Below are 72,089 nucleotides of genomic sequence, written 5' to 3'. Positions count from 1 at the left end.
CCATCCCAAAGCAAATTTATCTGTGTTAATACGATTTAATTTTAATATTCCTATAGCTCTTGATGGAGAAAGACCTTAAAGCCAAAGTAGCTAGTTTGTGTTCAGTGTTTGGCCTGCCCTCCATGGCCTCATGAAGCCTGAAACCCCAAATAGCCTTCAATTGTTGATGCTCATTTGCACATTTTATTCAGTTTTGGAACACAAATACACATATATTATAGAACATCCAGGTAGCAAAGAATTCTGGCCCATATTTGGCATAAATCTGGCACAGCAGGCATTTATCCGGCACTGGCATACAGCATGTGGGCCAAACATGGCCCTGGTTTGGCAGAAGTGGCACAGTCTTTAAGGTGGCACAGAATAGTTGGGCCAGATGTAAAATGTAGAATTTGGCCCACATGTTAATAATGTGGGCCATGTAAATTTGGCCTATCTTGACTTACATTTAAAATAAATGTTTATTATTTCCAAATAAAGAAAAACAATTCTACCAATCAGGTCGCTCCGAGAAAAGCACGCCTAAAGTGCAATGATTCATGGGTTTATCAATTTCACTGACATACCAACATATCTGGCCCAGTTTAGGCTCCGTTATTGGTTATTAACTTGGCTGAGATTTAGCCCAGATATGGTATATGTTTGGCCCTTGTTTGGAAGCCAGACGGGGCCCAGTCATGTACCGTAATTCACTGCAGCATATGGGCCAAGCAAAAACTAATTGTGTGGGTCAGAGCTGGGCCAGAGATATTTTGCTATGTGGGCACTAACAACTCGGTGTTAAATAAAAAGTGTTCAAACCCATTTTATTGTCATAAATCTCATTTTATAATGTCCAGGATTTTAAAGTAACAAATTAGAAATACTTAAACTACTGTAGAGCAACGCAGTGGCGCAGTAGTTTTAAAAATGTGTACTTTTACTTTCCCTTGAGTACATTTTTAGTGCAGTATCGGTACTTTTACTCCACTACTTTCCTTCAACCTGCAGTCATTACTTTATTATTTCCTGTCTATGGGGATTAGAAAAATCAGTCCGCTGATTTCTGTCCAATCAAATCGCACAGAAGTAAAGAGGTAAATTGCATCATAATGAACTACTTCAAGACATGGGAGATTTATAATTACAGCAAACTGTTGTTCAGCAAACTGAAGCATTAAAAGTGTCCAAGAAAATGTTCAAAATCTTTACACGCATTGACCCAGAGACTGTTTAGATGCATGTCACTGATGAAAAAACTATGGATGTTTATTGTATGATGACCAAAATGGCCTTAAACACCCAGCAGGCACAAGACGTCAACATGATGTCAGATTGAAGTTGTGTTTTGTTTGAAAATGAAAATAGGTTTGACGTCAGAACTCAACATCAGGCCGATGTCAATCTCCAATGTCCAACCTAAAATCAACCAAATATCAACATCTAATGATGTTACAGCTTGATGTTGTGTGGATGTTAACACTATGACGTATATCAGACGTTGGGTTTTTGGTTGCCATACCTGTAATATACCAAACCTAATAAATGTCAGTATTTGATGTCAATATGACGCTGGTTTAAGATGTTGACTTAACGTTGGATTTTGGTTACTTTCTAACAACCTAAAATTAACCTAATATGAACGTCATTTGACATTGTTTTTGGACATCAAAATAACGTTGTCCTTAGACGCTGGCTAGACATTGAATTTTGGTCACCTGACATTACAACCTAAATCGAACCTAATATTAACGTCTTATGACAATGTGTGCCTGCTGGGCAATAACTAAAAGCACTACAGAATGTTACGTTTCCACATATACACAAATTACATGTAAATGCATCAGCTTTTTACAGCGTAATACTACTCACTGCTCTTGAGTACTTTTGAAAGGTTTTTACTCGTACTTTGAGTAATATTTAAAACAGATACTCTACTTGCACTACATTTTTTGGGCAAGTAATGGTACTTTTACTTAAGTAGGACTTTTCAGTACTCTTTCCACCACTGATAATGCCATATCTCATCCTGGTGGAAGTCATAATATTACATCTCACCCCAGAGTGTTTTACGTTAACCCAAACTATGGAGTGAATTGTAACTTTTCGCATTTAGAAACTAAACTGTGTTTTCTGTTTGTGCTTCAAAGATAACATCTATACCATTTATTAGTGGATGTGTAACTAATTCGGATCAAAGTTTGAACACACTGGCTTAAAAGACCTAAAAGATATTGAGAAAAATACAAAAATGTCACAACTATCCCTGGTCCCCGCTACTGAATAATATAAATTACTGCACACTCTGGCTCTAGTGCACAGTGCAGGATGACAGTGGCCATTTTGACTTTTACAGTAGTGTTAAAAGACGAGGATTTGAGATTTTCACACCAGAATTGAGAATGGACTCAGTTCAGTCTGTGGGATTCAGAGCTCTTTCACATGCATTCAGCAAAGTCCTCCAAGCGTCAGGTCTCACAAGTGCACCAAAGTTTTCGTTCCTCTTTGTTTGATTACATAACAAATCCTTTCCACTGCTTGTCGGAGCTCGGGCTAATTTATCCAGTTTACGATATTGTGTAATCTTGGTTTTGTGACCACAGGCAGCAACATGGCTCTTGTCTTTATATCTCACTGCCAAAAATCTAATCAGTTTCTCCACAGAAGCAGAAATGAAGCTCTTTGTATTGTTTCCGAACAGCTTGTTCCTCAGCACCATTTAGTGCACTCTGCCAAATTATTACTTCGTTTACACACAAGCATGCAATGGCCTTTAAAAACAAGACAGATAACCCAACAGTGGATATTATTGCTGACATACACCCACCGGCCACTTTATTAGGTACACCTTACTTGTATTGGGTTGGACCCACTTTTGCATTTAGACCTGCCTTAATCCATCATGGCATAGATTCAGCAAGGTACTGGAATATTCCTCAGATATTTTGGTTCATGTTGAGATGATAGCATCACACAGTTGCTGCAGATTTGTTGGCTGCACATTCATGATGCGAATCTCCCATTTCACCACATCCCAAAGGTACTCTATTAGATTGAGACCTGGTGACTGTGGAGGCCATTTGAGTACAGTGAATGCCAAATTCTGACCCTAACATCCGAATGTTGCAGCAGAAATCGAGACTCATCAGACCAGGCAACGTTTTTCCAATCTTCTATTGTACAATTTTGGTGAGCCTGTGCCAATTGTAGCCTCGGTTTCCTGTTCTTAGCTGACAAGAGTGACACATCTTCTGCTGCTATAGCCCATCCACCTCAAGGTTCAGTGTGCTATGCTTTCAGAGATTGTCTTCTGCATACCTCGGATGTAACAAGTGGTTATTTGAGTAACTGCTGCCTTGCATTGAGTTGCTGCCTTGTGATTGGCTGATTAGAAATTTGCGTTACGAGCAGTTGGACAGGTGTACCTAATAAAGTGGCCGGTGAGTGTAGGTGCTATATGATGGTGTAGAGTTTCTCCATGTGCATGACTAGAAGCTGCAGTTGCTAAACGCTCAGGGGGAGGAGTTTGTAGATACATAACAACAGCGAGATGGAAACAGCCCAGTATACTGTAAAAAGTACTGGGTTACACACAATCAGTTTGTGTCGAGACAACATGAGGGAATTAAGTTAGCATTGCTTTTTACTTAAGTTTAAGTGGATTGAACATAAAACAATTAAGTTGTTGCAGAAAAACGCTCAAGAATTGTGTTGTTTCAGCTCATTTTAAATAAGTAGTTTGAACAAACAGTAAACGTCTTTTTGTTTTGAGTGTAGGAGTGTAGATTTGACACTAGAGAGCAGAAGGCATGCAGTTTCAGCATGCATGTGATCTGGTGTTTCTGGTTGTGTGAATATCCTCAGTCAAGGAATAACGAAAGATAAACAGCCAGATGAAATTCACTGCATACTTTCACTGTAGATAAAATGTGCACACTGCACACACACAAACAACATTGCAACTCATGGGCTGAAAAAAAGCTTTGGGAAAGGATCATTAAATTCTTATTTGAGCATTTAACAAGAACTTCTGATGCATCTCTTCAATCTAATTCTCTTCATTCATTTGTCATATTATTGTGTGAGCTTTTATTGTGTATACTGCACATTATTTGAAACTGATATTTTATGGAACATATAATTGTCTTAAAAGAGTAGCATAAATATTCTACACAACTATTTTATGGATTTGTCTTTTTAATAATTTGTTCAAATTTATTTTTTATTTGAAAAAAGAGCACAAAAATACAAAACCCTGCACAAAATCCTACGGAAGCCCATTCCATCCACTGAATAAAAAATTCACACTTTTTTCTTACAATTGCGATTTTAATTCCCAGAATTGTGAGTTTATATCTCTCAATTCTGACTTATTAACTCGAAATTTTTAGATAAAAGTCACAATAATATTTAAAAAAAAAAAGAAAATAATTCAGTGGCGGTATTGGGCTTCTATAAAAACATGTTGCACAGGTATATATTTAGCCTATGGGTCAAAATCTTTGTCAAAAATCATTAGAATACAAAATAATGATCATGTTTCATCAAGATATTTTGTAAACTTCAGAGTGTAAATATATATATATATTAAAAAAAACATGATTTTGATTAGTAATGTTCATTTTGATTTATTTACTATTTGCTTCCTCAGATTTCAGATTTGTAAATAGTTGTATTTTTGGTCAAATATTGTCCAATCCTGACAAACCATCGATGAAAAGCCTATATATTGGGTTTTCAGCTATAATGTATAAATTTCAGTAAAACAATATACATATATGACTAGTTTTGTGGCCCAGGGTCACATTTAGCTTTAGTTTGAGCAATTTTAGCATAAACATGCTGTTGGTCAGTTTCCTGCCAAAGCATTTACACATAAACTTTAAGTATTTATTTGATTTCAGCTTTATTTGAATAACTGAAAATGGTTTTCTCACAATTTTTTTCTCACAATTGTGACTTTCTTTTCAGAATTGCAACTTTATTTCTCAAAATTGTGACTTTATATCTCTCTATTCTGACTTAATAACTTGCAATTTTGATCTTACAACTCACCATTCTGGGATAAAAAGTCAGAATTGCCTGTTTGTATTGCATAAGTCTGAGACAAAAAATCACAATAATATATATAAAAAAAAGAAAATAATTCAGTAGCGGGAATGGGCTTCTATAAAAACACGTTGCACAGGTATATATATATATAGCCTATAGGTCAAAAGTTTTGTCAAAAATCATTAGAAAACAATATATATATATATATCTATATCTATCTATATATATATATATATGTATATATATATATATATATATATATATATATATATATATATATATATATATATATATATATATATATATATATATATATATATATAAACAATTTTTGATTAGTAATGTTCATTTTGATTTATTTATTTTTTGCTCCCTCAGATTTGTAAATAGTTGTATTTTGGGTCAAATATTGTCCAATCCTGACAAACCATCGATGAAAAGCTTATATATTGGGTTTTCAGCTATAATGTATAAATCTCAATAAAACAAATATACATTTATGACTAGTTTTGTGGCCCAGGGTCACATTTAGCTTTAGTTTGAGCAATTTTAGCATAAACATGCAGTTGGTCAGTTTCCTGCCAAAGCATTTACACATAAACTTTAAGTATTTATTTGATTCCAGCATTATTTGAATAACCGAAAATAATTTAAATAGATTTTAACACTAAAATCAGACTTTTTATCTCACAATTGTGACTTTTTTCTCAAAATTGCAACTTTATTTCTCAGAATTGTGAGTTTATATCTCTCTATTCTGACCTAATAACTTGCAATTTTGATCTTACAACTCACCATTCTGGGATAAAATGTCAGAATTGCCTGTTTGTATTGCACAATTCTGAGACAAAAAAAATCACAATAATATAAAAAAAAAGAAAATATTTCAGTAGCAGGAAGGGCTTCTATAAAAACACGTTGCACAGGTGTATATATAGCCTATGGGTCAAAAGTTTTGTTAAAAATCATTAGAATACAAAATAATGATCATGTTTCCTCAAGATATTTCCTAAACTTCAGAGTGTAAATATATATAGATATAAAAAACATGATTTTGATTAGTAATGTTCATTTTGATTTATTTATTTTTTGCTTCCTCAGATTTCAGATTTGTAAATAGTTGTATTTTGGGCCAAATATTGTCCAATCCTGACAAACCATTGATGAAAAGCTTATATATTGGGTTTTCAGCTATAATGTATAAATTTCAGTAAAACAATATACATATATGACTAGTTTTGTGGCCCAGGGTCACATTTAGCTTTAGTTTTAGCAATGTTTTAGCATAAACATGCTGTTGGTCAGTTTCCTGCCAAAGCATTTACACAAAAACTTTAAGTATTTATTTGATTTCAGCTTTATTTGAATAACTGAAAATGGTTTTCTCACAATTTTTTTCTCACAATTGTGACTTTTTTCTCAGAATTGCAACTTTATTTCTCAGAATTGTGAGTTTATATCTCTCAATTCTGACCTAATAACTTGCAATTTTGATCTTACAACTCACCATTCTGTGATAAAAAGTCAGAATTGCCTGTTTGTATTGCATAAGTCTGAGACAAAAAATCACAATAATATAAAAAAAAAAGAAAATAATTTAGTAGCGGGAACGGGCTTCTATAAAAACATGTTGCACAGGTATATATATATATATATATATATATATATATATATATATATATATATATATATATAGCCTATAGGTCAAAAGTTTTGTCAAAAATCATTAGAAAACAAAATAATGATCATGTTCCATGAAGATATTTCGTAAACTTCAGAGTGTAAATATAAAAAAACAATTTTGATTAGTAATGTTCATTTTGATTTATTTCTTTTTTGCTTCCTTAGATTCCAGATTTGTAAATAGTTGTATTTTGGGCCAAATATTGTCCAATCCTGACAAACCATCGATGAAAAGCTTATATATTGGGTTTTCAGCTATAATGTATAAATCTCAATAAAACAAATATACATTTATGACTAGTTTTGTGGCCCAGGATCACATTTAGATTTAGTTTGAGCAATTTTAGCATAAACATGCTGTTGGTCAGTTTCCTGCCAAAGCATTTACACATAAACTTTAAGTATTTATTTATTTTCAACTTTATTTGAATAACAGAAAATGATTTAAATAGATTTTAACACTAAAAATCGGATTTTTTTCTCACAACTGTGACTTTATTTCTCAGAATTGTGAGTTTATGTTTCTTGATTCTGACTTAATAACTTACAATTTCGAGCTTACATCTCACAATTCTGAGATAAAAAGTCAGAATTGCATGTTTTTATGGCGCAATTCTGAGATTAAAAAGTCACAATAATATTTAAAAAAGAAAGAAAATAATTCAGTGGCAGGAATGAGTTTCTATAAAAACATGTTGCACAGGTATATATTTAGCCTATGAGTCAAGATTTTTGTCAGAAATCATTAGACATTTAGCTTTAGTTTTAGCAATTTTTTAGCATAAACATGCTGTTGGTCAGTTTCTTGACAAAGCATTTACACATGAACTTTAGGTATTTATTTAATTTCAGCTTTATTTGAATAACTCTAAATTATTTAAATAGATTTTAACACTAACCTGCCACTTTACTGGCAGGTTAGTGTTTAAATACACAAATAATTAAACAGTTTATTCTCTTTATGATGGACATGCTGTTCTGTTCTGCCTGCAGTACTTCTTCCTAATTATAATAAGTCTGATTTCTGTCAACAAACCATTTCCTGAAGACATCCCCTAAGCATTATAAATGTTATGACTGAGTTGTTTGCGCTCTTAATTAGGAAAGAACAGTTTAGCGGATGAGCTTGTGCAGTGGGATATGCTGTTTCACTGCCAAGTGAAGCCGCACCCCTGCGGCAATGAATGAGTTGAACACAGTGAAGATCACAGGTCAGTGACCTGTAAACCTCACTATCACATACCAGACAGATTCTTCATCCAAATTTGGAGTGACAAACCCACAAAACACCCTGAACATGAGAAGACTAAGGTCACTCCCATAGAAATCTCCCAAAATATCTTGACACAGTGAGAGAGACTATATTGAGCCATGCAGTTCACGTTGAGTGGGATCTATGCTATTTATGACATGGATTACATTCGAGATCTTGTTTAATGAATCTGCATAATAAAATCTAATTTGAAGCCGTATTAAACAAATAGGTGAAAATATCATGAATCATGATCGTGCACTTGGAAGTCTCCGGAAGTACACTACTGTAGTTTACCATTCTATTTATTTACATAGGGATTTAAAGTCTGCATGAACTGGAAGCTGTGGCTGGTTATTTGTTTGTTTGTTTGTTTGTTTTTTTGTATTGTGACACAGTTCCTAGAGAAACGAAATATTAAATGAGAAAACAGTGGGCGTGGCTTGTCAACTACGAGTTGATTGGATGTAATAAAGTATACCTCATCACCATTTTTGTTTGTTGTCAAAACTGAAGGTTGGAGGGGCGTGTTTAAGTATGTTAGCCACGCCCAATACCCCAGACATACGTAATCTCAGACTTTAACCGAAAACAAACAGGAAGTGCATTTTCAGATTTTAATTTTTAAAGGGCAATTTTTTTTTCCTAATGACATGTACGGATAAATTATCCAACTCATGCAATTTGTGCGATTCACGCATCAAATGTGCAAAATTCTCAATTCGCACCACACCATTTACGTGAATCCGGTCATTCATGCCGCCTCATTCGTGTCTATACAGTTGAAGTCAGAATTATTAAACCCCCATTGAATTTTTTTTCTTTTTTAAATATTTCCCAAATGATGTTTAACTAAGCAAGGGAGTTTTCACAGTATGTCTGATAATATTTTTTTCTTCTGGAGAAAGTCTTATTTGTTTTATTTTGGCTAGAATAAAAGCAGTTTTTAATTTTTTATAGACTATTTTCAGGTCAAAATTATTAGCCCCTTTAAGCAGTTTTTTTTTTCGATAGTCTACAGAACAAACCATCGTTATACAATAACTTGCCTAATTACCTAACCTGCCTAGTTAACCTAATTAACCTAGTTAAGCCTTTAAATGTCACTTTAAGCTGTAGAAGGGTCTTGAAAAATATCTAGTCAAATATTATTTACTGTCATCATGACAAAGATAAAACAAATCAGTTATTAGAAATTAGTTATTAAAACTATTATGTTTAGAAATGTGTTGAAAAAATCTTCCCTTCGTTAAACAGAAATTGTGGGAAAAAATAAACAGGGGGACTAATAATTCAGGGGGGCTAATAATTCTGACTTCAAATGTATGTCTATTCATGTCTTTGCATTGACTTAACATGTAAATCACTTGCGCTTAATACTTCATCCGCATCTAGTGTGAACGCACTATAATGATTGTGTAGTGGATCCTAATTCAAATGTAATTACTACTCGACTAGTAGCCGATTTCGGACACAGCTTCTGTCTGAACTGTGTTTGTGAATGCACTAACCATGTAATTCTTGCTACACAAACAGGGTGCTCAGAGCTATCCAATACATATTTTGATAGGCAGATCCACTTGTTATCACATATTAAAGTGAATTTGATATAAAATCACAGTGTACACATCAGTCTCTGGACTTGCTGTATCACAAATAACAAAACTGTAACAATTTATAAAAAAATAAATCACTTTCTGGCCATCGGATATTAGGCATGGACATATATATTGCGATCGTGACTTTCGAAAGTATTACAGCGCTTTGTAAACATTTAATATTACAATTTGATGAGTCTCTCCATACAGTTTGATATAGCGCTTGGACCTGGAAGCTGCTTCGCGTGACGCCACACTTAACAAGCGGATAGGACAGCTTTTCATAATGTTCGAACCGAACAATTTGATTGAACAGACTATTCTTGGTCCTACACCTTCTACAGAATAATAAAATATATATACATATGTTTGGGATTAATTTAAGGATTGCTATCAGGATGAGTCTTCCAACCAGCATAACAAAAATAGTTTCTGAATACAATTATCTATTGCACCTTTACACGTTACAAGCAATAATCCAAACCAAATCAGCCACAAGGTCAGTCAAAACACTACAAGCTTTGATAGGTAGCTATAAAGTGTTAATTGTTAGACGAGAAATGGTGAGGACAAGTGAATTAAAAACAAAGGAACAACATTCAGTGTCACAGCAAAGAGCATATCACCAAGAGGAGACACTCTAGTGCGATTTGGGAAACAGCCACTAGATGGCGCAGCGGCCATTTTGGAATGAAAATTCCAATAGAACAACAGCATATTATAAGTCTGTAAGAAAACTATTAAAAGTGCTGATGATTGTGATAGTAAGTTTGTATTTTCGTCTTTCAGGTTGTATCTCAGCTTTAATGCGCTTTTTAAATAAATAAATAAAAAACAAAGCAGCTGCTTGCCATCGCAACAGCAATGAGATCCAATAGGCAGCCGATCGCTTTCACTCCAAAATGGCGGAATCCGGGGCTGCTGATGGGCGTCGCTGTTGCAATGGATTGTTCTATTGAGTGTCGCCTCTTGGTCATTCTAAGCTCTTTGGTCACAGTGAGCAAGATAGCCATCGCCAATAGCTTTTTAGCTATAAACACCCATAAACTCTCTCATTCACACACATTATGGCTATAGCGCATGTCTTTGGACTGTGACGGAAACCGGAAGACCCGGAGGAAACCCACGCCAACACGGAGAGAACATGCAAACTCCGTAAATCAAACCTGTAACCTTCTTGCTGTGAGGCGACAGTGCTACCCACTGAGCCATTGTGCCGACCGCTATATGCTCTGTAAACTTGTTAATATGTTGTTAATATATGTTTTAATGAGTGTAATGTTCTGTACAACATTAAGGGGTAATTTATACAATTATATTACAAACAGTAATAATTAAATAGTTGAAATAATGTGAACAGATGGGTTCAACAGATGCATATATCATGATATAAAAACCTAATAGCTCACAGTAAGTCTGTCTTTAAAAGTTTGTTATAGCCTTAAAAATAACTAAGGTCAGTTTTTATTTACAAATGTGACCTTTATCACTTAATAACACAGATTATTATAGCAATTATAGTAAATCTTAGATCATCAAACATCATGATGACTGTGAATGTTTGAGAAAGGAAGGTTCTGGAGACTCCCTTTGCCCCCCCTTTCATATGTGACTGCACTGTGTTCTGGAAAACAAGTGTTGCATCACATTGACTCACCGCTGTAATGGATTCCAAGATAACTAAATGAATCAGCAACATGAGTGAGAGTATTAAAGCTAACCTTTTTATTGTATAGATTAGAAGATACACAAGTTATCCAAGATCCCAAAAATTTAAAGCTCCTTTCTTTTAAAGATGTTAAAGTGCTCTTATGGTATTTAGTATTGAAAGTTTCATATAACAGGATTGAGGTCAACAATATTTAAATTTCTCATAATTGTATTTAAATGCTCCACTTCATGATCACTAGTTAATTATTATGTTAATTATCTGGGATAACACATCATGCAATGCAGTGTTAATTAAGAGGTAAATGATAGACAAACACTTCTTTTCCATACTTTTTAGCATTGCTTTTGCCCAGCAAATGATAGGAATTAAATATTACTATATTCTATGTTTACTTGACAGTAAAAAGACACATAAACCTAACACAATCTCACGACAATTCGGAAGTTTTTGATTTAGTGGCTAATTCCTGTGAATTCAATTTCATTCGTTCAATTTAGTATGATTTGCTCATCATCCAATGACGGTTGGGTTTAGGGGCGGGGTTTAGTACCACGCCTTCTTTTTAAAATTGTACATTTTCATACGATTGAACTTCAATATTTTGTACGAATTAGCCACTAAACTGACAAAATGTAAAATACTTACGTTACCTCGTGAGATAGTGAATGTTTAGTTTTTATATAAAATATAGTTTAGTTAAGTTATATAAATGTGAGCTGAGGTCAAAAATACTTCAATTCTAAAGTCAGAAATGGGTCATTCAAGGATCCGGTCTTTCTCCCTACTGAAAAAACCAGCCTAAACCAGCCTAAGCTGGTTGGCTGGTTTTAGCTGGTCAACCAGGGTTTTGGCCACTTCCAGGCTGGTTTCCAACCATTTCCTGTCTGGTCTTTAGCTGGTCAGGCTGGGAGAAGACCAGCTAAAACCAGCTTGACCAGCCTAGCCAGGCTGGGAGTCCAGCCAAAACCAGCTATGTCCAGCTTAAACCAGGCTGGTCAAGCTGGTTTTAGCTGGTCTTCTCCCAGCCTGACCAGCTAAAGACCAGACTGGAAATGGCTGGAAACCAGCCTGGAAGTGGCCAAAACCCCTTTAAAACCAGGCTGGTCAACCAGCTAAAACCAGCCAACCAGCTTAGGCTGGTTTAAGCAGTTTTTTTCAGTAGGGTAAACACCGCCTTTCTAAAGCCTACACTGCTTTGATTGGTCAGGTGCTGTTTAGCACATAACAGCACCTGAACTGCCAAAACTATATCTCAATTCAGGATTCAGAAGCATCTTCTGCACTTAAAATGTGATTTGTATTTTGACTAAACAGTGATATGAACAGTACTGATGCCGTCTTATTCAACACTTGAAAAGTTCAGAAAGTCGCAACTTCTGAAAGTCGCAATACCACTTCAGAAGCAGCGCCGACGGCCCTACAATTCAGTTCGGCAACGCTTGATGTCACCCATTCAGAGTGAATGGGAAGCGTTGACGCTGACGCCCAGTGTGAATGGGCCGTTACTGAATAAGACAGGGATTCAATAATTCAATTGGCAGTTATTGAAATTGGCATAGGTGACATGGTGGCTCAATGGTTAGCACCGTCGCCTTAAAGCAAGAAGCTTGCTGGTTTGAGTCCTGGCTGGGCCAGTTGGCATTTCTGTGTGGAGTTTGCATGTTCTCCCCATGTTGGCGTGGGTGTCCTCCGGGTGCTCCGGTTTCCTCCACAGTCCAAAGACATGTGCTACAGGGGAATTGGATTAACTAAATTCGCCGTAGTGTATGAGTGTGAATGAGTATGTATGTTTCCCAATAAAACATATGTGTAAAACATATGCTGGATAAGTTGGTGATTGGTGACCCCTGATGATTAAAGGGACTAAGCTGAAGGAAAATGAATGAATGAATGAAACTGGCATATTCAATATCAACAGCTCTTCTAGGCCATCACATACAGTGTTTGAAGTAGACATTGTTTTCAGGCAGCCAATGAAAACCACAGGCTGCCTTTATGCAAATTTGCCACAAACCAAGTAGGTTTTTACAGAAATACCAATGACTCATTTCAGCCTTTCGTTTTTATCTTTTGTGAGTCAATCACTTTTATTGATCGCTCTGATCTTTAAAACTTTAAAGAACTTTTATATTCTCTAACAGTTATATAACACACTACATTAAATGTAATCTGAAAAAAGCATAGTGGGACAGTTTAAAGCAGTGTTTCTCAACCACGTTCTCAGAGGACCACCAACACTGCATGTTTTGGATGTCTTCTTTGTCTGTCACACCCATTACAGGTCTTTCAGTCTCTGCTAATGATCTGTTTATCTGAATCAGGTGTGTTTGGGTAAGGAGACTTTGGCTGCGTCCGAAATTGCTTACTACTCAGTAGGTAATAGGCATGGGACGATAACCGTGTTAAAGGTATACCGCGGTTTTAAAACTGTCAAAATTTTCTGCTATACCGTTCATAAGATATGAGTAAGACTTTTTATTTACATTTTTTTTTTTTTAGGACAACAGTATCTCCAGCAGAACAGATATCCAAATATGCCGTTTTAAATTGTAAAAGAAATCTGTTCTTGAAACAAATGAAGACAGCAGAAGTCAATTCATTTTAATTATTTAGCCTGACATGTTTACTGTTCCAAAATATTTAAAATGTTTCCCAAATTAAAATATATTGTGTACAAAGGGGAAAAAAGGTTTTGTTTTTTACCCAGACATTTAAAAAGAATATATTTTAGAGCAGCAATCTCAATACCGTGATACTGTGAAACCGTGATATTTATATCCAAGGATATCATGTCAGAATCTTATACCGGCCCATGCCTAGTAGGTACTGCATTTGAATTTAAATGTACTACTCGACTGTACGGAAAGTACGTTCTATACATTATGAATGTGAGTAGCATGAATGGAACTCGGATGTACTACATCTGCCATATTATCATCATCACGTGACCTACCCGCGTCAGTTGGTCCCCTCCCATTCATGAATTCTCTTGTGGTGCATCATGAGACAGCGTAGCGGCCATTGGATGCGCACTTTAGAATCTCGCCGGAAGTACTTCCGAGTACTTCTCACATGATGTTTATGAACTCGGACATACTACTTGACTCACATACTGTTTTTAGTGTACTATTTAGGATGGAAGTATGCGATTTCGGACTCAGCCATGGAAAAAATTTAGTTTTTCTTTAGGTGGACAATAACTCTGTGGAAGTTAATCCTATGAAAAAACTGCCACAATATTCTTAACCATGCCCTCCTACCGTTTTTGTGCTACGAGGGAATAATGCACAAAAAAGAAAGCCCCCCACCCTACTCAATATACAGTTTCAGTTACATCAACATACTGAAATAAAGCCTCTGCAGACTTTTACTTCAGTATGATGAAGTACTTCCCACTGAAACAGAATATTGAGTAGGGGCGGAGTTTTTATTTTTGCACTCCTCCTCTCATCTTTCACTAGCAGCAAACCAACAGTTGGAGGGGCGTGGCTAAGTATATCACTTGATAAAAACAGATTGCAGAAACATTATGATTGACATTCTCCCTTTGTACATGTGATCAGAGGGGGAAAGCCCCGCCTATTAGTGACAATCTCTCCCTCATTAGCATAGGACGTTAGTCTTGTTTTTGAATCTGCCACTATGCTGACACACAAGCATTTGTACAAGGGTGTAGATTCGCCCTTGACCTTGTTGGGGACATACATCCCTAGAGCGCATGCATTAAACAGCACAAATTCTGTTCCGCGCTTTTAAAAACATGAAGTACTTAATAATATAAAATAAACACTTAATAATAAAAATAACAATCATGTGAGTTCACTGCAAAGGAGACATTTGAGGAGGTTTTTAATGTAGAGAAATGTATAGAGGTGTGTGACATAATTTAACTGTTTTATCCCGATTATTGTTTTTCATAATCATGGAGGCCAAAATCGAAACTGAATTTTGATTAAATGCTCAGCCTTGGTTAATAGTGAACTTGTAGCGAGCTTGACTTGTTGCACGTGTAGGTTAAGAGTTGAATCAGCATTATTTTGAAGTCGATTACATTATTGGTAGGGACATTTAAGTAAATTGGTGAGGAAACGTCCATCCCAATTCTACACCCTTGCATTTGTAGCTCCGCCCACTTTTGAAAAGAGCACAATCTCATTTGAATTTAAAGCGACAGTTACCAAAATGGTGCATTTAGGATCAAAGCCTAAATGGGGCAGTTCCAAATGGTTATTTTGAGCTGAAACCTCACATACACACTCTAGGGACATCAGAGACTTATTTTACATTTTGTAAAGAGAGGCATAACAGGCCCCCTTTAGGATAAATTATGAATTGACTTCTGCCACAAATCGAAGAAGATTCGCATCAAATATCGGTTATCAGTCAGCCGACTCTGGCGCCACTCCAGCGCAGCACAAAGACCCTGCAGAACCGGTTTGGTACTTTGCGTCCCCACTGGCGTCTGGATGACAATGGAGACTGCAGTATCTGGAGAGGACAAACTCTCCCTCAAATCTGCCTTTGTCTGCTTTTTACAGCTCAGAGGTCAGACAATGAAATCTGGCCAGCAGACATGCACTGACTCACCAGAATCTGCCAGAAGATTCTAAAGATCCTGTGCTTATGATCAAATTGGAGCTCATAAATTGTGCTATTTTTGGCCTTAATTGTTGCTTAGGTTTGCTCTTTGGGGTTTTAAGTGTGCTATAACTTTTTTCAAGTACTCAGACTTTCTAAAAGAGGGACCAAAGGCATACAAGAATTTTACAGATGATTTAATAAATGTTACAATTAATCCTAGTCATTTTCTGCTGTTTCGGATCACTGTATCTATATGTTTTTGTTTGTTTGATCTTTTATATTTGACATAGATATAGCATTTATTTGTAAATGTTCAGATTTCGTGCAGAACAGAAGAATCTGGAGACATAAAATAATACTTCGATCTATTTTATTTTTTATTTTTTTTAATTACATTATACACAGTTGAAGTCAGAATTATTAGCCCCCCTGTATTATTAGCCCCCCTGTTTATGGTTTCCCCAATTTCTGTTTAACGGAGAGAAGATATTTTTTAACACAGTTTTAACCTTAATAGTTTTAATAACTCATTTCTAATAACTGATTTATTTTATCTTTGCCATGATGACAGTAAATAATATTTGACTAGATATTTTTCAAGACACTTCTATACAGCCTAAAGTGACATTTAAAGGCTTAACTAGGTTAATTAGGTTAACTAGGCAGGTTAGGGTAATTAGGCAAGTTATTCTATAACAAAGGTTTGTTCTGTAGACTATCGAAAAAATATATAGCTTAAAGGAGATAATAATTTTGACCTTAAAAAATGTAAAACTGCTTTTATTCTAGCCAAAATAAAACAAATAAGATTTTCTCCAGAAGAAAAATTACTATCAGACACACTGTGAAAATGTCCTTGCTCTGTTTAACATAATTTGGGAAATATTAAAAAAAGAAAATAAAATTCAAAGGGGGGCTAATAATATAATGTGTATGTATATATAAACATTTGCGCAGATGTAATAAACATTAAACTTAATTTTTTTTAGACAATTGCCATACAACACATCATAAAAAATGATGTTATATAATTTATAGGTATAATTTATACTTCTAGGTATATATTTGGGGGCCTTAAGATTCCCTGGGGCCCTAAGCGACCACTTATCTTGCCTATTGTTTAAATCCACCCGTGGTAATAATATTACTTTTATAAGTAATGAGTAAAGTAACGCGTTACTTTTAAAAATCAAATAATTATTTGAGTTACTTTTTTGAAAATGTAACGCAAGTTACTCTCTTTGCACAAACTGTGTGACCGCAGCTTTAGTGTGTGCAAGAGTGTATGAGTGTTTCACAGTGTTGGGTTGCGGCTGGAAGGGCATCCACTGCATAAAACATGTGCAGGATAGGTTGGCGGTTCATTCCGCTGTGGTGACCCCTGATTAATAAAGGGACTAAGCCGAAAAGAAAATGAATGAATGAATGAATGAATGAATGAATGAATGAATGAATGAATGAAAGATGCTTTACAAGTTGTTATTATTTTTTTGCATTAAGACAAAATGTCGAAAAGGAGATTGAGTGACATAAGAAAAAAAAAACTGCAAAATAAATCAATTAAAATAATTTGAAGTACAAAAGGTGCATTTTAGAAGCACCCTCAGTGCTCACCTAATAAAACAACCACAATCCTGCATAACCGCCCCTAATTAAGCGCGTAGTGCATATGGCTGGAATTGCTTAGGGCCCCAAAATCACTAAATCCGCCCCTGATTATTACATAACTTGCGTTACTTGTAATGCATTACCCTATATATATATATATATATATATATATATATATATATATATATATATATATATATATATATATATATATATATACATATTGTATCTATACAAAAAACTATAAATATGGAGGTGCCTCTCACACAGAGATAATCATATTTTAGTTTAGATCTTAGAGACAGAAAAAGTCTTGCTATATATTGAAGGTAGCCTGAGAGCGCACTATCAAGTGCATTTTCAAACCGCTTTAGGCTCTTTGAAATCCATCACTCAGACATTTTCCACATACTTTTCTCTTCAGGGTGACACAGAGGATAGGCGTGGCAACCCCGCCCCCTTCAGCGCTCACCCAATAAAACAACCACAATCCTGCATAACCGCCCCTAATTAAGCGCGTTGTGCAGCACGCAAGGAAGCGTGTGGGCGTTGCCGGATCGCCCCTTTTTACTCTTCAGCCAATAAAGAGTTGGGTAAAATAGCCCACATTTACATACACTTCCCTAACTAAGCGTCTAGTGGAACATTTGCGCCGTTTCTGCGGTTTGGGCCTTCGTTGAACCTGCTGCACTGTCGTTCGCGTGTTTTTGAACTTTTCAAAATACCTGTTTCTGAAACATTTAACTCGGAAAGGAGCTCGGGCGCATCTTGAAGTTACTTTAAAATAACGTTTCTGTCGACACATTCGCAACAATGGATGATCAAATAAGCTCCACGACACCTTCATATGACGTTCATCACGATGATGAAGGAGAATTTCGAGCAGAAAAACAGGCGAACTCTCTGATGGACGAAGATTTCTCGAGTCGGGAGGCACAGGCTAATGTTCCCGAGGTGGAGGGTATTTTAGATCTGGCCGGGGGAGCGAAAGATGCGCTGGAGAGACACAGGTCCACAATGCCACGTAAAGAAGAGCCGCTGCTGGACTTTGGAGAACCAGAACCATCATCCACCATTAAACCAGAGCCAGAAGCTCCAAAACCAGCGCCGATCAGCTCGTTTGGAGACGCATCCCCAAAACAGGCAAAACCCGAAGCAAAAGAAGAGAAGCCAACAGTAGCACCATGTAAATTTAACTCTTCGTGTTCATGTAAGTAATTTAATGTTACTTTATGAATATAAATGTTATCATTTGGAGATGTAATTTATTTAACGTTAGCTAACTTGTCTGTATCTGTAATGTGTATATACATAACCAACTTTTAAGCCAAGTTTATCCACCCTCATGTTACACCATGATCAATTGACACTAACGTTACGTCAGATCCGTTTAAATAATTCACATTACCTACATTACTGAAGTCTAAGTGACTTTTTACCGTCTTTCTGTGTCGCATTAACCTTCTTGATGTTTTTAATTTTACACAAGTCTCATTTTATTGCTTTTAGATCTCAAAAACTGGTTTTAAATTGAAGTTTTTTGTCAAAATGTATTTAATTACTTTTGTTACTCATGTCTTTTATGGAAAGTACCACAGAATACAGACTTCTCAGATACGTTTATATATTTTTTAATCATCTTTTTTTAATCACGTGGATGAGCAGCGTTATGAAACTGATGATTAAGAAAATTAAAAAATTTCCATGTCATGGTGATGACGCCACTTTACTGACATCTTGTGGACAATGTGAAGCATTGCAAAATTAAAAACGACGACGACATAAAAGATTATATTGCTCAATATTGAGCATTTTGTTTAAATGTAAAGTTATTCAAATGAATAAACCTTCTTAATAGGTTTAATAATTCCGTTTTTTTTTTTAAAGTCGGAAACAAAATGGCGTTTAAATTGAGCTTCACACACTTGATATTCACCTCCCTATTGTACATAACAGACTGAATAAAGGTCAGTTTAGCTGGAGGCAGAGTTTACTCAGAAGTGTCACTGACATTGAGGGAGTTGCAATGACCCACAGTCAAAATGGGCTTCATAAATCATCCATTATACACTGAGGCCATAATCATTTTAGACTAAAGGGCATACTCAAAGTGACGTTCGCTTTTGTTCACACTACTTATTTAAAATGAGCTGAAACAACACAATTCTTAAGGTTTTTTGTGTCAACGTAATTGTTTTATGTTCAATCCACTTCAATTTGTAAACTATAATAAGTTAACTTAAAATTAGGCTTAGGTGACCTGACCTCCAATCTTTTACATCTACAAATGCTGTAAATTCGATTACTACAGACACCAGATTCATAATTTCGTTACCGCTATGTCAATTTGAAATAGTGGACCCCCCCCCCCCATTTTTATATGCCTTTTTCTTTTGATATTTTATCAAATAATTCATTAATTTCAAGTGTTATTTCATAGCATGTGCCATGTAGGATATTTAAATATGTGAATGGACCAGATATATCTTGACAGTATTTTCCGGTCATACATTTACATCTCTTTATTTTTTTCTAAAACAACTTACCACAGAGTTATGGGATCAGAAAAATCTATATCAAATATCAATAACACTTCTTTAGATTTAAATTGAGGGGAATAAACATGCTTTATGGATGTGACCAAAAAAGTATGCGAGATGCAACAAACTTTTTAGAAATTCTGTGAATTAAGCTGCACAACCCAAAAGAAACAAAACTAATCAAAATGATAAGAGTTGTCTCTCTAGAGTTCAAAAATGATTGATTTTATTTTATTTAAAGGGCACCAATGATGAAAATCAACTGTTTGGAAAGAACTGTGTAGTATAATGTATCTACTATCAATCATATTGGTGTGATATAAACCCAACAAGTCTCTTTTTTTTTTTTTTTTTTTTTTTTGAGACGTTAAAATAGGATCCAAATCACAATGATTCTGAGGCCCAACATGATGTAGGAGTCCAGTTTCCCCACCTGCTAAATTGATTGACAGGCATCATGCTTCTTTAATAACATGTATATAATTGTCCACAGAATATTTTTTTGAAGAAACGGATTAAAATATCTGTTTAACGCTCTGTGATTTTACAGTTTTAAGTATTATAAGTTTAAAATATGTTTTTAAAACAGAGCATGTTTGTAAAATACACAGTAAAATTGCTATGTAAAGGCGGCTTTATACTTCTGTGTCAAGCACACTCATATGATCCGGCGCAGCCTTCGCGCGGTCTCATTCCCCGTTCTGTGGCTGATGCCGATGCTCACGTGCACCTCTCAAAAAGATTTAACCACGTGCCACAACGACACGTATCGCAAGCTCTGTGATTTGATTGGCTTGGTAGCGGTGACGAGTGTGTGCAGTGCTGAGAGCCGCGAGCCCGATGGAGCGAGTGTTTACAAGTGTAGAGTCCTGTGAAGGAGTTCCAGATGAAGACTGTTGTTTCGTTTACCTTGTGATTTAAAGATGTTGCTCGTCTGCCAGTTCCCGCCTCTGAATGAGTTAAGGTGCGGTCACACTTGACTTTTCCTTCCATAGACTTCCATTCATACGCACGCGAATGCGTCAGACCGGAAACGCGGGGTCATGCGTCGAGTTTTGCAGGTTGCTGCGGTGCAAAGTTCAAACTTGGTGAACTCTAACCTGCGAAATCGGATCACTTGACTGCGTGAGATGAATTGAGCATCAAAACAGGACCTCTCTAGACAGAAATTAAAAACATGGAGCAATCGCTCGCTTTATTAATGTCTAATCATCTTGTTTAATCCCGCCCCTTTTCGCAGCGCCGCACGACAGAATTTCGCACACACAAAGCCCGGTGTGACCGTAGCTTGAGTTTGAGCTGCTTGTAGCATTTAGAAAACACCCATGAAACTCTACACAGAGGAACATAACATACTGCCAACTAGTGCTTCAGAAGTGTTATTGCAGAGCAACACAAACAGCATGTAGAAGTATAAATGCAGGACTACGTGCAAGGCAGAGGCCGTGAGTCATGCCGATCACTCAATGCAGTTCTATATCAGCCATGGCCGCATGGTGTCAGTAAACGCTCGTATGTGTGGGTATGTACTGCAAATGGGATTTGTGTGAGACTCCTCATATCAGAAAGGCTTGAATAATCTCCACCACTAATACATTAAATAAGCGTACTTGGTATTTTTGACTAATGAGCTGTATTTCAGCTTCATTCATATCTGTCTTGATCACTGACTGCTGTTTATCTGCTGTAACGCATAAGAAGCAGACATGCACGTGGGAATGGTGGGTGAGGAGAAGCAGCTCATTTGCATTTAAAGCCACAGGCTACAAAAAGACCTACACTGTATTCAGACACCAAAAACAGGCATAATCTGCAGCCTATAATGATGAGTAGGACCAGATGGAATCTGCGGAAATTTTTTGCTATTTCTGCGCAGAATTTTGGTAAAAATCTGCGAATTTATGCGGAATGATTTTGGCAGCATCATAACTAAAACCTTAATATTAGAAATAAACAGTAATACCTTTTTAACTTCTATTTAATGTTTACAATGCAAATCCATTTAGATCCACTTTATTTGATAAACAAAGTATTTCTCTCATATAATACATCTACAAAAAAAATGAAAATAGTACTTTACAAACTATATTGTAAATAAATCCTATTAATCAATAATATTAATAATATTTATTTAAAAACTGAATAAATATAAATTTACACACATTTACTCAAGTAAATAAACAGAATCAATGATGGGCTGAAAATCTGCGGAATTCTGCGCGCGCAGATTCCGTGTGGGCCTACTGATGAGTATTTTGAGCTGATACTTTACAGATACATTCTGGAGGCTTATTTTACATCTTGTAAAAAGGGTAAAATAGGTGCCCTTTAACATTTTTGCATTCTTGAAGAAAAAAGCTTCATTATGGAAGTGACGGATGGGAAACAGATGTGAAATTGCCACTTGTGTGGTAAATCAAATATCATCGTTTGACAAACCTACTCAGAAAACTTAGAAAGGGTTTTGCTATTTTGCTGAAAACTTAATTGTTTTTTTATGGCAAGGTTGACATTTGCATGAAATTACTCTTCAGCGGACACCCTATTGAGTATTACATCAGGAACCCAAATGATGGCTGTATTGTAGAGCGCCCCAGCTGATGCTAAAACCTCATGTTACCAGTACACTCCGTCCAGCACCTTTTGAATGTGGTCAGCTGACCTCAGCAGTGCTGGCCTTTGCAGAACGTGATCGAGGCAGCTCTGCTAGAAGACCCGGTACATCTCTCTGCCCCCTTCAGTCCTGTCCTGCTCCAGCCAGAGACTCGTACCTCCTTCCTCACCCCCCGAACACCTCTTCTGCAGACCCCTGACTGGATATATGACCGATGCACGCCAATTCAGATAACACCACATCTATGACAACCTCAGGGATGGAGATTAAACACTGGAAAGAACAGGGTATAAACTTTTTTTTTGCGCTAAATTGACTATAATATTAACTAATGTACTATTATTCTTTTCATTTGGGGTTTGTTTAAGTAAGCAAGTCAAACGGAGGATGTTTGCTCTGGTTTTAAGGTATTGCTTGTGAAGGTGCTTGTGGGAGAGAATGTTCTAGTCACGCTGAGTAAATGGTCTGGGGTGTCTTGATTACAAAGCATATTGCAACGGCAAGCATTTATCCCTCAGCCAGAGAATGCTGTTTGGCAAACATCCCGCTTGCTGCCCGAATGCTGGACTCACTGCGCATTCTGCATTTGAAAATTAGATAAAGGATATATGATGCACCAATTCAAAGTATTTTTTTTTCAAAAGATTTTTTTCTTCACAAAATTTGTGTAATTTTATGTGGAATGATTTTGAGAGCAGAGTAACTAAAGTTAAGACATTTATTTATTTATTATTTATTTATTTATTTATTTATTTATTTAGCTTAGTTAAGGTTTACAACACATCTAATACAGAAAGCTAGTCTCTCTAATATTTCTACTAAAAGACAAAAAATATTACTTTACAATAGGGCTGCAGCTACTGATTAGTTTGATAATCGATTAGTTGGATGATGGGTGATTTTTTCTTTTTCTTTTATTTATTTATTTTTATTTCGATTTCATCAGATTTAAAAAAAAATCTTTATATAGGTAATAATAATGTATAAAAATGTTCATTACAGAATTGAAAAGCCACATACCAAGTTTAATTTTGATATTTTTAAACCTTTTAAATGAATAAAACTTATCTAAATATTCAAAATAGAAATAAACAAAAAGCAAAACAAGTGTTGTACTCCTGTTATATTCGCTTTATGAAATTAGGACATAAACATGCTGACATTAAGGTAATAAGCAGCAGGGTTTGTTGAAGTATTTAAATTATAAATGGAAAAACAACCAACTTCTTTTTGAAACCGTAATAGAAATCAGAACAACAAGTGTGCTTTCACTGCTCCGTACACAAATGTAACGTCATTAGCATTCGCTAAAGACCACAACATTGGGTTGGACACCCTTTTGCCTTGAGAACTGCCTTTTATCCTTCGTGGCATAGATTCAACAAGGTACTGGAAATATTCCTCAGACATTTTGGTATATATTGATATGACAGTGTCACACAGTTGCTGCAGATTTGTTAGCTGCACATCCATGATTTCAATCTCCCGTTCCACTACATCCCAAAGGTGCTTTAATGGATTGAGTTCTGGTGACTGTGGAGGCCATTGGAGTACAGTGAATTCATTTTCATGTTCAAGAAACCAATCTGAGAGGATTCGTGCTTTGTGACATGGCGTGTTATTCTGCTGGAAGGATAAAGTGATGGACATGGTCCGCAACAATACTCTGGTTGGCTGTGGTGTTGACACGATGCTCAATTGGTACTAATGGGCCCAAAATGTGCCAAGAAAATATCCCCCACAACATTACACCACCAGCCAGAACCATTAATACAAGGCAGGATGGATCCAAGCGTTCATATTGTTGACGCCAAATTCTGATCCACCATCCTTGTGCTGCAGCAGAAATCAAGACTCATCAGACCAGGCCATGTTTTTCCAATCTTCTGTTGTCCAATTGCGAGCCTGTATGAATCGTAGCCTCCGTTTCCTGTTCTTGGCTGACAGGAGTGGCACCCGGTGTGGTCTTCTGCTGCTGTAGCTCATCTGCCTCAAGGTTCGATGTGTTGTGCGTTCAGAAATGCTCTTCTGCATACCTCGGTTGTAATGAGTGGTTATTTGAGTTACTGTTGCCTTTCTATCAGCTCGAACCAGTCTAGCCATTCTCCTCTGGCATCAAGGCATTTGCGCCCACAGAACTGCCACTCACTGGATATTTTCTCTTTTCCGACCATTCTCTGTAAACCCTAGAGATGGTTGTGCGGGAAAATGCCAGCAGATCAGCTGAAATTCTCAGACCAGCCCATCTGGCACTAACAATCATGCCATGTTCAAAGTCACTTAAATCACCTTTCTTCCCCATTCTGATGTTCAGTTTGAACTGCGGCTGATCGTCTTGATCATGCCTACATGCCTAAATGCATTGAGTTGCTGCCATGGGATTGGCTGATTAGAAATTTTCATTACCGAGCACTTGGACAGGTGTACCTAATAAAGTAGCCAGTGATTGTGTATATTTAATAGGCATTTTAACATTCCTTTAACATACTCGTACATTTTTAACATCGAATTATCTTTTAATAATGGGAAGTCTTTGTCCCTTGAAAGTGCTTGTGGCTATTTACAGTACTATGCTGTTGTATTAGAATTATACATGATCTCAATAATATATAAAAATAGAGTATAAAATGATCTTAATATTACTTATTGCAATAATTTTTGTGACCCTATTTCGCACAACAAAAATTCTTTATCATGACAGGTCTATTTGGTATTTCTGGAGGGTCTGTGGTGCCGTTTGAGTTGGCACTGATTGTGGCAATGAAATTTAAGCTGGGAGCATGTATTGGAGTGTGACGTCTGACATTAAACTTTTGTGAACCCTTGTGAATGTTGGCTTACCAGTGGGTTTCCTGGAGAGACACACCTAGGGTACATAGTGTCTGAATTTAAGGCTTGTGAAATATGTGCTGATAAGATCAGATCTGGCCATTTTGAATAGTTTCATTTCAGACTGTCATTTCATTTTTGGGGACTTATCGCAGTTTGAGTTGCACTAGTCGTATTTTGTGTTTGGAGATGTTTATTACCGATGGCTTTCAGTCTTTATGTCTGGATATTTCCCTTTTAAAAAGAAATTTGATCATTAGCCACTAGCATTTAACATGTGCTACTATTTATTCAAACATTTGTGGTTAGAATATTTAAATTCATCTCAAATTCAATTCACCTTTATTTGTATAGCGCTTTTACAATGTTGATTGTGTCAAATCAGCTTCACATAGAAAATCATAGTAAATTGAAACTGTGTCAGTTCAGTTTTCAGTGTTTAAGTTCAGTTTTGCTCGGTTCAGTGTGGTTTAATAATCACTACTGAGAGTCCAAATACTGAAGAGCAAATCCATCAATGCGCAGCTCTACAGGTCCCGAACCATGCAAGCCAGTGGCGACAGCGGCGAGGAAAAAACTTCACCAATTGATGAAAGTGAAGAATTAAAAAACCTTGAGAGAAACCAGACTCAGTTGGGCACGACCATTTCTCCACTGGCCAAACGTCTTGTGCAGAGCTGCAGTCTAGGTGCTGGAGAAGCTGGATGTCAGCGAGACTCGTCTGTCCCCAGAGCGTCTCATGCTCTCCACTCCTCCATGACCACCACAGTAGCTGCTCAGGATACAGCCTGGTCCAGGATTATGGAAACCTTGGGATCATCTCGTCGCTGGTCTTGGATCGAATCAGTGGCGCTGCATAGTCTGAGGACCTCGGGATAAGTATCCCCAGGTGGAAATGGAGAATAAAGGAATAATTGGCGTAGCTGCTGTTCAGTGTATATAAACTAGATGCAATAACCTGCGTGGGCCACGTTCATGTATCATACCGCTAAGTTATTCACTGAGTGTATGTTTTACTAAAAATATAGGTCTTTAATCCTAGTTTTGAACTGCGAGAGTGTGTCTGAGCCTCGGACATTATCAGGAAGTTTATTCCAGAGTTTAAGAGCCGTAAAGGAGAAGGCTAGACCTCCTTTACTCGACTTTTCTGTTCGAGGTACTACGAGGAGCCCTGAGTTTTGAGATCTTAAAGAGGGTTGAATTGTAGTGAGACAGAAGGTTGGTTTGATAAACAGGGTAGATTATTGGATTATTTAAATCTTTATAAGTAAGAAGCAATATTTTAAAATCAATACGAAACTTGACAGGCAGCCAGTGTAAAGAGGATAAAATTGGGGTGATGTGATCATATTTTCTAGACCTGGTAAGAACTCTGGCAGCTGAAGTTTGTTAGTAGAGGATGCTGGGCAGCCAGTGAGCGGAGCATTACAGTAATCCAACCTAGAAGTCATAAAAGCCTGAACAAGCTTGGCTGTATCGGAGATGGATGGCGTACTTCGTAACTTAGCAATATTTCTCAGATGAAAGAAGGCAGTTTTTGACATGGGATATATGAGTTTCAAAAGTTAAATTGCTGTCTAGTATGACACCCAGATCTTTTATAGTTGAGCTAACGCAAAAAGTGACAGGCAAAATGTTGAATTTTATTCTTTTGTTTATATTCCTGAAGAAAAACAAAACTCACTGTTTCTGCAAAAAATGTAAAATAAACTGAGCTAACTGTTGATAACATTGATAAGTAAACCTAGAAATGGATAATTTAGATTCATGGCAGTAAAATAGGCATATTAGATTAAGGTTGGTTTTTATATTTGCACATACGTTCAGCGACAGCTCCTTCTATTGTTTACCACAGTGCTTTGAATATTCTGACTGAAATTACCTGCAAGTATGAATTCAAAACCACATTAAACACTTGTTCACAGTCAATTAAATGCTACTTTAATAGTCATTGGCGCCTAATATAATTTTAGAGCTGGGCTATTTGACCTAAAATCAAAATCTCGATTAATTGAACGTTTTAATTTGATTACGATTAATGAACGACTATTTTGTTTATTTTATTTTTTTGACCTCATATTTCATTGACAGGTTTTGTACAGTAAATCACATATTACAAGTCAGATATTTTTGAATGAAGGGTGCATTACTTAATTAAAAAATAATTGAATAATTGAAACGCATTATCTACTATCTATTATTATTTGTTGAACATCAATGTTGAACAACTGAAATTAAAACGCACATCGTCTAAAACAACAGTCACTTTTTCTCATAAAAACTGAAAATAAATAACTCGCACTTTTGGAAACAAAATGTATTATTTTCAATGTTTTCTAAAGTAGAAAATAAGCAGTATCTCTTCTAAATAAAAATTTCCTGTAAACAATATTTTAAACGGTGCATTTCTTGCATCTTATGTAAACCAATATTGTCACGTAAATAATAATTTTATTGTAATAGAAAATATGCTGCCTCAAGGTATCTCTGGCGCAGCTTCCAATCATCATCATTGTAGTGCAAACGTGTGATGTCTAGTTAAATTTTTTTTGAGGTGCACTGGTATGCAATCCAACACAGAAGTATAAATCAGCCTTAACAGAGCGAGATCATGTGACTCTACACACGGTAGGAACAGTAATTTAAATAATTGACCTGGAAATATTTGATCGATTTATAGGTTCTGAATGTCGATTTCGATTAATCCCCCAGCCCTATATAATTTCACTGTTTAGAAAACGCAGTGAATACTTTTCTGAAATGTATATTATTAAGGAGAAAATCTGACTGTGTGAATATAAAACCAACTATACCTTAGTGCATATTAGAATGATTTCGGTAGTGCGTGAATTGAAGACTGGAATTGTGACAAAAGCTTTGGGTCACAGAAATAAATCTTTTTTTTTTTTCATAATGGAGCTGTTTTCACTGTTTTGATCCAATATCTTAAGCCTGAGTATATTACGTCTATTTTCAGAAACACCTTTATTAAAATGATTGAATAGTGTGCATTAGATGATTTTCTACAGTATAGCTGTATATAATGCTGAACATAAGTAAAAAGCTGTTATAATAATAATAATAATAATAATAATAATAATTTATTGTTGGTATTACGTAAGGTAACTTTTTTTTTTTATTGATTTAAAAATCAGTTGACAATAAAAGATTGCAGCAACTTTGAAACTTGGAACGTTAGAAAACAGAAATGGTGTTACATTATGCATATTACAGAAAAAATATATATGTAAATAAAATAAAAATAAAAAACAGATGGAAAATTTATATAAGGTTAAACATTGAAAGCCATTTAGTCTTTTTAAAAGATTTCTCTGTTTTTTATGCCTGTTAAAGATAAAATATATGATTTTTAGTCAACTAAAAATAGCCTACTTGAGGCAACTTACCTTATTTCTTTATTTTTTCATATAAAGAACAGCATATAACATTTTACAATTAAAAATACATGCCAGGTGGGTGGAACTTTACTTATTATGCTGGACTTGTGACTTTTATTATCTAAAACTTAAAACCGCACTGCATGGCGTCGGGACTTTTGTTTTGAAATTTGACCGGAACTACAATTTGTCACTGGAGTGGCGTGTTTCTCGTGTGTTCTTGGCCCTGGCTGTCTGATCGCAGATGAGCGAGATGGATTCCAAACAAGGTTAGTTAGTGACTGACACCGTTTAAACTGTATGTAATTGTGTCCCTCCTTCGTCAGTCAGAGGAGATTTATTTGCATTGGCAATGTATCGTGTGTTTAGAAGCCCTGTCGAAGATTTTGGATTAAATTCTGATGATAAAAGTGTATTTTGTATAGATGGGCTGCTGATAAGGCCGCTCCATTAGTGTTTAAAACGTGCATTATAACCGTATAAGTAAATATTTGTTACATTTATGAGCTGACATGTATGCATTATGCGTTTGTCTTCTAAATTGTGACTACTTTCTGAAGTGTTCGGTGTTGATAAGCTTATGCAACGGTCATTTGGCAGGAGTACAAGAGTAAGGGCAGCATGTTCAGCTCAGCAGACCCAACAGTTATTGATTAAATCACGTTAAACTAGTTTTTATATATATAAATGGATAATGTTTGTCTTTAGAAATGCAAAGAAAGATAATTTAACGCATGTATACTGAGTTATTGAGATAAAGTTGGTTTTATATTCGCACATTCGTTAATTTTAACAGTCCTTATATCGTTTACCACGCTAATTTTCAATATTGGGTCTAAAATCGCACTTAAGTATGACTTCAAAGCAACGTTAGCACTATTTAATTGACTGAACAAAGTTGTACTTTGATAGTCTTTGACCGCTTGTATGATTCCCATAATTAGAATTGGCAAATACTGTTCTGAAATTATATTATTAAGGAGAGTGTGTGAATATGAAACCAACTTTACCTCAATTACTGGGTTACCATGAACTCTGATCAGTTATATTGGCACACATTGTGGATTTGGTTTAATTATTGAAGGGTCCTTGACTGACTGACTGAAGTTTGTCCTATTTTTATCCTCCCTCTAGCACAGGCTGACTTGGTTTGCTGTAAAGGCAGAGTTCAACATTATTGCACTTTAAAATATGAAATTTGATTTGACCATTACTTTTTGCTTCTGTGTGAATGTGGTCACACATAATTTGAGTATTTAAATGATCTGTTCCATCTGCTCATCTGCAAACCCACCATTATTCATAGCAGAGCTCTCTGCGTCTTCAATCTTTCATGTTCTTCAGCTTAAATACTGTTCATTTTATAAATGTAAATGTTCAGATTTGGAGTTTTAATCTTTAAAAACAAGTTGTCATTTTTGTCACCAACTACATTGAAAACAAATGAGTATATATATTAAAGAAATGGCGACACACTATTTTACTAATGCACACTATTTTGTTTGTTTATATCTGAATGTGTTAATTATAGTTTCATAAATACTGTATGTTTTACGTGAATGATTCAGTGTAATGTACATTTTAAGTCGTCCTTAACAGATTAATGATAATGAATATAGGCTATTATATTTACAAATATCTCTAAACATTTCTCTTTTGAACTAAAATACTGTGGGCACTAAATGACATGAAGTATATGTAAAAAAAAAAAAAAAGTAAGTGTTGCAATGTTTTAGCATTTAAACTCATTAAATTAACATAATTTGAAAGATCTTTGTATAAAAAGTAACAAAATAAAGATGTATGTAATATCTGGAAAAGTTTTATTCATGCTTTAAATGTATGATTATTCCAAAAATAAATTTACACATGAAGTTACTCAAGTCACCATAAGCGGTTACAAACCTTTGAGGTTTTTTCCGTTTAACACAAAAGAAGATAATTTGAAGAATGTTGGAAGCCAGTAACTATTGACTGCCATTGTAGGTAAAATAAATAATATGGAAGTTAATGGTTGCTGATTTTCAATATCTTTCTAAATAACTAGCTACTATTGTGTTAAACAGAAGAAAGAAACTCACATTTTAGAACAATTGCATGGTTTCCGCCACATTCATTCTTCCATGGCGGGGCGCCACGCCAAGATTCATCCTGCCACAGCTACATTACAGCTTCTCATTCAAAACATTCTATTTTTTTAATAGCGGGTGATAATCACACCAAAACGTATTAAAAGGTAAGTGAATTATAACAGCGCAAACTTTTCTGTAACTGTAGTGGTGCTGTGCGTCATTTGTTTAACCCTTTAAGGTTACATGCTGAGTGACTGACTGACTGTGATGGTGTGTGAGGCCATCAAACATGATGTATAGTTTTACTTTATTTCACGACGCATTAATACCGGAGGCATTAATAAATATTCCAAATCTATTAAATGCAGGAGACATACTCGTTACATAAACGCACTAAATTGCACCTCAGCAACGTTTATTTGAGAGCGCACAAAAAGGTCTGCGCTCTCTTGTATTTGAGGGGGCTTGCAAGAAGTTTTGTGCACGAGCAGAAAAAAATCGGCAGACAAGCAAAGAGATCCGAATGCTCGTAGACTATTAAATAAATGCGATCTCGAAGTTGTCATTGAAATAACACCACAGGTGGTTGGTAGATCTGTGTAAAAAAAGGCATGCGGCCACAGCTGGAAAAAATCCTAGAGGAAACGCTGAATTGGATGAGTAAATAATGACAGCATTTTCAGTTTTGTGTGAATTGTCTAACACGAATGGCATATACTAAGAGAAGTAAAAAAAAAAAAAAATGTTGTGCACATAGAGTGGTTAAATTTAACCAAAAAATCTACAATGTTTAAATTCAGTCAATTAAAATGTATTTTTAGCGTTTAAATTATGCTCTGTGTTATGATAATTCATTTAGCTAATATAGACTTGCCACTAATGAATTCTCCATAACGTCCTTGTTGGCTTGATGCACTAATCTAAGATATGAAAGTGACGAGAGACGCTTTCACCTCTGAAATTTGGTAAAGCTATTTAGAGAGTGTTTAAAGAACTTCAGTAGATGTGTGTCATTTCCTCTCTGCTGAAAGTTTGATCATGTGTTGGTTTTAGTGCTGATGATAAGCCTGTCATCATTTTGGTGATGCAATGTATATCGCCCATATTTATTTTTTAATTTTTTTACTTTTATTATTTAAGATTTTTATTAAGTTTCCAGTTCCACATTCTAATTCCGATGCCTAATTATTAAACAGTTAAAATGACTATTTAAAATCTTAAGAATTAAATATCAAGTGTTCTTTGGAAGAGTGCACTTGCATCGTGGTGATATTATTTTGACATTTTATATAATGAGTGGTTTAAGATGGTCTTAAAAATGACAATAAAATCGTTTATCGCAAAATACTTGGGTGCAATATATCGTCCAACAGAAATATAGATATCGTAGGGCTGGGTGAATGACTAATCAATTTTAGGTTCTGAATGTTGATTTCAATTATTTCGATGTGATTTTTTTTTTTTTTTTTTTTTTTTTTTTTTTTTTTTTTAAATTTATGTCCAGGTCAATTTTTTTATTTTTTTATTTATTTATTTTTTTTTAATTTATTTATTTATTTATTTATTTTTTTTTCTCTCTGTTTCTTTCCCTACCCTGTGTGGAGTTACATGACCCCACTTTGTCAAGGCTAATTTATACTTATTATATTATAATTTATGCTTATTATATTATTCTGATACTATACTTCTGCCTAGCGTACGGTCTGCCACAGCCTTCGAATAACTGCACACCTCTCTAAAAAATGTAACTGTCACAACGACACGTTGCTTAAACTTAGTGATTTGTTGGTTTGGTAGTGGTGATGAGGGTGGGCGGTGCGGAGAGCCGCGTTTTAGGCAATGTGTGTTTTAATTTCAGTTGTTCAGCATTGATGTTTAATAAATAAAGTAGATAGTGTGTTTACTAAAGGTGTGAACCTACACTGGTCTCACGGTTCAGTTACAATTATCATGCTATCAATTAGGTTCAGTTCGATATCACGGTGCACTGACGATGCTTTCCATACACAGTTAGATTTTTTTCTTCACAACACTAAGAATTTTTTTATTAAACAATAAATATATTTATATATGATTTGTAATACAATTTTGTCATTTTAATACAAGCAATAAGATCTATGTACTGTACCTTTTTAAGTTTACCTGTTCAAAGAAAACACTTGTTGAACGTTTTAAACAAAACTCAAATACATGAAGACTACATGAATATTTATAGCAAATAAACTAATGTAAATATTATCCTGCTTGTTTTTTGAGCGCTGTCGAGAGAGTTCTACGACGGGTCATTGTCCTCACCCGCTCAACAGAAAAGGCTGCGATTGGCTTTAGAAATGAAAGCGATGTTCACGATGAGTGACTCGGGAAGAACAGCCGCGCTTGCAGTATATATGAGCATAATGTGCGGTCATCACAGGTAATCCGTAATAGACGTGGTGAAGAAGAAAACTCGCACCACAGGCACACTCGTGTCTGGTTCCACAAGTATCGCTTTAACAGCCGAAAGGAAAAGTTACCTTATAAACACGCCAGCGGGTCAAATGTCCAAAATGAGAAGCAGAGATGGAGTTTTACCAGCGTTCATTTTTCACTAGGAGTTAAATGGCAGCTCGTTTGCTGTACCTTCTTCAATGTCAGTAAAAGACTATCCAGCAAACTCACAAGCAGATAATTACGCACAAATCACTGCTTGTAAGTAGTTGTAGTGTTTTATTTTCTCGCCCTCGTCTCCTTCACCATAGTATTCTACTGCGCCATAACGTATAGGAAATAGACGTCAGTACGCAAGAACCAGTTATGATAATTACTGAACCGATATCAAATTGTCCACATCTGCATCGTGGTGCACCGAAGAAACAATTAATATTGACACCCCTAGTGTTTACTTCAATTATTTTAAAATCAAGTGATGCACCCTACATTAAAAATCTCTCACTTGTAATATGCGAGCACATTTACTGTACAAAACTCGTCAGTGAACTAGGAGGGCAAAAACATAAAATTATCATTCATTAATCATAATTGAGTTAAAATTAATTGAGAATTAGATTTTAGGGCAAATCGCCTCGCCCTAATATCATGACAGGCCTAGCTGATGTAATTTTTCTTCTCTCTCTCAGTGGTGGAGCTGCTGTATTGGCGAGATCTGCAGAGGACGGGGGTGGTGTTTGGAGCTGGTCTGTTCCTGCTGCTGTCCCTCAGCATGTGCAGCATCATCAGCGTCCTCTCCTACGTAGCCCTGGCCCTGCTGTCCGTCACCGTCTCCTTCAGGATATACAAAGGCATTTTACAAGCTGTTCAGAAGTCAGAGGACGGGCACCCTTTCAAGTGAGAGACTTCAAAACACATATTGAAACGCCTTCGGTCTCGCGTGTTTCCATGCCTTATTTTGTTCACTTTGTGTCACAGAGTGTAAAACGGTTAGGATAATCCTGCTTTGATCAGTTTGTGTTCCAGTTTCATGTAAGGAGGCAGATCTGCGGAGCTTAGCTTCTGGGCTTACACGAGGTGCTTATGTTTGAACTACACGCGGTTGGTTTTGACTCGCAGCCAAACTTTTTAAGCCTCAGATGTGAAGGGGAGCAGTGCTGCACAATATAATCGCAGAACTATTAAGATCATGATAGTGTTGGGCAAAAGTTAATCACGATTAATTGCATCCAAAATAAAAGTTGGTTTTGGCATAATTAGGGTTGTAACGATACTGGAATTCGGTAATAATTGATACTGAAATTGTAAAAACGTCCATTTCTCGCGAACATTTGAGCGATATTCTTAAACACTGCTGATTTGTCATTGTGTTCAACAGAAATGACTGTGATTGGCAGTGAAGGTCATCAGTTTACAGAACTCACCGCTGTTTGCTAAGAGTAAACACAGGTACAGGGACACTGGAGTGTTTTAAAGTCATGTCGATCGGCTGGTTTGTGTCTATAAGCTGATATATGAGCCATTCTCTGATAAATGGTGGCTTTAAAACGCTCCAGTGCGTAATTTATAATACATTACAAGCATATAAATGCAGCAGAGCAAAGATGAGTTAAATAAGCAGTGCTTTATGGTTTTATTAACATTATTCAGGCTCAGAAATTAAACAATCAAACACAAAATAACATGGGAATCATTGTATAAATATTTAATAAAATATTTATGTTTTAATATTTAATCTAATCCTGCGACGTGACTATTGCAGATACATACATTGTGATATCGATGCTCAAACGATATATTGTGCAGCCCTAATTTAAATCTTGTTTAAGAGCTATGACAAATGTACATTTTATCAATATTTCCAAAACCATTGTAATATTGCCAGTATTGAATTTGACAGATTTTCCTAAAGTTCTTTGAACATGTCTGTTTAAAACAGTTCAAGTTTTTGCAAATGACACATTCAAAACATAATTACTCTGACATTTAATCTAAAAATTAAGTGTAAGTGAATTAAGTTCAGTAAGGACTTGAATGGTGCTACTTCTACTGGGGGATTTAAAAAAGGTCCTTGATTTGTAATGCCTATGTATTTATCAATACAAGTAAAGATATGCAGTTCGCGCACTTAAATTGATGCAATTAATCTCGATTGACTGTTGCCCAGCACAGATGTGTGTTAAATTACTTTTATTTTAAGCATTTGTTGTTTATCTAAATTTGACCAATCAGATAGATGCAATCATAATCCCCGCCTCTGCCGTAGTTCTGTTCTGCTATTGGCTGAAGCGGCCCAAAGGCTAACCTATAGCTGAAAATACACATTAATGGTGGGAGTCGAGACGAGAGAGGAAAATGACAACAGCCAATCAGGGTTAGAATATCTGCAAGGGTTTTAACTTACTGTGTTTTAAAGGTTAAAGCTTGCACTCTGGCTTTTTTTTGTCCGCTTTAGAATTAATCTGATCTGAAAATACCTTATTTTAATATTATGTAAATGATAACAAAAAGTAGCTAATAAAAAAGCATTTTTCTACAATAATCTCATATCTTAAGTAATATCATTATCACAATACTCAACAATGTTGCACATATTTTTTTAGTATTGTGCAGCCCAAAATTGGAAGTTTTGAGACTAAGGTGATCTCTGCATCTCTCAGAAAACCGGTTTCAGCTGCTTTAGTTTGATTTAAACTGCTAGGCTCTGTTCCAAAACCAAGTAATTTGCTGTGCCGTCTACTGCATTGTCAGCTACTTCAAAAGCATCATCCTAATTGAAATAGAACTTTATTAATGGTCAATTGGAAATGCGTTGTTGACAGAAACTCCCTGGCTGCTCATTAAGTAACTATTGGTAAAGTGATATGGTCTTTAGAAAAACTAGAATTAGTGCATTTCTGATTGGAAATATTTGATATTGGGGGGAAAAAAGTAACATGGTGGTATTTGTTTTTTCTGCCGTTATTTTCTATATTGTGATATAATTTCACAAGATGACTTGAGTAACTGCATTTGGAAAGAAGTCCTGATTTTACATAGGTTGGGATGTTTTTTGTGGGGGAGTGCATCTGCGTAATAATATAAAATAAAGCACAGATGAAAAGAATAGAGCAAAGAAAAAAATGAAATAAACAGCACTAAGTGGTTTTCGGTGGAGTTTAACAGATATGAGGTAAAAAAGTGCAATAATCAAACGTATAATAACATCATATGGTGTTCATTGTCTAAATTTAACTTTTATATAGTAAATTTCAGATTTTTTTTTTTTTTTGTGCCCAGATGGTTTAAATTCACTTGAAAGCCTACAGTCACAGGCCTTAAAAACACATTAAAATGAAAATCTTTCACACTTTTAGAACTTCATTTGGTTAGGTTATATTAATCCCACCATGACATTGCAGATCCTGCGACGTGACTATTGCAGATTCACACTTTGCAATATCAATGCTGATCCTATATACTGTGCAGTCCGATTTCTGAGTCATAGTAATTTGTGACATTATAATAGCCAGTTGTCATCTACATTTTTGCACAGTTCGGAGAGTAAAATTAAAAAGGGCTTGATGGAAAGCAGAGATGGACAGTCTTCAAAATTTGCTTTACACTAAGATGGGTAAATAAAATGTGATTTGAACACTCTAATTACGTTGTTTTGATGCGTAACGCACATGACGACAACAAGACCTTCACACCACTATAAAGTAATTTAGGAACTCCATTATAGGAACTAGTGGACACTATAGGAACTGAGATGCTGTATACACTACTGCGTTTTTGTTTTAAAACGACATTTTAGAAAGCATACACTCCTCGTCCAGACTATCGTTTTTTTGTCAGTCCACATTATACAGCCTAAGAGTCATTCACGTATTGCGCCTAAAGGTGTGTGGAAAATGTGAGCAGGTTGCTTCATCATTCTCAACATGCTTTGTGCATGCCTTTGTCATCTGTCATTGCTAGGTGACCATCAACTTTTTTTTTTTTTCTCTTTTTTTTTTTTTTTTTTTTCCCTCAGGGGATGAGAACCTAACAAAACATTGCTGCAGCTTTGTGTATGGAACACTGCAGTGTTTTGTGTTCTGTGTTAGAAGTAAATAGTCTATTGAAATGTGTATATTCCGTGGTGCGTTTGGGGCATTCTGAAAAGTTGCAATGTTTTCAACTGGGTTCACCTGGAAAACATGTCGTGGCTTTCATGCGCATATTGGGAGTGATGTGCATGCAAGCCGCGGGTGCAAAAGACGCAACATGTGAAGCCCCTAAAACCTGAGATAAATGACCATTCACACCTGCACTAGGGATCTGCATATTTTGCCGGTGTCCGTACTTGGTCTACTGATTGTATAATGGTCATTATAAGAGGGGCTTCACGAAACAAGGAAGTATCAGGGAGTATTTTTGTATATTTTATGCAGATGCAGAAATTGGTCGAAGTTTGTATTTTAGTCGGTCTACACTTAAAGGCTGGTCTGGCGTCAGCCACGGCAAGGGCTATGTGTGACCGCGAGAAGCCTCTCTAAAAATTTAACTACACATTACGACGATGTGTAGCGCAAGCTATGTGATTTGGTCGGCTTGGTAGCAGTGATGAGTGTGGGTGGGGCTGAGAGCCGCTAGACTAATGGAGCGATTTGCTTACAAATGTTGAGTCCCATGAAGGAGCTCCTGATGGAAACCATTTTGTGTTTACCTTATGATAAAACTTGTTGCATATGCGCCAGTTCCCGCCTCTGAACGTGCAAATTGTTCATTTATTTTTTGCTACTTGTACATTTTAAGGTAGCATTCAGAAAAAAACAAAACGCCAGTGAAATAACTACAGAGGAACATAACCTACTGCCAGCTAGCGTTTCGAAAGTGTTATTGCAGAGCAACACAAACAGCACTCAAGTATACATGCATGGCTACGCGCAAAGTTAAGCCGATCCCTCGATGCAGAAGTATAAACCAGCCTTAAATGGAGCACCAGCATTTCCAAACTAAAACGGGGTGTTTAACGTTTTAAATGCTAATTTTCCACGGGTGGACACCAGGTGTGGTCACCAGGAGTAACTGCAGTAAAATGTATTAGTTTTAAAATTAGAATGCACTAGTGTATATGTCTGATGTATTTTTAGGTCAGTATATTCATGGATTAAGAAAGCAACCTCATGGAATAACGTCTCTCTTCTTGCAGGATGTACCTGGATAAGGATACCGCACTCCCGGCGGAGATGGTTCACAAGTACAGCGACTCTACTTTGGTGCACATCAACACTGTTATTAAAGAGCTGCGACGACTCTTCCTGGTGGAGGATCTAGTGGACTCGCTCAAGGTTTGTTTGTTTTCTAGAAGACCAGAGGAAATGAAAACCTGTTCGTGCTCTTTTCTGCTCATGCTTTTTATATTTGATTTGGGGCTCTATAACTGCTCTCAGGGCGAAGATTGGAAAATAAATGCTTGTGTTGATCTTTTTCATCAGGCGGGTGAACAATAATGCCTTTGTAAGTGGTACAGTTTATGCTGAATCTAATATAGTTTTTTTTTTTTCTCCCCTTGAAACATTTGGCTTGAAAGAGACCTTTATTAGCCAAAAACATACAGTATACAATATGAAAATATGGTATTCCTGTGAGATGTTGGGTTATCAAATGCACAGCGTTATGCATTTTATAATCTGGATAATATTTGGACATCTTTTTTTAAAAAGTCATACTTGCCTGGATGTTTTTTAATTTTATATTTATTTATTTTTGGTTAATGCGTTTGTTCAGCAAGTATTAAACCTTACATTTGGGGGGGGGGGGGGGGGGTGTAGAGTTTAATATATTTTTAATAGTTAACAATTTAAAATGATTAATAATAAAAATTATATTTAAAAAATATAATTATTACTAAAAAAATAATAGTTGAATGCTTTTAAAAAAAATATTATTATTATTATTATTATTATTATTATTATTATTATTATTCATCCTGAAAGTTTTTCTTTTTTTATTAATACTTTGAATTTCCATTCCAATTGTATTTGTTGGAAGGTTTTGGTGGTCCGGTTTGGGGTGTTTGGTCATGTGTTTCGGGGCAGGTCATGAACGGCTCCACAAAGCAGTCTTTGTTGATTAGGCTGAAGGGATTTGGTCTGAGCTCTGATGGGATAGAAATGGTGCCAATAGGCCCGACCTGTCTCTCGCTTTCTCTGTCTCTCTCTCTTTTAATTCAATTCAGTTCAAAAGAGCTTCATTGGCATGGCTTGTCAAGTAATGCAAAAGCATTGCATCTCTCCCAGACAGTAACTCTTTTTATAGGTGCTGGGGAGGTCAAAGCGTCAGCTGTGATATAGCATTGAGGAATTCCAGTCATGTGATGCTCTGTTTTAGATGTCTGTCACATGACCAGGCTTGCTGTAGGGTTGAATGAGCCTCAGTAAATAGCTGGAATACACTGCAGCTTCCAATGTGTAGTTGCTCCAGTGCCTGTGTGTCCATGCTGGGAGCATTCCAGCTCTGATGAGTTGGCCATTCAATCAAGAGTACCATTTAAATGCGTTGAGTTTCGCTGTTGGGGTGAATAAAATTTAGTGGTGTACTAAAATGTCTGTAACTTGGAATAGGTTAAACTAATGTTGCATTTTTAGTGCCCCATTAGGCTATTTACTTTTGAATGTTTCTTACTGTAGGTTTACCTATTGCAAAAATTCAAAAGCTTCTGCTGTTTCTCAGTGTTCGAAATGATTGGTTTAAATGTCTGGCTCTCTAAACTATGCTTTCTGAGAGCCTTCTGTTCTCTATTTGGTCAGATCACAGATCAGGTCTGTTGTGATTGGTCACCACTTAGTTTGTGTTGGAATCCAAACACCTAACTGTTAATGGATGCACCAAGTTTTTGTCAGTTGTAATTTATTGGCTGAAAATGAAACTCTGTTTTCGAACGAAAGAGACAAACACCTAATATTATGAGCCAAGAAAGATTATTCTGCGGCACACTGCGTTCAGTGCACTGGTTTTACTCTCTAGTCGTAATCACTGTGTGATGTGAATTGGCTTTCACACCGGACACAGGAAGAGCTGCGTTGTTAAACCCATTGATTTCATAGCAACAAACTGGCAATTGTATGATGCAATCAAAAAAAAAAAATAAATACACAACAACTGTGGAGTTGAAAATAGCTCAATATATCTCACTCTGTGGATATTCTGTTCATGACCATAAAAGCAAAGTCCGTTACAGGGTGATGGGGCCTTTAATTCCTGCTGCATGCTATATAGCTCAACTGTGCTGGTAATTCGATGTCAATAAAATGTCCTTATTTTATTGGCCTTTTAATCAGTATGATCCAAGTTAAGTTTTAAAACTCTTAAATTATGTTTTTTCAAATAATTATTACAAAGCATTTTTGGTTTCAGCTTTTGTCCAAGTGGATCTTATCTACATTGGTACCATTGGTAGGGAAATTTAAAGAATATGACTATATCCAGTAACTTTGGGTGTCTCTTATATTATGATACTAGCCAGTTGATTGAGCACACTTTCTTTCATCCCAATCAGAATTGCGCAAGTGAACTATGCGGAACATCCACAATAAAAAAACAAACAAACAGGAAAAGCGCGAACGAGTGGGATGATAGCGTCTACCGCTTCAGAAGCATTAATATCAAAGAAAAACATCATGTCGGTAATATGGGAATATCTTGGTTTCAAAGTCCAGCAAACCAGGTACTGCTCGCAAATGACTGTCTTTGCTCAGCATCTAGTGCACAGCAGCAAGATGTTTCGTAGCGAACTATAGGCATTTATTATTATTATTATTATTATTATTATTATTATTATTATTATTAATAATCATCATCATTATTATTATTATTATACAGGCCTTGCTCGGAAATAATGCAAACTAGGTTCTTCTCGGAAATGACTATCGTTGCTCAGCATCAGGTGCACAGCTGAAGGACGAACTATGACCTTATTTTAATGACAAATGTCTAATGATCCTGCAAATTTACATTTTTATTTAATTTATGCATATGCAATGAATCTAAGCCTGCTAACTGATCACATGACAATATGTAAACTTGGTATATATGTGTGTGTGTGTGTGTGTGTGTGTGTGTGTGTGTGTGTGTGTGTATATATATATATAATTAAAAGCCTGGGTGCTGATCTACAGAGGGCTCTTGATTTGAGGGCTATGGCACGAGCTCAGATTTGGTTGACTAATCAGAGGGAAATGGGCGTTTCAGTACTGCCTACATGTGTATAATGAATTTTGAAGTCATTCATTCATTTTCCTACCCAAAATAAAAAATAAAATAAAAAATCGAGCCAAAATCTTTTTTTTTTTTAAATTATTATTATTATTATTATTATTATTATTATTATTATTATTATTATTTATTTATTTGTTTTCTTTTTTCCTTTTTTTTTGTTGAAGACAGATATGGATTGGATGGAAGATACCCTGATTCTGAAACTTGACTACAAAATTTAATCGCAAAATGAAATCGCAATATCAAAAATCGCAATTAGCTATTTCCCCAAATCGAACAGCCCTACTCCGGAGTCTTTCTTAGGACTTGTAAACAGTGATGTAACAGTTTGAATAATCTTGATTACAATTATTACCAAAGTAATCGTGATTATGATTTTTCCCGTGATCGAGCAGCCCTAGTTGCAGTACAGAAAACAGAGCAATCTCAATGTGTCAGCAACATTAACACAGGTCTATAACTACAGTGCGGGGTCAGAATAGATATTGTTTATGGGCAGCCAATGAATGCCATGATTAAGGCTGTCAAAACAAACAGATTTGTTTTACATGTACAGTTGGTCTGTGCATGAACTGAGACTAGATTTACTGACAGATCACTCCAGGCAGTTCTGAATTGTTTCTTTCTTTTGGGAGACAATAAATCCATTCACCATGAACTTTGGACTTTGAAACTTTGCAGACCTTTCCGATTTACAAACAGATATTGCGAACTTTGTAAAAGGTGATATCTGAAATTAAAGTATAATAGGTGTACTTCTGATACATTTCTGTCAATGTAAAAATTGAATTCTAGACATAAAATATAAATTAAAACCATTTACAACATGAATAAAAACATAGTGGTGTAACTTCAGTCTGTGCCTGCAGGCATTAATATGTTGATAACTGCAGGACTAAAGGTCATAAGCACAACTTGTTTCACTAAATACGTGTTCAGATCCTGGAATAAGCGATTTTTTTAATCCCGCGTCAACATGTCCGACATGCGAGGAAGTCGCCGTGTTCTAAGCAAAGTTTGTGTCGTAATGGAAAAGCGCCACTACCGTTAATGTTAAATCAGCACCTGATGGCTTTTCTTGGCGCTGCATTCACCCACGTCTGAAAGGCAGTGAAGCCCATGCAGTGAGGCGTCCGTGTAAGGAGATTTACTGCCCTGTGAAGAGTGGTTGGTTATGGGCTGTGGATCGAGTTACAGCCAGACCCCACTGCCCTTTCAGAGCTCTGGAGGTTTTCCACAGCTGGACGGATTGATTCTCTCTGTGGTCAGACGGCTATATTGAGTGATGTGTCCAGTTACGGGCCACAGTTCATGTGCCGTCGGGTTTTGAACAGCCTTTGGCATTTGTTGGGTCAGCTTGGTCTGCATATTAAACCACAAGGCATTGTATAGTTTTTATTTTTTTATATACCACTTGTGATTTTTGATGTCTATCATACTATATGAAAGTTTGAATGTGAAATCTAAAATTGCTTCAAGTAACTTAATATTAGCAATAATTTTAAACAAGCTATGGCTATATCATGTACAATCAGAAACATGAGCATTTGTAGCAATCGTTAACTGACTAGCAAACTATAACATTTATTGTGACTAACTACTATAAAATTTATTATTATTATTATTATTACTACCACTACTTTGATGATGATGATGATGATGATGATGATAATAATAATAATAATAATAATAATAATAGTAATAATAATGGGCTAATATCTCCATATTAAACCACAACAGAACAACCAAAAATAATGGTTTTATCATGTACTATCAGAAACGTGAGCATTTGTAGCAATTGTTAACTGACTAGCAAACTATAACATTTATTGTGACTAACTACTATAAATTTATTATTATTATTATTATTATTATTATTATTATTATTATTATTATTATTACTACCACTACTTTGATGATGATGATGATGAAGATAATAATAATAATAATAATAATAATAATAATAATAATAATAATGGGCTAATATCTCCATATTAAACCACAACAGAACAACCAAAAATAATGGTTTTATCGTGTACAATCAGAAACGTGAGCATTTTTGACAATCCTTAACTGTGACTAAACAACATACTACTAATAAAATAGTAATATTTTCGTAGAAGTAATAATATTACACTATATGAAGATTTAAACATGTGATTTTCTTAAGAGTTTGTGACTGCCTTTAGAGTAGTTTTACAACAGAAACTATTTGTGTGTCATGTACAGTCAGAAACGTGAGCGTTTTCGACAACCCTTCAGAATAAAAGTTCTGTTTGGCTTCACTGACTAAAGAATGTTCTTCTATAAATTAGTAGCGTTTTAGATATTATTAAAAGTAGTCATTTGTTTTATATTATTAAAGTAGCAGTAGTAGCAGCAGCGGTGGTGATGGTAATATTATAACAATGACTTAGTTTGAATTAAATCTTTAATAATAACTTGGCTTAGTTTGAATTCAATCCATTACAAATTAAACTAAATAGTTCCATGTTTTAATATAAAGAGGAATCGGGTAACTTTTGAACTCATTTCCTTGTTCATTAAATTGAGTTGTTAAAAATAATGATAAATCAATAAAATAAATATTTGGCACCGAAACTGATGCTAAAATGCTAAACATTTTTTTTAATAGATAGATATTTTTTGGAGACCTTATGAATGGCAAGTTCAACATAACATGATTTGTTTTAAATATCTTTTATTAATATCCCTATGTAAATTTCATTTTGAAGTGTAAAAAGAATAATGATATTCATATATAATTTTTTCTTTTACATGCTTTACTCTTTTCTTACAGTTTGCTGTTTTAATGTGGATCCTGACATATGTTGGTGCCTTGTTCAATGGTCTCACTCTTATTATTTTGGGTATGTCCATTTTGTGATTATTATGATTTAATTCATTACATTTGATATTTTATTATTTATTATTCGATAAATATATTTGCTATAGTTTTTGTATCGCAATTTATCATTTAATTCATTTTATTTTTTGTTAATTTTTAAATTTAAAATATATTTTTTATATTATGTTTTCCATTTATTTTAATTTACAACTTTAATTTAAAATATATCTTCTAATTTAATATTTTAGTTTACATTGTCTATCTTTTTTTATTTTATTTTAATTTATAAATTAATTCTTCATATTTGATGTGTTTATTCTTATTGAATTTTAAGTATTATTTAACATTTAATATTTTCTTACTTTTTTTATTATTTAATTTAATATATATATTTTTTAATTTCATATTTTAATTTTAATTATCTTATTTTGCTTTTTATTTCTTTACATTACTATTCTGCATGTAACAACATGACTTCAATTTCAATTTTCCTTTAGGTTTCATTGGTGCTTTCAGTTGCCCGGTGATCTATGAAAAGCATCAGGTAGGTTTGCTCTGTCTCTTTTGCATGTGTACGCAGTGATAACTTCTGGCTCTAGCAGCTGTTGTGCTTAAGTATTTATAGGAATTTTCAGTGTCAATAAACGGCATAATAAATCCATAATAATGATGCAATTACTCTTCCTTATTCCAAATACAGGCACAAATTGACCATTATTACGGACTGGTGAACAAGCAATTCAAAGATGTTGTTGGAAAGTAAGTCTATTTGCTTGCTGAAATATGTGACTGGCGTTCTCATCTATAATGCAGTTAAAATATTAGTTAAATGACAAAAAACATTGCAGACCAGAAATATATAAATACACTCTGCACATCGTGGCCACATCAATACCTCCGATTTGCATTTTTATTCTTCTTTATTTATTTATAATTCAATGGCCCAATTATTCTATGCTCTGTTTTTTGATTCTGATTGGCTGGAAGGTGTACAATAAAATCACATAAGTCAGTTTTGATCAGTTCTAAATAAATCTGCCATCGTAACCAAAGTCATTTAACTCTTCGGCCATTTTTGAAACATCTATCGTATGGTAGCAGTATGTTTAAATGGGGAAACATCAAATTATCCACAATTGCTTGCTAAGCTTAAGATAAAATTTTCTATTAGGAATCACCAATAAAATGAAACAACAACTGACTCTTTCATTTCATTTCTAAACATCCTAATCACACAAAATCTGCAGAAACTCACGTCTGGTTCAAGCCCCTCCCCCAGAGAATTGTCAATGTATATCGATCACTGATTGGCTCTTGTACTAGAAGGTGGGGCTTCATCCACCATATTGACTGTTACACTTTACCCCATTCAAACAGTTGCCTTGAACCGGGCCGAAGCATGCTTGTCCCCCCTCCCGTCTACCCCGACGACCCGCACTCGCATTGCATTCGTGCCTGAGCATGATTACGTCATCGTTGACGCACTGTTCAGTAAGAAGCGCTCTCTCTCAGCACAGTGGACATTTCTTTATATCGTTTTAGTCGTTTGGGATGCAGTGACAGTCAAGTATTTTGCCAAACAGATCAGCCAATTTTTGACGCTCAAACATTTATTTGCGTCTTTAATAATCTACGACAGTTTGTTCATTGAACAGTAAGAATGATTAATAAACACATACGAAACGGAAATAGCATAGTGTAGGGAAATGCATAGTGTGAGTACGCCCTTAGGCTAGTCCTTCAGTTTTTAAACCGTTTTATATAAACAATGTATGCGTATGCAGTTTTTTGTTTTAAACAAGGTTTTATTCATTTAATGATGATCTTGAGGAAACTTTATTTGCCAAGAGGTAGCTAACATGTGTTACTATGAGCTATTAGATATACCGGTGTCATTTTAAATGGAAACAATCTCGCACACTCGCACATTTTTTTTGCCTCTGCGTCATGCATTTTACTTTTGCTTTTTAGTAAGACATTATTTTGTCTCATTTATTTTAGACTAGTCCTTATTCCCTTTAACTATTTTATATTAACAATGTATGCGTATGCAGTTTTTTGTTTTAAACAATGTTTCATTCATTTAATAATGATCTTGTGGAAACTTTATTTGCCAAGAGGTAGCTAACACGTGTTACTATTAGCTATTAGATATACCCATGTCATTTTAAAAGGACACAATCTTCCACACTCGCACATTGTTTTTTTTTGTGTGTGTGTGTGTCTGCGTGGTGTATTTTATTTGAGCTCTTTTAGTAAGACATTGTTTTATAAAAAAAAAATAAATAAAAATAGCAACGCACCTTAACATACCTCCTTTTTAGACTAGCAAACTCATAAGTCCACAAAGTGACACAAAATGTGAAAATTACAGTTGCGCTGGTCTAAAAATAGCAACAAATCACACCATACATGTTTTGCACCTTATTGCGCCTGGTGTATGATGGGGCCCAAAATGCGCATGCAGTATTTTGTTTTAAGCAAAGTGAAAGACTTGTTGCTAAACTCTTTAGTCATTTATTAATGAGCAGTATTTTAGACATGCTATATTTAGTTCAGTGTAAAATGGACCGTTACTTTAATATATTTATCATCAAACAGAATCCGTTTGCACTAAAATAATCATTGTTTACGTGTCATTAACAGGATCCAGGCCAAGATTCCCGGAGCGAAGCCAAAGACTGAATGAAGCAAGTTGGATTGTGTGTTATTTCTGTGCACGAGACGTGATGGTGGAACAAGAGAAGATGGACAGATTCGTGTTTGGTTTGGAAAAAAGGCCTTAGACGATGCAATGTAAACTTTACCCCCCACCCCTTCCCCCTCCCCCAACGTTAGCATAACTGAGTATGAAACTTTTTTTAAACCTCTATCAGTTTCTCACACAAAAGCAGACTCGTCTTTCACACTAGATCTAGACCTCCACGTTTAAAGCAGCTATTTAACACCATTACAGAATGTAGTCCGAGGAACTGAAGTCCACGAAAGCAGGAATGAATGAGGTTATTTGGTTTTTTGTTTGTTTACTATTGGGTCAGTGAAGCGTTGTCTTGTTTGAAGGCCATTTTGATTCATTTCAGTATGATTAAAGGGAGTGAATTGTTTTTGGTTGCGAAGTTCCTTCTCAACAAGTCTTTTTGTTTTTAGCTATTTTTCCCTTTTTCGTTTGTACTTGGAGTGATAGAACACAGCGGTGTTGTGGTGTAACTGTGTTAAAATTGATGCAATTAAATTGTGTTAGAGGTGAAGAGGCTTCTAGTCTTCTGTAGCAGAGTTTAAGAGCAGTTTTTATTTCACACTCGTCTTCAAAGGGATCTGTTATGGCGTATTGCACCCACTGTTTTTAGCCGTTAGTGAAAAACAACTAAAAATAAGTAATCTATAAAGTATGCTGTGTTGGCCTGTCACCTTCCTGTCGTGTCAAAACCGACAACATGTTTGCAGAAATGGCCGTCTCCATCGTGGATCGAATACCTGAAACGGCGCACGCTCTTAAATAAATAAAAAAAAAAAAAAGTCGCAAACTTCAAGCACTGTTTCTTCATGCAGGTCATTTGTAAATGATTATTCAGTTTTGATGAAAGTATGCTGAGGACTGTCTGTGAATGCATTGTGAAAAATAAGCCAATAAAGTACCAATAAAGCTTGTTAGACATACTATTAGATTTTGTGCTTGATTTGCTGGTTTGTGATGGTAATTTTTGGATTTTGGCGCCATCTGGCGGTCCTGCATGGAACTTCATCTGATTTGTTAACTTTAAATGTCAGATGTACAGTGCTCAGCATGAGTAAATCCCATTTTAAATAATAAACATTTTTATTCATTTCTCAGTGAATATAGGTCATATATTTTAGTGTGTTTGAACAAAATAGATTTATAAAAAGGTTATATATTTATTAAAATAATATTTTAGTCTCAGAACATCTTTAGAAATAGATAGGTAATACATTTAAATACATGGGAAATATTGGAAAATAAAATTACAAACTACAAAATGTCAACAATTTTCCCAGAGATGGGTTGCAGCTTGAAGGGCATCTGCTGCGTAAAACATGCAGGATAAGTTGGCGATTCATTCCGCTGTGGTGATCCCTGATTAATAAATGGACTAAGCTAAAAAGAAAATGAATGAAGGAAAATGTCAACAATTTTATAATTGATTTTTTTGTTTCTCTTGAATTTTTCTTTTTTTTTTTTTTTTTTTCTTCTTTTTTATAAATTTTTTAAAAGATATATTTTCCAATTTTGGACCGTTATCATAAGTTATTTTGTTAAATTAGCTCCAGATTTGGTTTCAGTAGTGACTAAACTAATATATATGCACAAATGTAATGTAAAGCTTCCTATTGAACATTAATTTAAATGAGACATTTGTGAGGGGTGTACTCCTGTATGTTGAGCACTGTATGCCTGACATTTATGAAATACTGAATGTGTTTTAAATCTTAAACATGCTGAAGAAAAGAACAGTATAAGGTATGAAATTTTCAGTTTAAACTGTTCATTCATTGGCACAAAAGCTTCTGTTATTGTGTTTTGGCTTGCATGAAGAGTAAATTGTTACTTGATCCTTATCCTTGAATTAAAATCCGGTGGTTTTGTATCCTTATAATTGAGTGGAACAGTCAGATAAATTTGGTGCTTTGTCAAAATCTTATTAATTAGCTTACTTTTCTCTCTACAACATGTTAATTGAGCTTTTACCTGGAGATAATGCTGGAGCTTCACAAGGTTGAACTACAATCATATTAAAAGTATTTCAAATTATTCATGCCAGTTTGCCTTTTATTTATTTATTTATTTATTTATATATATATATATATATATATATATATATATATATATATATATATATATTATTTTTGGTAATGTCTAAATGCATTAAACCCAGATAAATAAGTATTATATACTCACCGGCCACTTTATTAGGTACACCTTGCCTTCAGAACTGCCTTAATTCTTCATGGCATAGATTCAACAAGGTACTGGAAATGTTTCTCAGAGATTTTGGTCTGTATTGACATGACATCATCTCGCAGTTGCCGTAGATTTGTTGGCTGCACATCCATGATTCGATTCTCCCCTTCCACCACATCCCAAAGGTGCTCTACTGGATTGAGTTCTGGTGACTGTGGAGGCCATTTGAGTACAGTGAACTCATTGTCATGTTCAAGATACCAGTCTGAGATGATTTGCGCTTTGACATGGTGCAATCCTGATGTAAGATGGGTACACTGTGGTGATAAAGGGATGGACACGGTCAGCAACAAAACTCAGGTAGGCTGTGGTGTTGACATGATGCTCAATTGGTACTAATGGGCCCAAAGTGTGCCAAGAAAATATCCCCCCCACCATTACACCACCAGCCTGAACTGTTGATACAAGGCAGGATGGATCCATGCCTTCATGTTGTTGATGCCAAATTCTGACCCTATCATCCGAATGTCGCAGCAGAAATTGAGACTCATCAGACCAGGCAACGTTTTTCCAATCTTCTATTGTCCAATTTTGTTGACCCTGTGTGAATTGTAGCCTCAGTTTCCTGTCCTGCTGACAGGAGTGGCAACCGGTGTGGTCTTCTGCTGCTGTAGCCCATCCGCCTCAAGGTTTGACATGTGCATTCAGAGATGCTCTTCTGCATACCTGACATAGATGTAACTGTAACTGCCTACTTGTTCTGACTTGTACTTATTAGTTTGAAGGATAGTGGCAAATTAAAAAGATTAAATAATAGAAAAATATATGTCAGAATGATTCAAACTGACAGAATTTTGGGGCTGCACTCTGATAGTCTTCTATGCATGTTTAAAAGGATCACTTTTTCATTGATACTTATGCTGAGTACAATCACTTCATAATATGATTTACTGATTAAACATATGGATATTAAAGTGATTGTTCTGCCTATGAGGGAAGTATCAATATAAAACTTCCTTTTTACATTTGAAAGAAAAACAAGCCTTAAAATTGTAGATGTTTTATTACTATTTATGAAAGGTTTGCCACACGCAGACACACAGATTTAATGTTTACATTGTCTTCCATCTAACCCTGTATGTGAAAGGGACAGGACACCAATTTATGCCTGTTCAGGGAAACTGCTAGAAGCCCCCCACTGCCATCAATTTAAGCGTTCGTTTTCCACTCTTATTTCGTTTCTCTCATTCATTTTTTCAACTCCAAAAAAAACAACAACAGCTTTTAAGCAGATTTGCCAGGTCTGCTTATGCCTAGTTCACACTACAGGATTTTAAACATCGGCAGATCGCTGTGCTGTTCACACTACATGACTTGATTTTGTGTCTTTTAATCGCTGTGGTGTTCACACTACACGACACTACGTAAATGATCCACAAGAGGGGGGTGACACTACAAGATCTGACTACTACTAGTTCCCCAACACAATCTCACAGCAATTCGTAACTTTTTGATTTAGTGATTAATTCGTACGAATTCGTACGATCTAATTCATACAAATTAGTAGGATTTGCTCATCCGCCAATGACGGTTGGGTTTAGGGGTGGGGTTAGGTGCCACGCCTCCTTTTTAAAATCGTACGAATTCGTACGAATTAGCTGCTAAACTGACAAAACGTAAAATACTTACATTTTCTCGTGAGATCAGGCTGACTAGTTCCCCTACAGCTCAGTCCATCTACCAAAGCACAGCCAATGAAATGTTGAGGGAGGAGTCGTCAGAAAAAGCTGAACACTGCTTGTGTGCTGATTACATCACTGACAGCGTTTCAAGGAAGCATTTAAAAACATCGTCAATCAGCTGATGCATCAGCGGATCAATCGCTCATCTGCAAGGCTCGAGTGGATTGATACACAGAGAGTTTTTAATTTTTGTAATTGAATAACTCTGAAATAAAAACTAACATATCTATAACACCTTGACGTTTCCTAAATATCTGTGTATTTCTTTCTAACATTGTTATTTTTTAAATTACAAAACAGTAAAGAACTGAGCATTTCTACCTTTAATTACCATATTGGTCAGAATGACTGCATGCATGTCTGCTACTTTTTGCTGTGACTTTAAATATGTCTTTTTTTGCCTAGCAACTTCCTGCTAACATAAACATAACTTTCTGATAGCAAAAACATAAATTTACTTCAGATATATCTTTCAAAACAGCAGATCCTGTGCCAGGAAATAGCTCCTGTTTGAAAGTGAAAATGAAAGCGAGGCCCAGACCTTTGTGTTCTAGCATCTTAACTACATATTTATAGGCTGTATTACCAAAAAAGATAATATTTTTCAGGGTAATGGTGTCATCAAATATGATGACAGACATTCAGAGCTTAATTTTACTATATCAAAAGAAGCTTTGAATGTAAATATGACGTGAGAATGTCATATCGTCAAATATGACGTCAGAATGAGCAGTATGGTAATTCTAATAGTTACAGAATGATAGTTCCCCTTTTAATATAGCCTACTCTCGTGTCAGTGTTAACACAAAATGAAGCAAGTGCCTCGATGCCCATTCTGGCCAATCACAGACGTTTCTGATGATCTCCTGAGCACATGGCCATTCACCTCAAGCTGATATGCTCTCTCATTGGCTGCAGCTCGTCACTACATCTGACCGCACGTGGGGTCGAGTTGGGACTGCTCTGGATTATTCAGCATGCTAGATATTGGATTTCCGTCTACGAGGTGTCGTGAAGACTGGCGAGCGCCGTGCACCCGCAGATTTCTTCCCGATCACAGCCCGATCTGTCGGCGAGCTCGTTAACTTCCAAATCGGGCTCAAATCAGGCTTAAAATCCTGTTGTGTGAACTAGGCTTCAATTCATTCAACTTGGACTGCAGTTTTTTTTAAATATACAGTTGTTTGTCCAGAAAAGAAGTGAAGAAACTTAGTTTGATTTATCAATTTACTAGTAGCCAATCAGTGCAACTGTATAAGCAATGCAGTGTCAGAGATCCCGCCCCTTTTCTACTTTCATTTGGAGAAAAAAGTGGTCATGGTTGTCCATAGACACAGGTGTGGACTTAACCAAAAAGCGATGAATTAGGGTGCCCCGACCAATGCCAAGAAGCCAATAGCTTTTTTTAATATAAATGTTCTATCATATGTTGTCAATCTGTATAACCATTAAGATTTTTAACGATATTACTACTTTTCAGAACCGGGGCCCTCATGAATAGTGGAACGTTCCTTCAGTACTGAACATGTAAATCTGATCCCAAATATGGCTAATAAACTGTAAATTTAGTTTGTGAACTTTTTAAAAAATTTTTTATTTGTGAATTTATTGTATTTATTTTGACATTAAGAAGATAAAGGTTAAAATATATTTTTAGCATGCAGCTTATTTACAAAAAACAAAACAAAAAAAATTAATCTACAGAAAAAAATATCTATAGAGAAAGAGTGTTTTCTCCACCCCTGCAAATTGACCTGACAAAGATGACATTTAAGCTAATATTTTTAATTTCTAAAACTGTTTAGTGATCGTTTCAAATAATAATAAAGTAATAACTTTATAATAAGTAATGACATTAGTTTTGAATTGTTCTTGTACGCAGGGGCGTAGCGGACCATTTAAAAGTGTGTGTGTGTGGGGGGGGGGGGGGGGGGGGGCTATATGAGATCATACCTTCATATAATTATTTATCACCTGTTTCTATATGCTCTGTCTCTAAAAGTGAGAGAGAGAGAGAGAGAGAGGTAGTGATAAAGTATCGTCCGTGTTGTGCAGCGATTCATTTGAATGAAGATTAGGTCATCCTGTTGTGCGGGAAAGATCATTAGGGACAGGTGCGCGTGCAGCCAAACAGATTACCACACCGCCTTTCTGAAATGAACTTTCTATTGATTGCTGGGCTTTTTTAGGGGGCAGGAGAGCAGAGGAGAGGTAAGCCTTGTTTTTCCCTCGTCTCGACTGAGCACAGATGTTTCCGTGCTGGGAAGATAATTTGCTGCATGGAGGGCCGCTTTCCTCTCATCGGCACACGCCTCATGCCCGCTCTTCATTCCGTTCGCATTACGATTGTCATTTACTCAGGGATGAATTAGAAAGTTACATCAAATGAGAAATAACAGGAGGGCTAAAGAAGAACGCTCGTGTGGCACAAATAAAAATGGGACATAAGCTTGTATTCTGACTTTCCCAGTGTTTTTTTTGCAGATTTATTATTAAAGAAAAACTGAAATATCACATGGTCCTAAGTATTCAGACCCTTTGCTCAGTATTTAATAAATGTTTGTAATCAGTTTGTAATTAGTTAGTAATTAGTTTGATCTTATACAGACATATTACAGAGTCTTTTTGGGAAAGTTTTTCACACCTGGATTTGGGGATCCTCTGCCATTTCTGCTTGCAGATCCTCTCCAGTTCAGTCAGGTTGGATAGTAAACATTGGTGGAGAGCCATTTTTAGGTTTCTCTTAAGATGCTCAATTGGGTTTAAGTCAGGGCTCTGGCTGGGCCATTCAAGAACAGTCATATATTTGCAATATACAGTTGGTATGGAAAGTATTCAGGCCTCCTTCAATTTTTTACTCTACACACAGCACCCCGTATTGATGATGAGACCACGATAGAACTTTCTGGCCTTAATTCTAAGTGGTATGTTTGGAGAAAACCAGGCACTGCTCATCACCTGTCCAATAAAGTCCCAACCGTGAAGCATGGTGGTGGCATGCATCATGCTGTTGGGGTGTTTTTCAGCTGCAGAGACAGGACGAGGGAAAGTCGAATGCAGCCAAGTACAGGGTTATCAGATGAAAATGTTTTCCAGAGTGCTCAGGACCTCAAACAGGCCGAAGGTTTACCTTCCAACAAGACAATGACCCTAAGCACACAGCTGAAATAATGGAGCGATTTCACAAAAACTCTGATTGTTCTTGAATGGCCCAGCCAGAGCCCTGAACTAAACCCAATTGAGCATCTCTAGAGACCTAAAAATGGCTGTTTACCAATATTCACCATACAACCTGTCAGAACTGGAGAGGATCTGCAAGGAGGAATGGCAGAGGATCTCCAAATCCAGGTGTGAAAAACTTGTTGCATCTTTCTCAAAAAGACTCGTGGCTGTATGAAGTCAAAAGGGGGCTTCTACTAAATACTGAGCAAAGGCTCTGAATACTTACGAGCATGTGATATTTCAGTTTTTAAAAAAAAAATGTTTTAATAAATCCGCAAAAATGTCAACAATTCTGAGTTTTTCTGTCAATAAGGGGTGCTGTGTGAACATTAATGAGGAAAACAAATTAAATGAAAATGATTTCAGCAAATGGCTGCAATATAACAAAGAGTAAAACATATAAGGGTCTGAATACTTTCCGTACCCACCATATCTATGTATATATTAATCAACTGACTGCACTACTTCTTTACATTTAAAATAGTCACAAGACCGACCAAAGTGTTTTGTAACATAATAAAATAAATTAGGTAAGGCATTAAAAACAGGCTAAATAAAATTACTAATAGGCCAGTGTAAACAAGTTGGTTTTAAAAGTGACTTTAAAATAGCCTGGGGGCCATTCTGACCCCCACTGGTAGGTCATTCTAAATGCGTCTCCCAAAAACAACGAATGCATCATCGCCTCTACAAAGGAACATTGTTGGAGTAGTTTTTACAGTTATTCGTTAAGCAGTTCTGTGGGCGCACATGCCTTGTTGATGCCAGAGATCAGAAGAGAATGGCCAGACTGGTTTGAGCTGATAGAAAGGCAACAGTAACTCAAATAACCACTTGTTACAATCGAGGTATGCAGAAAAGCATCTCTGAACGCACAACACGTCAAACCTTGAGGCAGATGGGCTACAGCAGCGGGTGCCACTCCTGTCAGCTAAGAACAGGAAACTGAGGGTACAAAGGCTCACCAAAAAACGTTGTCTAATCTGATGAGTCTCGATTTCTGCTGCGACATTCCAATGGTAGGGTCAGAATTTGGCATCAACAACATGAAAGCATGGATCCATCCTGCCTTGTATCAACAGTTCAGGCTGGTGTGGATATTTTCTTGGCTTACTTTGGGCCCATTAGTACCAATTACCAATTGAGCATCATGTCAACACCCCAGCCTACCTGAGTATTGTTGCTGACCATGTCCACACCTTTATGACCACTGGGTACCCATCTTCTGATGGCTACTTCCAGCAGGATAACAGGCCATGTCATAAAGCGCGATTCATCTCAGACTGGTTTCTTGAACATGACAATGAGTTCACTGTACTCAAATGGCCTCCACAGTCACCATATCTCAATCCAATGGATCCCCTTTGGGATGTGGTGGAATGGGATATTTGCATCATGGATGTTCAGCTGACAAATCTGCAGCAACTGCATGATGCTATCATGTCAATATGGACCAAAATCTCTGAGGAATAGTTCCAGTACCTTGTTGAATCCATGTTGCGATGGATTAAGGCCGTTTTGATGACAAAAGGAGGTCCAACCTGAATCTGCTACTACAATCCGTGTAACTACATTGTAAAAGCGCTACACAAATAAAGATGAATTGAATTGAATTAATAAAGTGTCCGGTGAGTGTAGTAACTTGTTTCTGGGAACCTATTTTTTAAGTGTAAACCTCAAATTACAAACATATCAGGCAAATTTCACAATAAAACATGATGAATTAGCAAAAGGTACAAGTAAACACACTTTATGCCACTTCAGGGTGGCACTCAAATTTATAATCCATAGAAGAAGTAGTTGTTTTTGCTCAATGTAAAGTTTTTAAGAGCAAAATTACAGTGTAAATGTATGTAACTAAGACTTCTGAAATGGGACATGAGTGTATAAGAGAATAGAGACAATAAAAGCAATATAAATGACATCTCTTAAGATTATCGATATGCGCTTCAGTCTGGGGTGAAGGTTTTGGCCACAAGATTTTAGACTTCTCATGGGGGTGAGGTGATGCAGCAGTTCAGATTGACAGTGAAGAGATTTAAAAAAATAATAGTACTTTAAAATGTATTCTAAACTGAACAGGCAGCCAGTGGAATGACTTTAGGTGTGGAGTGATGTGGACTCTTTTTTTAAATCTAATTCTGTACTAATTGAAGATGAGCAATTCGAGTTTTGGAGATGCCATAGTACAAAGAGTTGCAGTAATTTTTTTATGACCTTGGGGGAAAAATAATGGAAATAAGCCAAAACAGAGACAAAAATAGGATGCGAGCGATGGGCTGTCAAATATGATTTTGACAGAGAATTGTCAGAATGATGGTGAATAATTTTTCCATAGTGCTTTTCCAAATACGGGACCTTACAGACCCCTCGTACGTGCCCCTGTCAGAGCCGGTTAGCGTCTCTCCAAATATGATAAGAACGAATACAGACAGCAGCCAAAGCAACCTCCCCAAACAACACGCAAACACACACTCAGAGCATACGACTGCAAAACTATGAAGCTTTCAGATCAGTCATGTCACTGACTCGCAATTCTTGTAATAACGGTGTCAAAAGCTAGTAAATTAAACCAATTTGTGTCACCGGCTTCAGTAACCACAATCTCCAGATTTAGCTACTTGTTTTGGTCTTGGCTCACACTTGCTTAAAAAAAAGGGTTTCTTCGTGTAATAAGTGTAAGAACAAGCCTGTACCATCACATTACTGCTCTCTGGATGTGTGGGCTTCAGACAGGCGCAAAGAAATGAGTAGATTAAAGCCTACATTTGGAGCGGAAATTGTCTCTCTCTAATTTCCCACTGACTGATAATTGAAAATGATGCTAGGGTGATCGACTCACACACATACACACACTTTGATCCAATCCAATTTCAATCCCTTACCCATACCTCTTGTTTCGCACATTACCTTGAAGGGGTAGGCGTGTCCCAATTCTCTTTTGCTTGGAGGTGTAGGGGTAAGGGGAAGCAATATATTGCCCTTCAAATTAACATTTTTCAGGACCACACTGCAAATGAAGGGGTACATCAGCCTGATCTCTTGAGGAAACGTAACTATTTTATGCTTTTGTCAGTTTAGTGGCTAATTATTAGGTATTCACACACACAACACGTCCAAACTTGAAGCGGATGGGCTACAGCAGCAGAAGACCACACCGGGTGCCACTCCTGTAAGCTAAGAACAGGAAACTGAAGCTACAATTCACACAGGCTCACCAAATTAGACAATAGAAGATTGGAACAATGTTGAATGGTCTGATGAGTCTAGATTGTTGTTGCAACATTTGAATAGTAGGGTCAGAATTTGGCTTCAACAACATGAAAGCATCCATCCATCCTGCCTTTTATCAATGGTTCAGGCTGATGGTGGTGGTGTAATGGTGTGGGGGATATTTTCTTAGCACACTTTGGGCCCATTAGTACCAACTGAGTTTTGTGTAAACGCCACAGCCAACATGAGTATTGTTGCTGACCATGTCCAACCCTTTATGACCACAGTGCACACATCTTCTGATGGCTACTTCCAGCAGGATAACACGCCATGTCATAAAGCGTGAATCCTCTAAGACTGGTTTCTTGAACATGACAATGAGTTCACTGTACTCAAATGGCCTCCACAGTCACTTCCACAGTGGAACGGGAGATTCTCATTGTGGATGTGCAGCAACTGCGTGATGCTATCATGTCAATATGGACTAGAATTTCAGAAGAATTTTCCAGTATTGTTGAATCTATGCCACAAAGGATTGAGGCAGTACTGAAGGCAATAATAAATAGCTCTTTTCAATGTTCTGATGAAGAAATCTGAGGGTGAGTAGATTTACAGCAAGTTATCATTTTTGGGTGAACTTTATGTTTAACACGTTCATAATATAATATAGGGTAATATAAATTATTAGCCCTCCTGTGTAGTTTTTGTGTGATGTTTAATTCAGCAAGACATTTTCACAGTATTTCCTATAATATTTTTTCTTCTGGAGAGTCTCATTTCATTCATTCATTCATTCATTATCTTTTCGGCTTAGTCCCTTTATTAATCAGGGGTCTCCACAGCGGAATGAACCACCAACTTATCCAGCATATGTTTTACGCAGCGGATGCCCTTTCAGCTGCAACCCATCACTGGGAAACACCCATACACTTCTGTTCACACACATACACTAAGGACAATTTAGCCTACCCAATTTACCTATAGCAAATGTCTTTGGACTGTAGGGGAAACCAGAGCATCTGAAGGAAACCCACACAGAAATGCCGACTGACCGACAACTTTCTTGCTGTGAGGCGGGAGAGCTACCCACTGCGCCACCGTGCTGTCAACGTCTAATTTGTTTCAGTCTATTTTTTACATTTAATTTTTTTTATTATGTAAAGCAAATTTTAAGACTTAGTTCTCCCCCAATTGTCTAAAGAACAAACCACCTTTATCTAATAGCATGCCTAATTAACTTATTGTGCCAAGTTAACATTATTAATGTAGTTGATTGCACTTTAAGCTAAAATATTTGCAAAAAAATGCAGTAAAATGTTGGCATAAATAAAAGAAATCAGTTATTAGAAATGACATATTACATATTAAAACTAGTATGTTGAAAAACAAATTCTGAATGTGAATTCTGAAAAAATATGAAAGGAATTCAGACATAACAGGAGGGCTTATAAATCTGACTTCAACTGTACATATCTAATTTTATCTTTACAATGATAGAATGCTTTCTACCACACTGCTTACAGTATTCAGTAAACAGCGAGTTTTCTGAGCACAGACTGTGTTTACATGTGTGCGCATGCAGCCCATGTCTGTGTTTACATCCAGAGCTGTAATCTCAGTCCTGCGAACCCTCCACAGATGCTGTTAGGATGTGTAGCAGAGGCTCATATCCAGCAGTGAATATTACCTCCTCCACCTCAGCCCTGGGGTGTTCACTACCCTGCAATCCAAACACCTGCCCTGACAGACAGCAAACCTTCTCTGGCCACCAATACACGAGGCAAGTAAGCAGAAGAAATATGAATAATACTGTAATGTTTATTGGCTGATTTTGGATCAATTTAAATTACTTGCTTAATTAATGTAACGTGGAAATTTTGATGTAACAAACCATTTATTAATCTATTGTATGCAGTTACTAAGAATAATGCAAGGTCTGTTGATAATATTCCTGTTATTTCTGAAGGTAAAATGATTTAATATGAGACAAAAGAATTGAATTGCATGAAATATGGTTTGTCAGAGAACAAAATAATTACAATGACATTATTAATATTGCAGAAAAAAGAAATCTTTAGGATAAACCTTTTGATTTTCAAGGGCATAATAATAATTTTAATTAATTACATACATTAATTAATTACATACATTAATTTTATTGTAGGTATGTATATATATATATGTATATATATATATATATATATATATATATATATATATATATATAGTTTTTTTTTGTTTTTGAGCAACTTTATAAAAATTTGTATGCAAGTATTTAGTATGTAAGTATGTTGTTTTGGCCTTTTTTTGGTCATCTCTGTTTTCAGTTTCATCCCTGTAACTATTTAAAAACACATATTAAATAGTTGAACATGGGTTAACCAAGGAATAATTAATCCTCATTCTATGAAGCATATCCTGTAGAGCACTCATTGAGAGCCTTTAATCAAAATTTGTCAAATTAATGTCAAATTAAACTAAAACTTTCAGCACTGTGACAATTAATGCTTCAAGACATCAATCATTTCAATGTTCTTTCTTTCTTTTTAAAATATCAGATGTTAATTGAAATTGACATTGGTCATGTCAATGTTATGGTTTGTGTTATGTTTAGGTGACCAAATATCAGTGTGTATTAAACATTTTATGTACAATTTTATGTAAAATCCTCATATCAATTGTGGTAAATTTACCATATTCTTCAATGCGGAAGTCTGCTTGTTTTTACGATTTAGAACTTCATTCAGTTGCCTTCAGGAGAAATGATTAAGAATAATAAATGGTAGAAAATGATCAATCTACTTGCTCTACAAATAAGTTTGTTTCTGACTATACATATAAAGTAAAAAAATCCAATATGTAACTATCAGTTTGCAACACCAAGCAGGATAACGAGCTGTTAACGTCTAAAAATCAGTGGAAGTGAATGAGACCGGAAGTCTTGAGCCAAAAAAATTCTAATGGCTGCGTCAACTCGTACGTGAAGAATAAGGTCAATATAGTATAGTATAGTATAGTATAGTATAGTATAGTATAGTATAGTATAGTATAGTATAGTATAGTATTATAAGCATAATGTAAGATGTAACAACAATAGGCTACTGGAAAAAAAAAGTTACCTTAATCATGTTATCAAAAGGCACCACCCTGCTGAAAATAACTGCTTAAACCAGCCTAAGCTGGTTTTAGCTGGTCGACAAGCCTGGTTTTAGAGGATTTTGGCCATTTCCAGCCTGGTTTCTGACCAGTTAAAACCAGCATTACTAGCCTGTTTAATGATGGACATAGCTGGTTTTGGTTGGGCTCCCAGCCTGGCCAGGCTGATCAAGCTGGTTTTAGCTGGTCATTTACCAGCCTGACCAAATAAAACCAGGCTGGAAATGGCCAAAACTCCTCTAAAACTAGGCTGGTTGACCAGCTAAAACCAGCTAAGATGTTTTTTTTTTCAGCAGAGCAGGTCCTTAAAATATACCTCCATCAAAATATTGTGGCTATAAGTATAATAAAAGATCATTAAAGAACAGTTAGTTGGAGAGATTTCAGGATTAAACCACATCTCTCCAGCAGGGGTCAGTGTAGGCTTTGTGAATGGCTGTTGGCAGGACTCCCTCAAGATTGAACCTCAGGTGAAAACACCTCAGTGGGCTTAAGAGAGCCTGTCTGCTTCATCGCTCTGGTCCACCCTGTCGTTTCAGATCTGTGCAGTGGTGAGAGGACAGACAAAAGAAAAGAAGGAATACAGTCTGGTACACTGACAGATGAGTGTATTATCTGTAGTGATTTTGCTCTTATTTTGAACCGAGAACAAAAATGGGGGGGGAAATAGGAAGGAGTTTGTGGAGTCACACACTGCTGTCACTTATAAAATGACCACTCATAAAAACAATATTGGATTGTTCATGATTAGTCTAGTCCATACAATCAGCAAACTAGACACATCTTCAGTAAACATTCTAAGGGGCATCCAGATGAATTAAGCTGCTGAATGAATTTAAAGTTGGTAATTATGATTACAGATATATACAGATTTGAGCAGGATCTAAACTCTTTTTAGCCGATACTATACTTTCAACCTCATCCATAGTTGAAGAAAACCTGGATGTATAAGGTTGCCTTATTTTAATAATGTGAGTTCTAGAATTTAAATAAATAAATAAATAAATAATCTTTTAACTTCAAGGCCATTTTTAAAATAATGTTTTTTACATTTTTTTTTCACATGAATAAAATACATTTTACCTAATAAAAGCAACATAAGCATTAGTGTTTAAAAACTGTTGTTGACAAAAGGTTGAGAATCACTGCCTTAATTGTATTTAGTATGTAAATTATACATACAGTGCATCCGTAAAGTATTCATAGCGCTTCACTTTTTCCACATTTTTTATGTTACAGCCTTGTTCCAACATGAATTAAATTCATTAATTTCCTCAAAATTCTACACATAATACCCCATAATGACAATGTGAAAAAAGATTTTTTGAAATTGTTGCAAATTTATTAAAAATAAAAAACCTGAAAAAAAAATCACATGTACATAAGCATTCACAGCCTTTGCTCAATACTTTGTTGTTTGGCAGCATTACAGCCTCAAGTCTTTCTGAATATGATGCCACAAGCTTGGCACACCTGTCTTTGGGAATTTTTGCCCATTCCTCTTTGCAGTACCTCTCAAGCTCAGTCAGGTTGAATGGGAAGTGACGTTGTACAGCCATTTTCAGATCTCTCCAGAGATGTTCAATAGGATTTAGGTCTGGGCTCTGGCTGGGTCACTCAAGGACATTCACTGAGTTGTTGTGAAGCCACTCCATTGATATTTTGGTGGTGTGCTTTGGGTCATTGTCCTGCTGGAAGATGAACCGTCGCCCCAGACTGAGGTCAAGAGCACTCTGAAGCAGGTTTTCATTCAGAATGTCTCTGTACATTGCTGCATTCATCTTTCCCTCTATCCTGACTAGTCTTCCAGTTCCTGCTGCTGAAAAACATCCCCACAGCATGATATCTTCCGCCTGGCTACTCTACCATACAGGCCTGATTGGTGGATTGCTGCACAAATAGTTGTCCCTTATGTAAGGTTCTCCTCTCTCCACAGAAGAATGCTGGAGCTCAGACAGAGTGACCATCTGGTTATTGATCACCTCCCTGACCCTTCTCTCCCGATCACTCATCTTAGATGGCCGGCCAGCTCTAGGTAGAGTCCTGGTGGTTCCAAACATCTTCCACTTACACATGATGGAGGCCACTGTGCTCACTGGAACTTTCAGAGCAGCAGACAAATTTCTGTAACCTTCCCCAGCCTTGTGCAGACAATTCATTTGTCTTCATGTTTGGTTTGTGCTTTGACATGCACTCTCAACCCTGGGACCTTATAGAGACAGGTGTATACCTTTTCAAATCATGTCCAATCAACTGAAACTGCAATTAAGCTGTTAAAACATCTCTAGAATGATCAGTGGAAACAGAATGTACCTGAGCTCAATTCAGAGCTTCATGGCAAAGGCTGTGAATACTGATGTACATGTGATTTTTCAAGTTTTTTATTTTTAATAAATTTGCAACAATTTCAAAAAAATATTTTTCACATTGTCATTATGGGGTATTGTGTGTAGAATTTTGAGGAAATAAATGAATTTAATCCATTTTTGGACTAAGGCTGTAACATAAAAAAATGTGTAAAAAGTGAAGCGCTATAAATGCTTTCCGAATGCACTGTAATAACTGTGTAAACCATAATATATAGCTTACACTAGACAAATATTGTAGTAGTTCCTAGAACTAGATATGGAGGTACTGTTTTTGTGGTGTGTTCTTCCTACAGGATCAATTATAGGAACCCGTTTTGGTGGGGGAAAAAAATCCGGTTCCCATACAGCAAAAAACAAAACAAAACAACATAAAAACAGTGAGTTTAAATAAATACTACTGCAATAAGAACAAAATTTCTCTGGGAACTGCTTGGTGGCTAGTTCCTATAATTGACTTGCTATTACTACCTGGTGTGAAAGCCACTAATAATATTTTTGAAATGGTACCACTGTAGTGACAGTTATTTTACCCTATACAGTGTTTTATAACTGGTGGTAATCATTGTGAATGTGACGCAACAGTAATTACATGTTCGTTCTTTTAACTTTTACCACATTTTTCTGTGTCTGTCTGATGTTTGTTTGCACCTTACTAAATAGCCCTTCCCCACAGTGTCCCAGTCATTTTCTCATTTATTAAAAATAGACATGTTTTCCTCTCTTCCATTCTGCCTTTTTTGTGTTAGCTTCTCCTTTCTTGGGAAATTAAAATGTGGATCAAAGGTCGACTCCGTAATCCAGGGGAGACTTGTAGGAAGTGCCACTTGGCAGGAGTTAATTAGGAGACCATCTCTGGGGTACAGTTACTAATACCACCCAGCAATGTAATAACAGGCAGGAAATTCATTTGTACTCTCTTCCTGTCACAGTTTCCCAACAAGAGACAAAGAGCCATCTTTCGCTTTCTCACAAGGGTTCAATTTATTCTTAAATAGCATTTCAAAAGTTGTCTGTAAATATCCAGAAATTTCCTAGCGGACGCTTTGTTTGATTTTGCTAAAGAGGATATAGAGATGGCAGATGGTACACGAGTCTAGTTCTTCTTGGAATATTGACAAGAAGAGAGAGAGAGAAAGGAGAAAACAGGGGAAAAGCATGAATGGAGACTGACTTGAACAGTTTGCAGTTTAAACCCAATTATCATGTCAGAAGAAAACCAAAGAGATCACTCATTTGTTCAAAATTGGCACTGTTTACTTTCTTAATACGCTTTCTTTTATTGTAAATGATGAACCAGTGCACATAATATAAGATGCAAAATGTTTGCCTTCATAATACAGTATATGTAAGGTAATACTGGGATCCTGGTTCAGATGAAAAACAGGTTCAGCAATTTTTTAATGGATTTTCACAACTAATCTGGTTTACAAATAATGTTGTTTCACATTATAAACGACAAAAACCTTGTGTTATACACCTTATATGCCTATTTAGCAGTGTCAGATTGACCTGCTTCACCTTGACTCATGCATTTCTCTTACTATTTGACATTTTCACTTCAAATGCTGAAATGACTTGTGTTTTTTATTTCAGATTCTTCAAACCATGTGAATAAGAGGCACACTATTGGCTGTTGGTTGCTAAGCATCTAGCAGTAATATTCTAACAGGGTTGCAAAAGTGAGTAAAAATGTGAAACGTTGCTTTACTCTGTGTTAAAAGCAGGATTAAGAACAGCCAGTGGTTTTTAGTGCTAAATTGTTGGTATACATTAAAGACAGGGTATGAGATTTTGTTCAAAACATACATGTTGTTGTTATGCTGTTTGAAAATCTCTTCACATGCGAGGTCTGCATATGTGCATTTATCGGTTAATGTAATGTGTATTTTATATTTAACGCATTTATTGTGTATGGCCATACACCCAAAGCGCTTCACAATCATGAGGGGAGTCTCTCCACACAACCACCGGTGTGCAGCATCTATTTGGATGATGCGGCGGCAGCCACAGGACAACAGCGCCAATGCACTCACCACACACCAACTATAGGGGGAGGGGAGAGACAGTGATAGAGCAAATTCTGTGGATGGGGATGATTGGGAGGCCATGATTAGTAAGGGCCAATGGAGGGAATTTGACCAGGACACCCGGGTTACACCCCTACCCTATACAAGAAGTGCCATGGGATTTTTAATGACAACAGAGAATCAGGTTCTTGGTTTAACGTCGCATCTGAAAGACGGCACTCACTGATTTTATAGTGTCCCCTTCACTTTACTGGGGCATTAGGACACAGACAGCAGGTTGAGTGCTTACCACACACCAGCTATAGGGAGAGTGGAGAGACATTGATAGAGCCATTTCTGTGGATGGGGACGATTGGGAGGCCATGATCGGTAAAGGCCGATGGAGAGAATTTGGCCAGGGCACTGGGGTTACACCCCTACTCTTTACAGGAAGTGCCATGGGATTTTTAATGACCACAGGGAGTCAGGTCTCATCTGAAAGTTGGCACTCACTGACAGTATAGTGTCCCCTTTAATTTACTGGTGCCGTAGGACTCACACAGCCCCCTACTAGCCTCACTAACACCACTTCCAACAGCAACCTAGTTTTCCCATGTGGTCTCAGCCCTGCTTAGCTTCAGTCAATAACCGGTCTTGGGCTGCAGGGTGATAAGGCTGCGGCTTGGGTTTCCAGGTTTCCTCAACATAACTAGCCCAATAGCCTAAGAATAGCCTAATGCCAATCAAAACTGTTTACAGTATGCATTATGGTTTCTTCTTTGAAAATAGAACTGAAATTGACAGCACAGCTGGCGCTGTGTTTCCTTTATGCCCATCATGTGCCATCCAGTTAAAAACTTAATGGAAGAACTGTGTTGGAAGTGAACCCTAAACCTGTGAAATCAATTTTAAATGAAAGAGATTTTAAAAATCTAAAATAAAAGTGAAATATATTCATTCAATTTTCAATCGACAGACTTTATTTTGGCAGATTACATATAGTTTTGCGTTTATTATTTAGCAACAAACCTTGAGAGACTTGCCAATATGTTACCACTGAAATGAAAACAGCCGCACACACGGTCTCTCCTCTAGTGCTCCTGTGCCTCACAAAAGTGTACTTACTCTGTTTCATCATCCTAGCGCCTTTCCTAGTTTAAAATCATTGGTGGAATATAAATCTGGTAGAGTAAAATATTTCATCATGTCAAACCTTTAACCTGTGGAATAAAAACAACAACAAAAAAAATCCCACGGCAAGTGTTAAAAGTAGTCTAAATCCATGGGAAAACCACAAACTTGCCAACACTGCGCTCATGTGTTTTGGACGAGGTATGGATTATTCAGAGAGGACAGGATCTTTAGCCTTAGCAACTTTAACCTCTGAAATCAGCTCGACATTTCAAAGGTAGAGTTTACCCAAAGTTGACAATTTTCTTTCCCTCAAGTGGTTCCATACCTTTAAGTTTGCTTCTGTTGAACATTCTGTTAAAGATATTTAGAAGAAATGTTAGAAACCTGCAACCACTGACATCTAGTAGGGAAAACAAATACTCTGGACATCAGTGGTTTTAGGTTTCCAACATTTTTCTAAATAACTAGGCAGCAGACTGAGGCACGCCCAGTATTTTACTTTAAAACATTTTCATGAACTTGCAGTAGTGCACAAACTCTCGCAAGGTCAAGATACTAGTAAAATAATACATTGAGGTTTAAAAAAGTTACTTATAGAACACTTGCCATCATGCAGACAAATTGGGCCCTCTAATAGTAACTTCTGGGACCCCTAAATTGTGTGGGCCCTTAGAATCGTCGTAACACAGCAAATTAAACTGCCAACTTATCCAGCATATGGATGCCCTTCCAGCTGCAACCCAGTACTTTGGACTGTGGAGGAAACCGGAGCACTTAGAGGAAACCCACACTAACATGGGAGAACATGCAAACTCTACAAAGAAACATTAACTTCCCCAATCAGGGCTCGAACCAGCAACAGTGACAGTTTACCATATTTACACTATGGGTTCTAACGTCAATAATCTATTGTAAACTATTGACCCTATTTGATTCATAGTAAGTGCCTCCATGATCTTCGCAAAGTAGCTGTGATTTACCTTTACTTGTTGAACCTGAGCTATTCCTTTAGCAAACATCCTCTCTTTTCTTTTAGACAGAAACTGCTCTCCATCTTTAACCTTATGTGTAAGGTAGTTTATAGGTCACAGATGCAGTTAAGTCCTGTCCGAGCTGTCCATTAACATTACAACTGTCTGCCTGTGTGCATGAATGTGCGTGTATAAGTTTTTGTTGATCCCATATATGTGGTCTGAACGCATTCCCATCACAGCATCGGAGTGTGTCCCATGTAAGACACATTTCTCATCTGCTCTGGCGTGTCTGTTCGCCTCTATTGCAGTCAAGGGAGTGACCGGTTCTCTGGTAAATAAGCAACTCTCGTCTGCGTGACCTTTCCGAGTCCGTCCAGTGTGGAGCAAGGAGAACTGAGCGGATAAATGGAGAGAGACAGAGTCAAGCCAGCACTACACTGACACCGCTAAGAGGACAGGACAGAGAGGACATTGGAACAACAATGGAGAAAAGAGAGAGAGAGACTCTGAGTGCACTCTGAACAAGAAAGCAGCAAAGGGAGGGTCTCTCTCATAATGTCTCCCTCCCTCGCTGTGTCTAGTCCATCTGAAATACGATACTAATTACATTTATTGCCTCCACAAACTCCATCTGAAATTACAGAGCATGGAAAGGGGAGGGGGGTTGACAGAGGAAGATCACGGAAGAAGAGAGAGAAGGAGGAAGAAAGGTCAACAGGACTGGGTCTAAAATAGACGACGAGGCTTCCATTAAAAAGGCATAAAACAAAATCCATACTTCTAAAACCCCACAATTAAAACACCACGACTCCTGTCAAAACAAGGTCAGCACGTGTCTTTTGAGGAATAGACTAACGCATTCAAGGTCGTGCCTTTCTTTCTTGTCTCTTCCAAATGCCTGTGAACATTTGTTCTTGACTTCTGCTTTAGTTCAGAGATGATTCATCTGCTTTCCCACAAGGAGGAGAATGCCTGACAAGAAGACAAAATCCCAAAGTTGAAGCTTTTATTTGGTCAAGCTTTTTTAAGCTGATAAAAGCTGAAATAAAACTCCACTTGTCTCCTTTGTCCTTTATCCTTGACTCTTCTATACTTGTTCAGTTGCTTTTTTTCTCCATTCCTCTACTTTCTTTCAATTTGTTCTCTTCATTGCGTCTTACTTTACATCTCTTCTGATCTTTGCTCCTTCTCATCCCTTCTCATATTAACTCTTTCATGTTCTTGTCTTCACCCTTTCTATCTCTTCTTGTGTCCCTTTTCTTTTTCTCCTCCTTTTATCATCTCTTTTCTCTTCCAGTGTTTGCTTGTTTTGTCCTGTCCACTTTTCAAGCTCATCCTTCTCACAACCTTGCTTCGTCTTCGCTCTTTTTTTTTCATCAAGTCTCTTCCAATCTTTACATTTCTTCTTAATTGTCTCATCTTAACATAAACTACATGTAAAACCCCCCCAACAACTTATGGCTGGGGTTTCGGCTGCACTGTGAGCTATAGGGGGCAGCTGTGACCTAATGGTTAGAAAGTTGGACTTGTAATTAAAAAAGTTGCAGGTTTGAGTCTGGCAGGTCTGTTGCTCTGGCAGGGATGGTTGGTGGTGGGAGTGAATCACCAGATCTCTCAATACCACAGCTGAGGTGATTCCCTTGAACAAGGCAACGATCCCCCAACTGCTCCCTGGGTGCCGCAGCAATGGCACTGGGTGTGTGTTCATGGCTGTGTGTGTGCACTTGGATGGGTTAAATGCAGAGTACAAATTCTGAGTATGGGTCACCATGCTTGATCATGTCATGACTTTCACTATTGATTTCGACATCACTGCTTGAGCTCAAGGCCTACTGACCCTGGCCGGCCTAAAGAAAGCCTTGGCTAGCACTGGCCCAAGAGTGCAACTCTCTTCCACATCTCATATCTTCTCTATTCATCTCTGTCATATTCTGTTCTTTCACAAAATTCTATCCATTCCTCATCTTGCCTCAGCCTTTCATTTAAATGTTTCTGCTCTTCATGTCTTGTCAACTTCTCTCTTCAACATTCCCTCTTTCCTTCACCATTTTGTCTCATCTTCTCTCTTTGGTTGCCTTCATTTCTCCCTCTTGTTTTATTTTATTTTAGATCCTTCAGCTCATGCCATCTCTTCATTTTCTAATCTCCCCTTCATTCCTTCCATCACAGCTCATTCTTTCATCTCCTTACGTCTATTCCTTTACCTTCTCCTTTTTTAAGGACCATTCTCTTCAACTTTGTGTCTTCTCTTTCTTTATCTTGTCCTTTGTGTCTTCTTGGCTTGTCCTGTTCCTTCACTGCTCATTTTGTTTCATCTCTTATTTTTTCCCCTATCCTCATCTCACCTTTATCTTCAGATTACCATCTTCTTATCGTGTCTCATCTTTTTATATTGTTTAGTCTCACTTTTTTCCCTCTCTCTTGTTTTTTTGTCTTCCTCATCTGTGAGTTCCTGAGTACTTTGTTCCTGTCTTCTCTATGTTTACTTTTTAGTGTCCTATCCATTCCCTCTTCCTCTGGATCTTCGTCTTTTTTCATCTTCTTCTTGTCTATTTCATCTTCTCATCTTGTCTAATCCTTTCATCTAATATTGTCCGTCTTTAGTCCTTTTTATCTTCTCTTCTTTTTGCCTCTCCCTTCTTTTGTTTAATGTTTGCCTTGCACTGTCCCTGGTTTCATTTAGTTTTTTTTTGTTCTCTTTCTATTTTGCTTTGTCTACAATCTTCTCCTCTTAGACTCAGTTTTTTCTCATCTTGTCTCTTAAGATTATCTTTCGTATTAATAGCCACTGTTCCATTGTTTCGTCTAAAGCGAGTGAGCCAGTGCATGCCTGGGTGAGTTGTGTAGACACAGTAACTTCCGAGGCCTCATCTCTTCGTTGTCTTTCTAAAACTCTCAGCTCCCTTTTAAATACATAACTCACCAGAAAATTATACCTTCATTTTATGGTCTTTGAAATATGGCTTCACAGAAGATTAACCGACCTTGATTTACACAGATACAGCAAGTGTGATTATTCATATGACTTTATTTGGTGTGAGGCCTAACCTTTTGGGATCGCCTGTTGAAGGTCGCCTTTGATCAAATTACCATGGACCCTCACTGAGAGAGAGAGAGAGAGAGAGAGTGTGTGTGAGTGTGTGTGTGTATGTGCTTGCGTTAAATAAAAAAACACTGTCCCTCATGTGGCCGGCATACCAAATAGTGAAAGTGTCACGTTAAGATGCATCCTGCATCTCTCCCACCTCCCCTAATGACCCAGCTTCTCTCTCCTTCTCTCCTGTTACACCAGAAGGATGATTAACTGAGTGTGTGTGTGCGCGCACACCCTCCTAGAGCAAACCAGCAAAGTCATGAGAAGCCCAGTTTTGATTGAAGGGTTTTTGGATAAAATGTGCAAGATGAGGCCTTGAGCTTTGCTGGCTTGCCCTAAATGTCCCATATGAGCAGAAAAAATCCTTTTCAGAACTTCAAAACCGAGCGATCTTCTTACTTGGGTTCGGGTGCTTCAGTAAAGGATGCCTGAGGCCTTTCGTGTTGGGTTAGTGTTTGCTTTTATGTGAAGTGATACATTTATTTAGCCTTGTGGCATTTAGTGCTACCTATTCTGTCAAGAGAGAAAGGACCCATTAACATAACATCTGTCTCCGAGGTTTTAAGAGGCTCTTCTTATCTGAAATTCATACGGGCTGTGTTTGAAATGGAGTAGGAGTGTACTGCTGTAAGCAGAGTGCTGTACTGTATGTGCTGTTGCTTGTACTATTGTTGATGAACAGAGTGTGTCACTGAATTTAGATAGCATGATCTGTTTACAGTTTGAATAGGTCATTTAAACATTAAATTTTTGGTCTGCATTTATAAATACTTGAGACATGGTCTGCATGAGAAATTAAGTTAGACAAAGAGACAAAGTTACCATTAGCTCTACTGTAAAAGATCTGGGTGTTGTATTAAACAGCAGCTTAGCTTTTGAAAATCATATCTCCCATGTGACAAAAGCCGCCTTCTTTCATCTGAGAAATATCGGTAAGTTATAAAGTATGCTATCCATCTCAGATGCAGAAAAGCTAGTTCATGCTTTTATGACTTCTAGGATAGATTACCAAAATACTTTGTTCGCTGGTTGCCCAGCATCCTCTATTAATAAACTTCAGTTTATTATTTAAATTCAGTAAAAAATGCAGCTTCCAGAGTTACCAGGTCTAGAAAATATGACCATATCACCTCAATTTTATCCTCCTTTAGCGTTCCTGCTAAGGTCTTTGCTAAGGTGTTGCTAGGCAGATGCTACTGTGTACTTAGTGGCTGCTAGGCGGATGCTAAGGCGTTGCAAGGTGGTTGCTAAGGCATTGCCTAGGTGTTGCTAGGCAGTTGCTAAGATGTTCTAGATCATTGTTAAGGTGTTGCTAGGTGGTTGCTAGGGTTTTATAAGTGGTTGTTTGGAGGTTGCTAAGGCATTGCTAGGCGGTTGCTAGGGTGTTGCTAGGTACTTGCTAAGGTATTCTAGGTCATTGCTAAGGTGTTGCTTGGTGGTTGCTAGGGCGTTCTGATTAGTTGCTAGGCAGTTGGTAAGACGTTTCTAGGTGGTTGCTAAGGTGTTGCTAGGTGGTTGCTAGGGTGTTCTGAGTGGTGGCTAGGCAGTTGCTATGGCATTGCTAGGCGGTTGCTAAGATGTTGCTAGGTGGTTTCTAATGTGTCGCTAGGCGGTTGCTAAGGCGTTGCTAGGCGGTTGCAAAGGTGTTGCTAGGTGGTTGCTGGGGTGTTCTGAGTGGTTGCTAGGCAGTTGCTAATGCGTTGCTAGGCGGTTACTAGGGTGTTGCTAGGTGGTTGCTAAGGTGTTGCTAGGCGGTTGCTAAGGTGTTGCTAGGTGGCAGCTAAAGTGTTGCTTGGCAGTTGCTATGGTATTCTAGGTCATTGCTGTGGTGTTTGATAGGTGGTTGCAAGGGTGTTCTGAGTGG

At 36.6% G+C, this 72,089-nt stretch overlaps 1 protein-coding gene across 3 annotated transcripts; it reads left to right on the top strand.

Moving 5' to 3' along the window:
• The first annotated feature begins 18,045 nt into the window (after positions 1-18,045).
• Positions 18,046-49,165, top strand: rtn4a (reticulon 4a). 3 transcript variants are annotated; one of them, XM_056459409.1, is made up of 7 exons: positions 18,046-18,635; positions 33,995-34,202; positions 38,482-38,620; positions 44,350-44,419; positions 44,895-44,941; positions 45,098-45,156; positions 47,044-49,165. In XM_056459409.1, the coding sequence occupies exons 1-7, from the start codon at positions 18,239-18,241 to the stop codon at positions 47,084-47,086; spliced, it is 963 nt and encodes a 320-aa protein (XP_056315384.1). In that variant the 5' UTR covers positions 18,046-18,238; the 3' UTR covers positions 47,087-49,165. The 3 variants fall into 3 exon arrangements, with proteins under 3 accessions (XP_056315384.1, XP_056315385.1, XP_056315386.1); XM_056459410.1 differs by lacking the exon at positions 18,046-18,635 and adding an exon at positions 22,683-22,866; XM_056459411.1 differs by lacking the exon at positions 18,046-18,635 and adding an exon at positions 28,973-29,075.
• Positions 49,166-72,089: the final 22,924 nt, after the last annotated feature.

This window comes from Danio aesculapii, chromosome 6 (assembly GCF_903798145.1).
Source record: "Danio aesculapii chromosome 6, fDanAes4.1, whole genome shotgun sequence".
NCBI lineage: Eukaryota > Metazoa > Chordata > Actinopteri > Cypriniformes > Danionidae > Danio > Danio aesculapii.
Note: the sequence above shows the minus strand (reverse complement) of the source record. Positions and strands in the feature narration are given on the sequence as shown.

Bases quoted from the DNA above. Each gene is read 5' to 3' on its own strand.
- rtn4a (XM_056459409.1), top strand. From the start codon at position 18,239: ATGGATGATCAAATAAGCTCCACGACACCTTCATATGACGTTCATCAC. The intron at 44,942-45,097 runs GTAGGTTTGCTC...TTCCAAATACAG, and splicing joins TGATCTATGAAAAGCATCAG to GCACAAATTGACCATTATTA. The intron at 45,157-47,043 runs GTAAGTCTATTT...TGTCATTAACAG, and splicing joins TTCAAAGATGTTGTTGGAAA to GATCCAGGCCAAGATTCCCG.